Source organism: Eubalaena glacialis, chromosome 11 (assembly GCF_028564815.1).
Source record: "Eubalaena glacialis isolate mEubGla1 chromosome 11, mEubGla1.1.hap2.+ XY, whole genome shotgun sequence".
NCBI classification, from domain to species: Eukaryota; Metazoa; Chordata; class Mammalia; order Artiodactyla; family Balaenidae; genus Eubalaena; species Eubalaena glacialis.
The window spans coordinates 25578851-25639798 of record NC_083726.1 but is presented as its reverse complement, the minus strand read 5'-3'; the positions used below and the strand labels follow the sequence as shown (position 1 = coordinate 25639798).

At 41.1% G+C, this 60948-nt stretch overlaps 2 protein-coding genes and 1 non-coding gene across 4 annotated transcripts; 1 reads left to right on the top strand and 2 right to left on the bottom strand.

Moving 5' to 3' along the window:
• Window positions 1-485: 485 nt before the first annotated feature.
• HAL (histidine ammonia-lyase) lies at window positions 486-22335 on the bottom strand. The gene is made up of 20 exons (XM_061205183.1): window positions 22089-22335; window positions 21339-21399; window positions 21205-21232; window positions 20790-20864; window positions 20625-20697; window positions 20466-20532; window positions 20135-20172; window positions 19172-19297; window positions 16837-16976; window positions 14856-14903; window positions 14055-14202; window positions 13195-13290; window positions 13039-13097; window positions 12083-12163; window positions 9591-9656; window positions 9349-9514; window positions 6703-6837; window positions 3004-3112; window positions 2842-2911; window positions 486-626 (listed from the first exon to the last, which is right to left on the bottom strand). The coding sequence occupies exons 1-20, from the start codon at window positions 22333-22335 to the stop codon at window positions 486-488; spliced, it is 1974 nt and encodes a 657-aa protein (XP_061061166.1).
• A 4098-nt stretch (window positions 22336-26433) lies between these two features.
• On the bottom strand, window positions 26434-54558 carry LTA4H (leukotriene A4 hydrolase). 2 transcript variants are annotated; one of them, XM_061204757.1, is made up of 19 exons: window positions 54337-54558; window positions 49839-49969; window positions 47932-48052; window positions 45563-45631; window positions 43390-43494; window positions 41651-41703; window positions 39172-39244; window positions 38761-38901; window positions 37879-37902; window positions 37309-37379; window positions 36744-36855; window positions 36055-36199; window positions 34988-35091; window positions 34479-34549; window positions 32421-32475; window positions 30626-30721; window positions 28153-28235; window positions 27395-27499; window positions 26434-26712 (listed from the first exon to the last, which is right to left on the bottom strand). In XM_061204757.1, the coding sequence occupies exons 1-19, from the start codon at window positions 54493-54495 to the stop codon at window positions 26595-26597; spliced, it is 1836 nt and encodes a 611-aa protein (XP_061060740.1). In that variant the 5' UTR covers window positions 54496-54558; the 3' UTR covers window positions 26434-26594. The 2 variants fall into 2 exon arrangements, with proteins under 2 accessions (XP_061060740.1, XP_061060741.1); XM_061204758.1 differs by lacking the exons at window positions 26434-26712; window positions 28153-28235 and having other exon boundaries at window positions 27431-27499.
• A 452-nt stretch (window positions 54559-55010) lies between these two features.
• TRNAD-GUC (transfer RNA aspartic acid (anticodon GUC)) lies at window positions 55011-55082 on the top strand. Its single transcript has one exon. It is a non-coding gene; the product is annotated as a tRNA-Asp (tRNA).
• The last annotated feature ends 5866 nt before the right edge of the window (window positions 55083-60948 follow it).

The window sequence follows — 60948 nt, the reverse complement described above, 5'->3', positions numbered from 1 at the left end:
ACATTCATCATAGCATGGCACAGTACAATCAGCCAGAGTTAACTAGTGGAGAGTTTGACAAAGCAAAAAAAAAAAAAAAAAAAACCAAACAAACCCAAAACAAAAAAAAAAGATTCACAAAAGTCTAATGTTTTTGGAAAACAATGCCATCAATCTGTCTCAAGATTTGAGTTCATCTAATATTTAGTCAAAGGTCCATGCAGTTGTGGTTAGTCTTCTCACCCTTAAGAGTGAGTGGCCTATAGATTTCGTTAAGATTTCGTTAATTGTGCATTTCCTATAATCTGGAAACACCAGCTGCATCTGTAACCAGTGCTAGATTTAGTAAATGTAATACTGTCACCAGCCTAACCAGAGCAGGTATTAGAACTGAACTATATAATTGATTGATCCACCTGAGAAAGTTCTCAGGTCTCTCCTTCAGCATAATACTGTTTGCTGTTAAACTAAGTACCATCTGATCTGCTAATTCGTGACAAAAAGCATTAAAGATCTTCAGACTCTGGGATTTTGGTCGATTTCTTGTGCAGAAATTCCAATGAAAATGCTGTTGGAGAAACAGGTCTTGATTCCGGAATATGCTCCATTCTGTATTTTTCGATGTATGGTGCAGCTACTTCCCAAACCTGAAATGCAAGAACAAAACAAAGTCAAAGTGTTGACAACATTGTTTTCACATGCCATTAAACATCAACTTCATGTGAAGTCAAAACATTATCTCAACCTGACTAGATAACACAGCAGCTGTTTGCTTGCTTTTATTATAAGCCATTTGACACATGATCTGTCAATGAGTCTTTGGTTGCTTTAACAGCTTTTAAAATACAAAGTCCAAAACGTTTCTAAAGTTACCATGAAGGTTTTCAGCTGCTTACTCTTCTAAAGCAAAACCAGCCAGGAAACAAACGAAACCTAGAGAATTCAGTGTGGATGGAATTAAGGAAAGTTGCTCAAGGATGGGACTGTGTGTTTTCTACGGCAAGCCTTAAATGATAAGAGGCAGTGGATTTCCTCTTTGCTCTCTTTCCATGCCACATGCCCTCTGTTCTCTGGAGGCTTGCTACTCAGAACGTGGCCCCGGACCAGCAGCGTCAGCATCGCTTGGGACAAGTCAGAATGTCAGCCCCACTGCAGACCTACTGAATCCCAACCTGCATTTTAACAAGATCCCCTAGAAATTCACGTGCACTTTACAGTTGGAGAAGCACTGTTTCACGGCCTTGTTTAGTGTTTACCTCCACCCACCAACCTATTCCCTTTCAAGCATAACATCTTCTCAAACTAAAGTCCGGCTTTTGGTTTATATTATAGCTGCTTTTTATCTGGTTGCCGCTGACAGGGAAGGAGCATTTCCTATTCTTTTGTATTACCTTAGAAAATGTATTCTTTCAAAAGCTAACCTCCTTGAAAAGATATCTGCACCCCCAGGTTCACTGCACTATTTACAATAGCCAAGGCACGGAAGAAACCTGTGTCCATCAATGGATGAATGATACAGAAATTGTGAGATACACACACACACACACATACACACATATACTGGAATTTTATTCAGCCATAAAAAAAGATGGAACTCTTGCCATTTGCAACAACATGGATGGATCTTGAGGGCATCATGTTAAGTGAAATAAGTCAGACAGAGAAAGACAAATATCGTACGATCTCACTTATATGTGGAATCTAAAAAAAAAAAAAAAAAGAGCTCATAGATGCAGAGAACAGATCGGTGGTTGCCAGAGGCGGGGGTTGGGGGGAGTGGGTGGAGGGGGTCAGAAGGTAAAAAATTCCACTTATAAAGTAAACAAATCCTGGAGATGTCATGTACAGCTTGGTGACTATAGTTAATAATACTGCACTGTATATTTGAAAGTTGCTAAGAGAATAGATCTTAAAAGTTCTTACCACGAGAAGAAAATGGTAACTACGTGTGGTAGTGCATGGTAACTAGACGTACTGTGGTGACCATTTTGCAATATATACAAATGTCAAATCATTATATTGCAAACTAATATAATGATATATGTCAATCATATTTCAATTAAAAAAAAGTCTGAGCTCTCACACACCTCTCTTGTAGCACCAAAGTTGGCAGCAAGCAAGGGAATTCCCCTCAAAGGGTACAGGGAACACTTAGAAATGACAGGGGTGAAGGTCAAAGGAAACAAATTGTTCCCCAAGAGCAGCGCAATGGTTCCAGGGGAAAATCAAGCAATTCTAGGGAACACGATACCTACAAATTAAAGGCTTAAAGAACTTTAAAACTATGTTTTAAAAACGAGTCCGCATTCTAGGCATCTGTCCCTATCAGATGCGTCTGCAGTCAATGTAGCCAGAGGGAAGAAGCAATAAAGAGACCCAGTATCTCACCCAGTGTGATGGGGCAGGACACACCAGTGCACTAGACACATCCAGATCCCTTGGAATAAAAACTCGGGAAATTTATTTTCTCTTCAGGTCTATGCAGTCACTGAACCAGGTGGTGGTGGTGGTGATAGCATTACAGAAAGAGAATGTATTCTTAATGAGAGAACCTTCTTGATGGGGAGGAATCCATGAACCTTTCATCTCATTTTCTCCCCACAAATACTTGTCCCCAAATTCCATTTAAAATTCATTCCAGCTTCTAATCCTTAGATAGTCCATGTTTGGGTGCAACATGGGACACTTAAGAGTGTATCGAATAGTTTCTTAGTGACCTTGAAAGTTGCATGAGTACCTTTTGGTTCACTTCCAAGGAACAGCCAGGAAGCAAAAGAATATGAATGTTTCTCCACTCTCCACTCCCACTTTGCTTTCCCACAACGACCCCAAACTAAGAACTAAGCCAAGTAGCCAATTTACCTTCTGCTCTATGAGCAGTCTGTGCGCTGCCTCGATGTCCGGGGCCATGAAGCGATCTTTTATCCAGGGCCTGCAGAGACAGCACATCAAACCGTGAGCCAACGTTAACTGCTGCCAGGGTTCTAAAACAGTGTCACTTTCCAGGAATCTGTTTGACTTTACCTTACAACTGAGCGCACCAGGTCATAGACCTTCTCCAGTGGAGTGGTAGTTTTCAAAGGGCGTAGAAACTCTATCCCTTGGCAGGCTGCAAGAAGCTCGATGGCCAGCACTGAAACAAGGAAGGATGAGGGGATGGCTGATTAGAGTCTGACTTCATGCTTGAGGGATATAAATCCCATGCAAGCTGATGGCCATCGCCAGCCAACTAACAGATGGTTGGTTCTCCCAGTCTATGGGTAGAATGAAGATCCCTTGGTATTTGGTTACCATCTTAAATGTGCTTTTCTAACCCCTTGGCTGCATCTTTAATGGTGAGAAGGGGAGGACTATCCAGGTAAATCAGCTTTCCCCTTCTCCCCTCAGCTGATCAAGATGGATGACCTGTTTCCTATTTCCACCTTTGTGTAAATTTTAATTTGTTTTCAGTCTTGCTGTTCCCTATAGCCTGAAATACCTGGCAGATAGACTTTCATCAAAGGACTGAAGGCACCAGTGAATGAGCAGATGAGTCTTTGGTTGCCCTGGAACTAATTCTCCAATGTCTGTTTCAAACCTTCAAACTTAAAGGCTCCCAAATCCACTAAAACTGAAATTCTAGCCATTGGCATCTTGCCAACTTTAAGTTTCTTGATAAAACAATCTTTACACTGTCTTTTCCTAGCTATGAACGCTTGAGGAATGTACCATACCTTGAGATCCACTCCGAATATTGAAATCTAAATCTCTCTGCATTTGATACAGTCTAATGAAGAATTTTTTATAGAAATATAATTCAAAATTAAACCACTTTGGGTTCTGTTATTTGCCAAGAAGATAATTTAGAAGCTTAGAGGCCACTTAAGTGGTCTCTTGATCAGGTCACTTAAGTGGTTAACCAAAATGGAGTATTAAAAACATTTGACTTCTTGTCTTAAAATTTATAAAGCACATTCCGAACTCTGGTGAGTACAGACAGGTCACGATGGGAGAGGATGAAGTTACAGAATCCATTAGGACCTGGAAGAAACTTCACATCTTCTAGTCCAGTCCCCTCACTTTACACGTAAGGAACTGGAAACTTTGAGAAGTAAAGCATCTTATTAAATAAGTGCTTATGCTTATTTCATAGAGCTGGAGCTCAAGATCAGAACTGGCTAATCTTCCTGATTTGCCCTCACCCACATGACACAAACCTGGCCTCTTGGAGAAATGTGAGTAGGAAAATGGCAGATTATGCTAGTGCATGTAGCAGACAGCTTCTTAGGTGGGTTTGCAAGATAAATGTGAAACATGTCAGGAAAACCTTGAGTAACCATCTCTCAGCATTCTGTTAACTGCTCTTTGTTGCTATTCACAACCATAAGTTCTCCCTGATGCCATCAGATGGGATTTAAAAACCACACACTTCACTGATACAGATGCAAAGGGTTCAGTGTATCTTGATTTACCCGGATTTTTAAAAATACGATTCTCATTTATTTTGAAATAAGCTGATATTCAGTGGCCTAATAACCACCTTCGCCCTTCCCTTCCAAAAATTTAAATACACTTAAAATATCCTAAGAATCATGGGAACACCTTCTAGTTTCTCATGAATATTTTCTTCACCTTAACAGAGTATGAGTCACATGAACTAAAATGATCCTGAGCAAATAAGTAATAGTTCTACTTAGATATATTGCAAGGACGTTCTTAAAGTTTTCAGAACTGATGCTATTCATTTTATCGACATCTGAGGCTAATGTATACCTGTGTCCCTTTCACTAAGAAAAGACTGCTTCTCCTGACCTTACATCCCCTTCCTTCCCACCTCCCCACCATCCCCTGTCCTTGACTGATGTCCGTGCTTGAGCTTCAGACTCCCTCTCACTCCAGATCGTTTTTGGACTGAAGCGGGGCATGCGGATCTTAGCTCCCCAGCCAGGGGGATGAACCCACGCCGCCTGCAGTGGAAGCGCCCAGTCTTAACCCCTGGACCTCCAGGGAAGTCCCCACACTGGGTTTTTTAAGCTGCTCCCTTTGAAAAGTTTTCCCTCCTTCCTCCAGTGGGCTGGTAACATTTCAGGTCTTCTTTTCCCCTGAGTGCAACCGCCTCTCTGTTCCTGGTATTCTTCTCACCTGACCTCCTGCAGCCGTCAGCTGCCTCCACGTAGAGAACTGCCCTTCATCATCCATCCCAGTTCTTTCCTGAGTGTGGGCATCTGTACATCATTGCGACGCATCCCAGAACAATTTATTTTGTGCACACACATCCCCTTTCCTTATTAAATACTGCTCTCCTCTTCCCAATTCGCTGGCCCTATTCGTTTCAGGTCTTAATCTTAAATACTCCTTTGGAAATGCCTTTTCTCATCCCTTCAGACTAGGTCAGGTTCAGTTATAGCCTCCTATAACTCAATTCTTTAGTCAGAATTTTGTTAAGTGCTACAAAGAGTTGCCAAGTTGTTGTTCAATGTCTTCCTCTTTAGGTAGACTCTAATTTCCAAGAGGGCAGAGAATACCTCATTCACCATTTAATCCACTGTGCTCAGTGATACATGCCTTTCCACCCAAACCAGGCCGGATAGGGAGGAGAAGGGAGTGATAGTAAAGGGTACCAGGTTTCTTTCTGGGATGATAAACATGTTCTAGAGTTGATTGTGGTGTTGACTCACAACTCTGAGTATATTCACAACTCTACTAAAACCCACTGAATTGTACAATTTAGATGGGTGAATTGTATGGTATATGAATTATATGTCGACAGAGCTGTTACCAAAAAAAGAATACTCAACTCTCTCACATTTATCTTAAAATAGTGGTATTCTTTTGTCAGCCAATTGCTTCCAATACAGTTGCAAAAATTTAGGAATTTAGAGAACAATGCCTAAAGGAAGGCAGTTTCTCTTTAAGAAACCAAACAAGCGGTGATTAAGAAGGCTGGAAGAGGTTGACTCAACAGGGCTCCACCTATGAACTCTCTTTGCTGAAAAGGCTGGATCTAAATCTTGTCAAGTCTTTAGGACCAACGGCAACACACAAGAAATGATGAGACAGACAACAAAAGTACCACCACGAGGAAGCTCACAGGTAAATCCAGAATGTCAGTCTCTGTCAGAAAACTGACGTGGTTTTTTAACTAGTCAATGGCATGAATTAAAAAAAAAGGGAGAGGGGACTCTTGTAGTTGAGATAATTTGGGAAACTTTGAATATGTACGCGATGATACCAAGACTTATTGTTGATTTTTGTTGGATGTGATAATGGCATCACGGTGGATAAGAAAGTGTTTGTATTTGAGAGAGAAAGTATGCCGGAAGAAAACACGACAACAGGGATTTGCTTGAAAATAATTTGGGAAAAGTAAAAAAAAAAAAAAAAAAAAAATGAAGCAAATGTGTTAACTGTTGAATTAGAGTGAGGCATATGAAGGTTCCTGGTACTAATCTCTCCACTTCTGAATATGCTTTAAAATTTTCATATAAAAATAAAAAAAGCCAGCTGATGAACTGGCTTAGCCAGCAGGTGTGGTTCTTAATCTTCACCGCGCATCAGAACCACCTGGAGGGCTTGCTAAACCCGGCTGGCTCTGCTCTCTTTCCTAGGGTCTCCGATTCAGCAGGTCTGGGACAGGCCCTGCGCTCCCAGGTGATGCTGATACTGCCGGCGGGGACCCCACTCTGAGGACCACTGGCGTCTGGTTTCTCAGGGAGGCCTGCGTCCCGGCCCGGCTGGGGTTACCTTGCTCCACGTGCTCAATGACCCTGAGGGCTTTCCTTGCTGCCCATCCTCCCATGGAGACATGGTCCTCCGTGGCAGCACTGGTGGAGAGAGAGTCCACGGACGAGGGGTGGCATAGAGCCTTGTTCTCAGAAACTGCAAGAGGCCAGAGAAGTTAAGTTAGGGACATACGTACGTTCCTAATAGAAAAATTGCCGAAATGACACATGGCTTCCCAAAGTGCTCCTCAGTGTGGGATACCCTCTCCAGGAGCTCTTGGTCGTTATCAAAGCACCAGATGGTCCAAAGTTACTTTGGGAAAAGGAAGAAGGTTGGGTTTTTTCTTTTTTTCCCCAAAGTGAGAAGGACTCTAAACCTCTAGTGAGTTCTGAGATAAGACCGGGATGGGAACCCTCATATTACAAAGCCAAGTTGAAAACACTAGAAGCATTTAGCATGACAGGGAGACTTGGGGTAAAAAAGGTGATGGTCATTTCCAGGTATTGGAGGACAATCTGGTTATGTCACCAGAGGAGGCGGGATCAGAATTCAGGCGTGGCGTTTGGGGATTGAGGCTGGACCCACAGATCTTCAGCGAGAGAAGATTTACAGTTGAGACTGTTCAATGATGACGTAAGTGGATGTATTGGGTGTAAGCAAGGGCTTGATGACTGTGGGGATGTCTTGGGGAGGTGGGGGGAAGTCTAGAGTTGGCCTAGGTTGCTGTCTCTCAAACTTTATCGTGCAAATGAATCACTGGGTCTTGTTAAAAGTGCAAATGTTGAGTTTTAGATGGGGACTGATAGTCTGCTGTTCTAACAAATTGCCGGTGATGGCTGTATTTTTGGCCAGAGGACCACACCTTAAGTAGCAAGAACCTAGATTACAGAGTTCCTTCTCCCCAGCTTCAGAAGCTGGGAAAGGTCAAATGCAAAGAGTTTTTTCCCCTCTTTTTTTGAACTTTGAGAGCAGCTCTGAGTGAAGCTGCAGTTCTTTTCTACGCTGTAGGGGATCCTGAGATAATATACTATAAACTATGGTGATCCACTCATCCTGGTTTGCCCAGAACTTTCGGGTTTCAGCACTGCGAGTCCTGGGCCCCTGAACCTGCTATGTGGATCACCTGGTTTGGTGGGGCTTGTTCAGAAACATAACTTACAAGTGGCCAAAAAAAGAAAACCACCAGTTTTATTACAATGAAAGCAAGCTGAGCAACTTCAGATGACAGCTAGGGCAGCTAAACACATTCAAACGAGGCTTCCCAAATTCATAACGCTTCTCTGAAAATCAATTACCACCCCCCATGTTAATGTGAGAAGTTGCTGCCCCTTAGAGGGATATTTTAGTAAGGAGGTAAGTGAGTAAATAGAAAATACTGGACAGAAAATGAACTCAGTGGCTCTTTGTTGGCTGTGTTGAGTCTTAGTGTGAGACTTAACTGAGGAAGGGGTGAGTAGTAATAGTAACAACAACTAATATTAATTTAGTGCTCATGGCACTCCAGGCACAGTTCTAAGGCATTCCACGCATTCATTAATTTAATCCTCAAAACAGCCCCGTTGGGTAAATTTATCACCCCCATTTTACACAGGAGTAAACTGAGGGTCAACAGGATTAAGAAACTTGCTCCATATCATGCTGCTGGTAAATGGGCAGAGCTGGGATTCGGACCCAGAGTGCTCTTATGCTCTTATGAACCACTATGCTATCCTGCCTCTTGGGTACGTTTGCCAGAAAAAATACCGGATGCCCAGTTAAATTAGAATTTCAGATTAAAAAGACAAATAATTTTTTAGTACCAGATAATATGCTGAATAATTCAAAGTTAACTGGGCAGCCTGCATTTCTATTTGTTAAATTTGGCAACCATATTTTAGGATTAAGTATTGATTAAAAAGAGATCCTCATTAATTGAAGTGAGAGCACAGATTTGCAAGCCAAAATGCCTGGGTCTGAATTCTGCTTTACTTCTTACTAGCTGTGCAATATTGAGTAGGTCACTTAACTTCTTGGATCTTCAAGTATTCATCTTTGAAATGGAGGAAATAATAGTACCTGCCTCTTGGTATTGTTTGACGATTGAGTAAATATAAGTGAAGCCCTTTGCACTTCCTTTGTGCCAGGCTCTATTCCGATGTTACTTCTCTGTCCCTTACAGTCTCGAGTCAGAAATCTGCTATATTAAAGCTCAATTTTCATAGAGGGCATCTTGCTTCTTATAAGCATTTTTGCATGTTGTAATCACATCCTTATGTTTTTAGTGGTTGGTATGTCTTACGGAATGTATCCAAACTTTAATCATCTGGATCAGTTCAAGTTTCACCAGTAGCTATAAACATCTTTTGCCTTTTTCCTTCTGATAATCTTCAAATTGAGATTAGTGAAAAAACTACAAAGATGAAGTTCACATGTGATGTCACATTGCTTCCTACAGAGAAATCGTGGAAACCTCCTTATTTACAACCTCATTAGTGTGTTATTATGTTTCAGTATAATGTTGCCTAGGTTTTATATTTTTTTCTCTAACCCTGTTGCATTTGTATTGAGGATGCACATGGAGGTGGTGAAAACGTTAGCTCTCAAAGACAAAACGTGACACTTTTAGGTAAAATGGAAAGGCCTTTAGGTGGATAGGCTTGCATTCTGGGCAAAGTGCAATGTCCTTACCCAGGGCTGCAGCCGTGCAGTGGGCTATCATGAATCCAGAGTTCAGACCACCTTCAGCCACCAGGAAGGCAGGCAGCTCACTGAGGGAGGGGTTGCAGAGCCTTTCAATTCTTCTTTCACTAATTGCAGCAAGTTCATGGACGCCAATGGCCAAATAGTCCAGGGCCTGAAAGAGTGTCTCAATTCAGTTGGCCTATATTAGAATATGCTTTCAGGGTCAGGAGCAATTCTAAAAAGCTTACTTTGGCTGGATATTCACCATGGAAGTTTCCTCCAGAAACAGTCTCTCCCCTGCTGGCAAAGACCATCTTTCAAAATAGGTTAAGGCTTTCACATAACACTTGGTGATCACTTCAAGTATAACACTTTCCCCAACTGCTCATTTCTAACATTGAGGTGGTAGCCCTTGTACAAAGGTAGGGTGGAGAGAAGGAGAGTCTTTCCACAGGCAGGTGTTGACATGAAGGGGTACAAAGGTAAACAAAACAAAACAAAAACCTTAAAGATGATTGTGTCCACCCAATTGGGGGGTCAAAGAAACATGAAGCATGAAATGATGTTTTCTCTTGGGATGAGAGATCCTCAAGCACCATAACATTACTAATCTGGTGGTCAGTACTTGCCCTCAAGAAGTTTATAACCTGAAACTAAGAACAGAGATCAGGACACCAGTTTAAAAGCAAATTCTGTTTCTTCAATGGGCACTGCGAGCTTGTGCTCCATCGAAGAACCTGCTGAATGGAAGATTTTGCTGATGAGCAACCACCAAATTGTTGGAACAATCAATTCTGGGAAAACTTTCAAACCTTCTACTCACTGATCCTGTGCCAGTGTTCACAGCAAATGGCGACCGAGAGGTCATTGCAAACCCACTTAAGTCAGTGGCAACTTCGGACTCACCGAACATTAATACTCTCAGGGATCATTCCACTCCATCATGTATTTTACTTAAGTCAACAGGAACCCTGACAAAGGCAGCAAAAGACTTTCCAAAGAGCTAATTTTCACCTACTGGACTAAAGACTATTCACAACCTATTAACTAGGAACTCACTCTGTGTAGGAAAGGTTCTGACTTCCAAAGAGGTAGAGGTGCATGTGTTACTTAACAAGTTTGGAATTACCCTTTTCTGTGCATATAACTGTAAGCCTCTTAGGCCTAGCTCCTGCCCTTTTCCATGGACCCGCGCCCAACGACAGGCCTTAGTCTTCTCTCCATTCTCTGAATCCTTATAGCAAGTGATCTCTGCACCAATTTACAACTTAAACAACATCTATCCTTCTCTAGTTGTTCCAAATTTGTTTGTTGGCTACTAGGTTATAGCAATTAGAAGTTAACTCCTATAATATCCAGCAACTATGTAATAGATGGTCTATATATGCAACAGAAGATTGAGAAAAATATTCTTTCGGGTAACACCAGTATTGCTGGAAAACTCCCAAATATTAGCCAACTGGAAATTCATCAACAATTAAGAATCTTTCTCTGAGAAAGTAAAGGATTTTCGGCTGAAATTTTTGCTGAGGCAAGTGGTGGGGGAAGAATTTAGCAGGGAATGATCCTCCCTCCCTTGGCCAGTAATTTAATGGTATTTTTGTTTATTTGTTTTGCTTTTTATTACTCCATAAGATACCCTTTCAAGTCTAAATTATGTAAGTGTAGAATGGATACCTCTGCTCTACCATGCAAGAAATAAGAGATGAGACAAGAATGCATAGAGTTCATGAAAACTACTTCTCCATTTGGGGGTGGATGGTGTTGAGGAGGGTTAATGAGTTGAGGGGTATTTAGCTTGGGTCTGACTTAACTGTAAAACAACCTGAGAGGACATAAAACGCACATCCTGAAGTAAGCTTGTCAGAGGAGCCACATTGAAAAGGTCTAGTGAGAAACCTTATACAGCTGCTCTCTGCTAGCCCGGGCTGTGCAAGGCTTTTAGGGCTACTTTCTCCAATGTTAAGAACTGAGGCAGATGTGGGGTAGGAGAAATAGATTCCTAAGGGGTTGGATGGTCTTCAAAGGCAGTATTGTCTCTGTGAAGACTTTGCCTGTGTGCCTCCTGACCGATCACATCGGCTTCTGGGGGAACTAAGCCATCACAGAACCTTCCATAGCAAAAACAAGATGATGCTGAGATACCCACACTGTGAAGGAAAAGAAGGGCTCCATCCTTGAGAGACGGAAGCATTGTCACTCTTCTTTGTACAAATATGGGAACACTGATTTGAGTAAACTCCATGTCAGAAATAAACTCAGGATGAGGAAAGCCATAACTCTTTGATCAATACTTAGGTAAGTGTTAAAAGGTTGTCTCTGTTTAGTGCACCATGGTATCACTAGTCCTAGGAAGGCTCACATAAATGCCATCCTACCGAGGGTCTCTACAATCACACTTGTGATGTAGATCTTCATCCTTCTACCAACAACCTCAGCAGTGGGTTTTAGGGCAGAGGTCTTCGTGAAACACTGCAGCCAATGTTGGAAATACCCCCTTTAATCTTTCATCTGTCAGTTTGGGAAGCACAGCACGTTAGACTCCGAACCTGAGACTAGGTTCACAGACCTGCCTCTGCCACTTACCAGCTCGACTCTAGAGCAAGGAATTTAACCTCGGAGCCCAAGTACTTAGTCTATGAAACAGACCAATAGAGAGGCTACACAAAACGATCACTTAGATCTTAAAATGACCAGCTGGAATTCTATAATCACAGCTTAGTAAACCATCAAAAGATACAGGATTATCTGTTGCACTGTTAATTTCTGTGGTAATGATGTTCTTCGCAAATGCTATTGTGTCGTTCACCACACCGTGGATCTAAAAGACAAGATCAAATGAGCTAATACATGGAAGACACTGATAATGGTCCCTGTCACATAGTCTGATATTCTTATTAAAATAGCAAGAACATTTAAACTGCGATTTATTCTTATTGTAGAGCTAATTTGGCAATTCTTCCCCATAGACGTTTTCAGTCTAGCTAAGCTAGAACAGAACTTGCTGAGAACAAGGAAAAGAGGGTATTTATGCTAGGGAGGACTCTTTAGTACCCTACAGATTGGAACTTGGTACAACCTGAAATATTGTTTCACTCTTGAGATGCATGTTAGTCCGTCACTTAACTAATTGCCATTTGCAAATGAGTTGGAACATCTGCAATATAGGTTGCCTCATGCCAACCTAGTTCATCTGCATTTTATATTTAAAGTTACGACTCACAGATTCATTTATAATGGTTTATGTCTGCCTATTAAATGCAGATAAGATCTAACCATGGATATGCCCTTGAATTGTGGTTAGATTTTCCCGTGAACATTCCTGGCAGGCTGGTTCTAGTTCTATCTAACAGGTAGAGCCAGTAAAACTCCATTAACTGGTTAGGATGATGCTATTACTAAGAATTTTTTAAAGTTAGGGCACTAAACCAAAACAACAAGCTCTCCGTCGGACTTCTCTCCCCGGGGGTTGAGCAAAGTAATTCAAAGGGAAACAAGCAGCTTACCATATAGAACAGAAACTTTACGATAATTGGAAAGTGGAAGTATTACATATACATCATTTTTAATAGAGGCAGTAAAGAAATCTGGATTACCACTGACCATTACATGACTTTCTAACACCTTCCTCTCTTTCTGTTCCCCACCCCGACAAACTGGGGGAAAGAATAGAAACTTGTTGGCTTTTTTGTTTACCTGTGGACAGCAGCGCAAGGTGTAAGCATCCTGAACACGATCACAGAACCTGTGACTTTCTGTGGAAAAGATACAGGGATGGCAGGGGGCATGTTAGCAGTTCTTTCCAATTATTTCCAAAAGCAAATAAGCTCACTCACATAGGCACGCCCAGACCTGCTATTTCAGATGGGTGGTGATCTGAGTCCAAGAGGGACCGAAACCGAAAAGCGACTTCAACTTGCCCACGATGAGGGCGAACAGCGTGAATGTCTAGAATTGATGAAAGAGGAAAAGTCTGAGCAATTCTTATATTGAATGAACTACCATCGCTGGCACAGAACCATCCACTGTGCTGACACAGCCCTCAAAAGTACAGGGGTCCTTAACCATCACTCAGGATTAGAAACGTAACTCCAAAAGCAAGATTTTCCTTATGGACTTTATTCTTTCTACTTTAAATATCTGAGGGCAAACTATGTGTTGAGATCTCTGGGAATTCAACTCAAGACACTGGGCCTACCCTAAAAAGGTTTAGGCTCATAATGGAAGGGAGCTCAATAGTGGCCTAATTTAGCTAAGTCATTTTTAGACAGTTTTTTTGGTCCTACTACGTAAAAGAGTAGGGAGCCTTTCCAAGTCATTACTTTCTAGAAAAGCTACCACTTCTACAGTTTTTCTCTCCCAATTTTCAAATGGGGATCAGCACTAATCCTACTCTAGTTCTCAAATCCTGCCCATAGATTCTTAAGACAACATGTAGTTTGATGGGAGTCAGAGCTGGTGATCCGGGGCAGGTCACTTAACCCTCTGGGTCAGCATTTGTCTGTGAAACATGGTCGTTTCAAGGGTCAAGTGTGGTGTAACTTAGATGAAGCTGCAGCAGTCCTACGAAGGCACAGGCACTTGGATTTTCTTCTTCCCTACCATCTACCCCCACCACTCCCGCGTCTGAACACCTTGACCAGCCTCCCCCCACCCCCTGCACCCGAGCTCTGCCTGAATGAATAGCAAACCAACGGAAGAGCCATGCTGACCAGTATCGAAGGCTTTGGTGGTGCCCTTCAACACCTCAAGGGTCAAGGACGCCACTATGTCAGCCTGCCGAGCAATGGCACTGGCTCTCTCCACAGCTTCACAGCCCAGGGAGGTGATCATCTGCGTCCCGTTGATGAGCGCCAGACCCTTTGTGGAAGGGGAGAGAAGTTTCCTAACGCTGTTTGTTGTAACAAGTGTATGTGCAAGTTGATTTCATATCTTTTGCTTTCATAAGAGAAAAGTTAGCCTGTCAGCTGAATGATGTTGATCCATGGTTTCTAAAGTGCAGGGCAGTAATGCTTATTTAAGTATGCAAGGATGAAGTGCCATCATATGTGAAATCATTAGTATAAATCTAGCAAATGGAATAGCTGTTAAGTATCCCCGTCATTAAGGCAGCAGTGGTGCTCCAATGTAGATGGCATATCAAATCTTTAGCTCTTAATTATGCTGCATTTCTTCTTCAACTTCTCATCATTATAGACAAGCCACCTCGAAAAATTTCTGGTCCGAGACTCTTGGTTTAGAGCATCCCAAGGGATGTTGGCTTACAGCATCTCTTAGGGGTCCTTAGAGATCCCGATTTGAAGTTTAAGTTCTTCTGTAAGAGAACCCCTAGGCATCTGTGGCCTGAAGAGTCTTTTCAGTGCTTATGGCAGAGCCCTTTCTTCAGTGCCCAACTTAAGCAAACATGGAAGCTATGTTTATTTTAAGAAACCAGTGAGGCTGATATTAAGACTGAAAATAGCTATTAAGTAAAGACTTGTTAAAATGAACAAATTTTCCTTGAGTCTCCTTACCTCTTTTGGCTTCAAAACAATTGGTTTCAATCCATGAGCTGCCAGGACCTGTAGAATGATTTAAAGGGTGAAAATGGGTATCAAATGAAATACCAGCGTGTTTCTAATTTCATGTGGAATCCAATAAAAGATTTTTTAAGCCCAAAGGTCTGTCTTATAAAAGATTAGACCTACGTGAATTGGTTCTGTTTATCTTCGCTGGTCTATTCTCTAGTTCCGTTCTTTAGTCTGCAAGCAGACTTAGCTTTCGAGTAATTTTTGTACCTACATCAGGGGCTAGTGTCTACAAAATCAGCCCTGAATGTTGGTTTCCAGGTCCTTTGCATTCAGTTTCCACTTTAGTGATTCACTTTTTTTTTTTTTTACTGCTGCTTCCTGAGCAGATGCACATCCAGATGCAGGTGCGCGAAGGCTGAGCTCCAAACTCTGTCCACACTCCCTGGCCTCCAGAGCCAAAAAAGTCCTAAACCTAAGTCCTTGACCTAAAAAGTCCTCCACCCTCGTCCTACTTGTCTGAACACTAGCAGAACCTCCGAGCAGGGCTTCTCACTTGTATGGCAAATGTGTGAGCACCAGTGAAGAGGGCCTTATGGGCCCAAGAGATGGACACAGAATCCTGAGGGGAAATGGGCAGAATGATCTTCCCCTGAAATAAAAGAAGTGAAAGCAATCACTAGGCTAAGGTCCCTCTAGGGAAGAAGGAAGACACAGAGGCAGGACCACTGACTGTCAATTTCACAAGCTTATTAGAATATCTATCACATGATTAACTCTGTCCCAGGAGTGGGGCTGAGGGTAGGAAAAACGGAGACAGACAAGCTCAAGGGCAAACACAGTCATAGTATGTTAAGTGTAACAGGAGGTAGGAAGTGGGTAAGGTTCCGTGGAAAATAATCACATAAGATGCTGGGAGGGCACAAAGGAGGGGCAAAAGGGACTTGACGGGGTGGGCCTGTAGGGAAAAGAACCAGAAGAGCAGAGAGGGAAGTTTCTCAGAGGACTTAATCAGAAGCAGGAACAGAAGAATGGACATGGCTGGTCCCTCTGCCTAGGACACAGGGCACTCCAGCTGCAGGCCACCTCTCGCTTCTGTGAGGTACAATGTTGGTGGGGAAGGATTTGGCTGGGGGGTGTGGATATGACAAGCAAGACTCTTGTAAGCCACTTTAATTTTAGACATCATCCTGAGGACAGTGAGAAGCATTACACGTTTTGGCCAGGACATGCTTGGATTTGCTGTGTGAAGTTGGTTGTGGGAACACTGTACATAGAGAAATAATCAAGATCAGTCTGCATAGAAGGAAGGTGATCTGGAACCCTAACCCCCGAAGGACTATCTGTTCCCTTAACTTCTTCCTCCTTGGTCCTCTGCCCCTTCAGTTACTGTTAGGGGACCTCCCAGAAAGAGATCAGAGACGACACCTCAAACAATTCTTTGGGCTGCTCTGATGAATTTGGAGATGAATGAAGAAAATGTTAAAGCTTTATCAAAAACAAGCCTTTCTGATTGGCCACCAGATGAGAGCTTGGGGGGGAAGGGGGGAGTGGAGCCTCCTTTCCAGAGGTTATAAGTCAGTGCTATGATCCACAGCTCTGTACCTAATAGACCAGCAAGTAAATAAACCTGCAACAACATGTGACCTCCTGGATAGGCACTGGAAATGTTTTAGATGCAGAATAAATTCCCACAATTAACACTGGCTGCTGTACCTTTTTACCAAGGTGATCACCAAGTCCAGAAGGCTGACAGTTGCATATGGAAGCTAAGAGCCTTGCCTAGTTTGACATCTATACTGCGCTAAGGCTGAGCTCCTGACTCTGTCCACACTTCTAAGCTTCAGTTGTCACAGCCATAGAATAGGGATAACAGTGGCTCCCTTGTCGGGCTGCTGTAAGGATGGAGTGCTAGAAAGCATGCAAGTACACCTGGTGTCCAGCCTCGGGAAATTACTGCAGGTGGAAGCTGTTATTAAAATCTTACGTATTTAGCGTCAGCCCAGCCACTCTTCGGAGACCACATCTTCCCTTCCCCAATTAGCCCAAGAGCAAGATGAGAGAGTGGGGAAAGGTCTCCACTGGCACCAACAGTTCCTTTCTCTGGAACATAGGGCAGGCAGGAGGCTGGGAAAGAAGGAGGCACCGGTTACTTCAAGAATACTTCATTCTGGCCATCCTCGCTTTAGGGAAAGACAATTCCTCAAGCACAACTAATGCTTAAGGGACCTGGCTGAACTGCTATAGAAAGAAAAAGGAGAGGGGGAGAAAGAGAGAGAGAAAGGCAGGGAAGAGAGAAAGAAAGGAGGGAAGGAAGGAGGACCCTCCCGGGAGCAAAGCTTTCTCTGTAAGCCACTTTAAGTTTAGACTTTATCCTAAGGACAATGGGAAGCGTTACAGGTTTTAGCCAGGACATGCTCGGATATGCTGTGTGAAGGGGGTGGGAGAAAACTGTACGTAAAGAATTAAGGTCAGACTGCATGGAAGAAAGGTGATCTGGAACCCATACCCCCATAATGACTACCTCTTCCCTTAACTTCTTCCTTCTCCTTGGTCCTCTGCCCCTTTGTTTACTGTTACTGTGCATGTTCTAATCTGACCTAGAAATTTCTAGAAATTCTAGCAATGTATCTTAAAGATGTGGTCAGGAGCTAGCTGTTATTCTTTGCTGCCTTATTTCTAAGAACATAAAGTTTAAAATGATCCAAATAGGAAATTAAGAGACTTTCATAGGACTGATTGGTGTATGTAGCCATTAAAAACTATTGGAGAATGTTTGAAAACATGTAAATGTTTACATTAGAAAAGTAATACAGGGACTTCCCCGGCGGTCCAGTGGTTAAGACTTCACCTTCCAATTCAGGGGGTGCGGGTTCGATCCCTCGTCGGGGAACTAAGATCCCCCATGCCTCACCGCCAAAAAACCAAAACATAAAACAGAAGCAATATTGTAACAAATTCAATAAAGACTTAAAAAAAATAGATTAAAAAAAAGTAATACAAATTGTTCTAGAAAGATAAGGTGCACCACGGTTTTAACAGGGGTTCTCTGGGGAGGTAAAGTCATAGTCAGTTTGCTCTCTTCTCTTCTGCCCAATTCCTGGTCACCCAGTCTGCCACCTCACCAGCACTTATACATGGACGTGTACTGTTTTGGAGGAAATTCCCATTAAGTTACTCAAAAAGGAGGCTACATTTCCAAGGTAAACTCAGACTACGGATAGCAGTTTTTTTCCAACTGCTATGTAATGTCAGTAAGATAAAGCAGTGCCACCCACAGGTCAGCTTCCAGGTCATAGTTCACCCTGGGGAATTCTCAGAACTCTAGGACACAGAGGTACCCTGGGCTCACCCATAAAGCACAGGTTGATTCACGGCTGAAGTTGCACTATCTGGGATTTTAGGCTTATAGTCGGGCAGACTGGGTGGGAGTAGAAATAGGTGTTGAATCACTGCTGGTTGGTTCAGCACAGCCTTGTATACTATATATTGTTCATTCAATTGCTATTCACTGATTGGCATATCACACTTATAGGTCACTTGTGCCTATAGCACAGAAAATCTAGCATGTGTTTTGCTCTATGTGACTGCCCAGTCCTGCTTTTCCTCCCACTCCTTCACCCCAAAGAGTCCCCAAGTTTCCACTGACCTAGAATGTTTATCCTTATTTGTGGGAAGGGACAATGGCCTCCCACGCATGTCAAATCTCATCTCCACACTAGAATTATCCCAAGAAGCAAGCTCCAAAGAGTTGAGCTGCCTCCTATCTTGGCACTAGACAGCTTCCTGATCACAAGCAAGCCTTTCATCTCCACATTTCTCTTCTACCTTTGTAAGAGACTGAATTTCAGTTATTCAAGTCTGGCTATCCCACCCCCTGGGGAGCAGGAAGATTTCAGATTCCCAGGCACCAACCAGAACTACTGAATCGGTCTTTGGGGTGGACACCCAGGAATCGTTATGTTTCCCAGATGATTTGATGCAGCTTCTCTAACCACAGTCAAACACCACTGAATCCAAGGTTCTCTCCAGCCCTGAACTTAAGGCCAGACTTAAGGGGCTTGTTCTAGTCTTAAAGATGCCAAATGCTAAGTGAAGGCTGATAGAGAATGGGTGAAAGTCCACAGGAGTAAGAGTCTCTGCCTCACTCCTACCTTGCACCCCCATCTAGCTAACCTCCTTCTTGCCAAGCTCATTTTCCACTCATCTCCATTAGTTTATGTCTTCTTTTCTCACCAATTTCTCACCACCCCGTCAATCAAGTCTACCTGTGGTACACACACAGCCTCATCGGAGGGTCAGTTGGGTATCTGTTGCATTACCATTAAATACTTCGATAACTTGTTTGAGAGTCTCCAGGGAAATGCCACTGTATCCTTTGGCTAAGACATTGATCCTTAAAGCCAAGAGCATCCGACATCTCTCAGGGATTAGTGGTTTCCCAACACCTACAAAACAGAATTGATGTTTTCTCCAAGAAAAACAAAATCTTTTCCTTCTCCCAGCCGTCTCCATCTCAAATTTCTCTCCACGTCTTGGCTCAGATAGTTGCACTGCTTTCTCTCCTGATTGTCTTGCTTCTTCAAGTCTCATCTTCCAGACAGATATGAGAATCCAGTTTTGCCTTCTCACTTCCCCTTCTTGGAAGCGTCAGTGAACGCCCCGCCCTCCTCAATACCCTTAGAATAGCGTCCGGACTCCTCAGCACAAGCTCTCTTGCAGTCTGATGGGATTCTTGACAGACTTTCCCATCTCACCTCGTCCCGAACTACTACTCCCTGAGTTCCAGCCTTAATTTCGTGTCCCCTGACTGCATCACCCTCTTGGCACAACGGTATTCATGCTCCCATCCCAACCGCATCCTTTCACCTGGCCCATTCCTTTTTCTGAGATTCAGTTGAAAGGTGGTCTTGTCTGATGCTTTCTGCTTCCCCCCTCTCCGCCCTCCGGCAGCAGAATTGGCACCTACTCCTTGGGATCCGCTAGCTTCTGGACGCTGTTAAAGGATGCCTGACACTGTGCTACACAGTCATCCGGGTATTGGTTCCAGGGCCCCCAACCCAACCCCCCTGCAGACACCAAAATCCCCATATGTTCAAGTTCCTTATATAAAGTGATGTAGTACAGTCGGCCCTCAGCATCTGCGGGTTCCTAGTCTGTGGATTCAGCCAACATCCCAGGCTGGTTGAATCTGGGAATGCAGAACCCAGAGATACCGAGGACCGACTGCACTTCATTCAAATCAAACAAGATCTAGCAAGCACTGAATGTTTGGAGTGAGTTACCTGAAGAATGTGAACGTACTAGGTTGACCTGGAGCTCCCTGGAAGAGAAAGAGAAAAAAACCCTCTTAGATACCTCACCGTGAAAATGTTCCCTCAGCTGGGAACATAGTTAAATCTTTGGAGGGACAGAATAGGCATGATGGGGCAATGGAAGAAACCAGCAAGTCTGTGTTTTCTATATCAACTCATGTGTGAGTTAATCCGAGCCTCACCCTCCTTATCTGTAAATTGGGGCAAATGTTAATTATTTCTGTTGTTGAAAGAAATCTCCAAAATGAGAATAGGTGGCATGTGACTGTGTGTGTGTTTGGTGGGGAGGAATCAAACTTACTCTAGTTTACTGACAGGAATTACAGTTCTGGCAAATTTCCCAAAACCTGTAGTAATGCCGTAAACAACTAGAATAAAAACCAGATGTTATACAATTAGACACAGGCGGCATTTTTTAAGCCTATAAAAAGAACTGCATAATACAAAGAGAAAAGGATACCAGTTTTTTCTTTCACGATGCTTTCTATGACTTCCCTGGAGTTCTGCACCTTCTTTTCAGCAGTGGGGGTGAGCTAGGAAAACATTGGTCAGGGCTGAACATGTCAAAGATGTACACGTGCCGCGAAAAAGGTCAGAGGATGTCCTTCCCCTCCCTCCAGCATACCTTGATTTTGTAGTGTCCCTTGCCCAAGCTGACCAGATCCTCTGTGGTCAGGCTGTCCCCATCTAAGGCAATGTACTGCACAAGAGAAGGGAATCTCCGTGAGTGCAAACAGCTTAGTCGCTCAAACAAAAGAGCAGGGAAGCCTGAAGCAGAATTAAGCTCTGACACGTCAGAGATTTTATCACTACTATCAAACACTAAAGTGCTAGTTACAAAGACAGCTTGCTGAAGAGGAGGTTGAAGAAGGAAAATTAGAAGTGGAAAAGCATAATGCCTTTCCCTGTTACACAGAGCTGGATAAAGCCCTGTCCTCACTGATGATGCTTGGTCATAAATTTTGCTAGCCCTCCCCCTCCTTAAATGAGGGGTGGGGGGACTTAATTTTCTTAAAAAAAGGAAGTGGTTTGAAACTTACCTTTTCGGGTTCCCGGTATTTGCTGTATCTGTAGCCAGGTAAAGGAAAATACTGGGTAGTGTGGAAAAGCCCCAGCCCCATCACTGGCAGCAGTAGCCCCCAGAGCAGACCAACAAGCTTGCAGGAAAGGATACAGGTAAACGCCTTCTGGTTGCGATGGAATGAAGTCGGAAGACATGGCATCCCCTTCTATAACTGAAACAAGAGTGCAAGAGAGACCCCTTAGGGATCACAGTGGAGAGCCACTTTTGGCTTTACTGGTAAACCAAGAAAAGGGCTCTTCAATTGCCTTCGAAATTCTACAGAAATGGCTGCTTTAAAACGACTTCTCATGCTTTTAAATTTACAAAGGAGGAGAGCAAAAGGCAGAGATGTAGGTGCCAGGCATGCATGAAAGGGTTTAAATGAAAGTTCAAGATCCAACCCCACCTCCATCCCCATCACCGGCTTTATTTTGTTTTAAATCTGTTGTTTTAATATTTAATATTTTAAACATATTTAATATTTAAATCTATGTGTTTTAATATTTGATAGTTTCGTTAAACAAAATAGATTTAATTTTGTTTTAAATCTATGCTACTGGCCTCCAGTCTGGTGAGGTTCTTTTGAAGGGCAAAGGGATTTTCAAAATGATTCAGTAACTGCAAAAGGCTTCAGCCCTGCGGTCTTGAGTTCAAATCTAGTGTTTGCTACTAGTAAGAAGTCTCCTCCTTTCCCAGTCGGCTGCCTCGTTGTAAAAGGTGGATAAGACTCCTGCCTTCCTCGCAGGGGTGTGCGAGAATCCCGCTCCCGTCCACCCCCCCCCCAATTGGGGAGGACAAGGGACCGTCCCTCCCGAGAATGCCCGGCCGAGTGATTCGCACCCCTCCCCTCCGGCCACTCACCCACTTCCACGAACTCGTTGTCCTCCAGGGCCACCTCCAGCGGGTCCTCGTGGTCCAGCAGGCCCAGGCCCTTGCAGCGGCGCACGAGGAAGCTCACATTGTCCACCGAGGCGAAGCCACCATTGTCTGGCTTGTTCTTGATGTACCTCCGTACGGCCTCCCGGCCCAGCCAGCCCACCGTGAGCTGCGCATCCTGGCAAGGCACCGCCAGCCACTCTCCGCGCACGTGCACCGTATACCTGGGCATGGTCGTCCGCTGGCGACAGTCACCGGGAGGGGAGAGTTTTATCCGGGAATGACTACCGAGGTGTGGTTGATAGGGAGAAGTGGGATGGGCTTTCAAAACACGCCCCCTTCCTTGCCTTTACTCATTCAGGCATTGGACAAATATTTATTGAGCGCCCCATGGTGTCCCTTTGATATTTTTGCAGCTGAGCGAGGGGCAGGAGAGCGGGATGCAGGCCGCCTTTCCACCTGCCGTCCAGGTCTGCTGCCAGCAAGGCCTGGGTTCTCCCGCCCTCGGGTCCTACAGCCTGCCGACCCTGCTGCTGGCCCTGTCTCCGCAGGGGCCCTGATTCCTCCCTCCCCTGGTTTCTGTCTGCGTTCTCCTCCATTAAGGGCAGCTTATAAACACCAGGTTCCTGTCTTTATCTGGAATTACTCAACTGTAAAATGCTCTTCACTGGCCAACTGTGACACCAGGGAGTGTGGCAATCTTCATGCATTTGTTTATTCCCAAATACGTGTTGAGCAACTCCGCCCTTACCACTATGAAGGTTTTCTGAAGCTGTCCCTCCACAAAGGGAGAGGGCAAGGCCAGAGGTCATTTTCACAACTAAAGGTCACCATTTGGGTGACAGCCACCTCGGCTTGGACTCCAGCTCCACCGCTTATTAGCCTGGAGCAGTAAGTTATTGATTAGCCTCTGTTTCCTCATCAAAAGGCAAAGGGGCTAATTTCCTCACTGCAGTGTTTGCAGTATCTACCTGGGATCAAATCCTGGTCCTGCCGTTTCCCAGCTGTGTGACATTTGGGCAAGTTACTTGACTTCTCTGGGCCTCTGTTTCTTCACCTACAAAATGGGGATGATAATAGCACCTATTTCAAAGGGCTTTTGGGAGGATTAAGTGAGTTCGTACATGTAAAGCCCTTAGAGCAGCACCTGGTACAATGGAAATGCTATGGAAGTGTTTGTGATGACTATTGTTTGGACTTTAATATATACCTATATTGCTTTATAAATGTTCTTTCATCGTGGTATCCTGAATGGATATCCCTAATCCAAGGAAGCTTCTTCAACACAGATTACTGCTCCCTGCACCCGATTCATTAACTAGTTAGTATTAAGGAACTCTGAAGAGCGTGAAAAGGGAATCAAGGAAATGTTGGCACTGTTTTAACTAGGCAGCATTTTAGTAGTAAGCCAGTGTCTAGAAATTGGATTATTCCAGTGGAAAAATCCTGAAAAGTCTGTTTCCACTAAAACAGACTTCTGTTGGGAATAGAGACACAGTTGTGGTATCATAGAAAACACCCACACCCAGAACGTCCTTCTCTGAAACCTTCCTGGGGAAGTGTACAAAGAAAGAGCTGCCCCTCCTTGCGCTTCATTAAAACTTGCACTTCAGCCACCCACATCCTGACCGCACTCTGGAATTCATCATCACCTGAATTTCATCCACATCAGAAATCTTAAATTCCAGTATCCCACCTTCTGACCACAGCCTCCTCGCCTTCCCGTTCTCCCCTTACGTCAGTCATCTCTGACCTTGAACCTGGCTTCCGGTCAGTTCCTTCTTCTTTGCACTTCCCACTGGTTTTCTCCCTTACTTTCCTTGGAAGCTGGTCCCCTAGTTACTCACCTGGACCATTTTCTTCAGCACTTTGAAATTCCTTTATAACCCTAACCCTATTCCTACACTCTGAATAAACCGCCACCCGTCCCCCACCCCCGGGGTTATCACAACGAACTTCCATCTGTGTTCACCCGGAGAGGCAGGCTCTGCTACAGAAAGTCTTGTGATGGGTAGATGGTGGCCCTGCCTCCTAATGCCCCTCCCCCTTAGAGAGTTCCCCAAACAGTCACCCCTCTCCTCAAGGACCTTCTCAATAGCCACCTCCTCTAATTCTCAGAGGAAGCCCTTACCAACTACATCTCAGAAAACTGAGGCCCTTAGATGTGAAGCACCTTAACTTTCTGTCCGCCTCCATTACCTCATCCAACACATAATTCTTGAATGCCTGTTACGTCCCAAGCACTATGCTAGGTGCCGGGAATGAAATAAGATACATCCTCCACCTTCATGGTGCTTACTCTCTGGTGATGAATGCAGATGTATAAAGAAGATTAATAAGAAGTCCAACTATCCCCTGTGCTATGAGAAAACCCAAACTACTTGGGCACTCCAGTTGCTGGCCCCAGCTGAGCCCAGTTTCTGAGTAATCCCAGGCCAGACATCAGACATGTGAGGGAAGAAGCCACCTGATCATACCAGCTCCCAGCAATTTGAGTCATGCCCAGCTGTTTGAGGAGTCCCAGCTCCGGCCCTAGACACCGTGGAGCAGAGACAAGCTATTTCCACTGGCTCTGTCCAAATTCATGACACAAAAAACCCATAAGTCAATACCTTTACTTATGTTATTCTTTCTTCACCCAGATGGAAAACACTTCCAACTTTCTTTGCTTGGCTAGATATTTCTTATTCCTTAAGACTCAGTTTAGGCCTTCTCTTCTCCAGGAAGCATTCCCTAAACGCTTCAACTGGGGTAAGTGGCCCTTCTCTGGGTTGCTTTACTTCTTTAGCATTATGTAGAAATTACTTATGTTTGTTCACCCAGAAATTATGTGTATATCCAGCCTGGCACAAAGACATTCAACATATGCTCATTAGCTGAAGTAAGTGTAGACTCTACTGAGTGGACCCTAGGTGAATCCCTACAAACATTTATATTTAGCGCCTTCTTCCTCCTTCATAGCGTCCTTCAAGACCACCCTCAAGCATCCCTTGCCCCAATTCACTTTCAGTATCACTAATCAGTGTAACTGAAAAATGACATTAGCTTAGAGTATGGGGTACACTTATAGGGTGGGGGAAGCCTCCAAAAGCATCATCTGGGTCCATGGATTTGCTAAAGTCTAATCACTTCGACTGTGATTATATACCAGGGATTTGAGCTGAACTCTCTCCTCTGATATTCCTGGTGTGGAGACAAGTGAGAGCAGAGCCTGAGAAATAGAAGCACACTGCAGTGTAGAAACATGTCCAAAAGGAGAGAACCATTTGGGAGAGTGAGAACAGGGGAGAAGTCAGGATTACAGGAAGGGCCAGAGTGTTTGCTATTTAAGACTTTTTTTTTAAAATACTACATTAGCACTTCTGGAGGGTATTTAACGATGATATGCCCCCACCCACATTTATGCTCTAAGACACCATTTCTCTTTGCTAGAGTTTATTTGGCCAGGGGTGGACCAAAGCTAGACAGTCTCTCCATGTGGTAAGAACTATTGGCAACAGTAAAGCTGGGGTAGCCAGACTATACAATGTAGACCAGAGAGACAGAAATGGGAGATAAGAGTATTGATGTCTCTGCTGTCCTGGTGTCAGTTCCCTTCTGTCTGTCCTCAGATTCTGGTAACCTCCCCCTACCCTGTATCCTTAATATAATCCTCCTTTTCCCTTTCTGACTTCTAGTCATTGGGATTGCTGTCACTTACAATCAAAGAATCCTAACTAATACAACAGTGGTTCCCAAACTGTGTGCTGAGGCACCCTGGGGCACTGCATTACACTCATAGGGGTTCTTTGTTACTCTCTCACTTGGATAAAGTTGTTATTTTTAACTCTTTCTTTCTCTGTGCTGTATGCTGTTTATGGATGGAGAATGTTTGCTGACCACTAAGGAGATGAGGCTGGTTGAATAGACTGTCAGGTATAACTGAGGGGAGAAGCAGTGGTATTCAGGTTGGTCATCTGACCCTAAAGTCAGGAAAACAGGACAGCAGGTGGATCCGTGTATGAGAAGCAGAGCGCTCCCACTAGTTTATACATTTTGGTAAGGGAATTCATCCTATGTCCACCAGCTGGGTGATGAGCAAATCTAACCAAGTATTCATCTTTAAGGTTATTTAAAAAGCAAAATCCTAATTATGTTGAATTTTTGGTGTGCAGCTGATGCAAATTAAAGAGCTTAAAATAAGAGGTAAATAACATGTTGACATATCTTGTGACCATAGTGGGAGAAAATGAATATGAAATTAATGAAAAAATCAACATTTATAAATCAAAAGGTTAAGCTTTGCTAAAATTCACTTTACAAAGAACATGCCACCAGGGGTGGGAGGGGAGATAGATCAGCTTTATTTATGAAAAAAAAAATCACTGACCAAACAATAAAAAGCCAAAACTAAAAAGACATTTTTAGTTACAATGTGAGCTGAAATTTTGTATTTCTTTATGAATTCAATTTTAAAAAGAGAAATGTCTGAAATCAGCAATGGACAGGTCCTTAATCCACTTTTAAATCTTTCCCCACAAGCATGGCAGTCACGGGGTGCATACACGCCTTGTGCTCTTGGTAGGTACGGATGGCTTGATCGTGGGATTTGTCAAAGGCAGCAAGGTCCCTGCATTTAAAAAAAAAAAAAAAAAAGAAAGATGGATAATGACTTATTTCAGCAAATTTTATTATACTTGCAAAGCAAACAGATTAATAATAGATATTTATGTCTTGGTTATATTTTTTTCAGAATTCCTGCCAAATTCACAGTCAAAACAACTTCACCGAGATATTCTTAAATTGTATCTTGTGGCCAAGATACAACTTTTTTCACTTTTACCAAACATTCCTTTATTATATGTCAAGCAACCTATTCTACCTTATTGCAACATTTGAATCAAAAAGGTTTGGCTTTACCTGTTTGATCCTTCTTGCATTTAACTTCAGACACTTTTTTCTTGTCCTTCCCTACTCATCAATTATCTTCTACTTGCTTTTAAAGATCTTTTTGTGTATATAAGATTATCTTTGATTTATTTCCTTTTCACCAGGGTCTAACCCTATTTGGCCCATAATAGGTAATCCATATATAATCCTTCTAAAAAACTAATGAAATCATCTCAAATTTTAAATATTTAGAAGTGTTAATTCTTATTCCAAAATTATATCTATAATCCTTAACAGATTTAAAAATATTATTTTTAGATTGCATTTTACAAGGTATTTTAGCAACATTAAAAACATCTGTTTAAGATTTTTCTTCCCCATTCCTTATATAAAGTCAAAGCATAGTGAGACTTGGTTCTTACTTGAATAAGGGTCGTGTAAACTTCATTCTTCCTTGTTCAGTCACCATTTTTAGAGCCAAAGGAATTGCTTCCTCCCATTTCGATTGAATGCAGAGTCGTAACCATCTAAAAGGAGGATTTTTAGGGGGTATAGGGTAGGAAATGAGGAGGAAGAAGCAGGATATGACAGGTATATCTGAAAATTACTTTTGTAATGATGAATAATCCCATTATAGTTACACTGTACACCACTTTATATTATGTCTTTATTCTGAGAATCTCAAATCCTTATACATACCATTCAATAATTGGAGAAGAGAAAGAAGAAGAGTTTGTTCTTGAAAAAGATCATATGTTTTAAAAGGTTTGGATTATGTAGGTGCTCATAGACCTTACATATGCAATTTCGGAAGGAATTAAACTTTGATTTAAGCTCACGCTACAAATTTGAATTAAGAAAGATGAACAGAATCAAAGATTTCTAACTATTCCCATTTCAGAGTCCAATAGGAAGAATGCCTATTTACCAATGAATCCTTAATTCTAATTTTTTTAAAGTCAAGAGAAGCTTAGAATAAATTCTAACAAAACAATTAGTACTATCATCTTACAGATATTGCAACTATTCCTTAAAGACCATTATAATTATGTATATAGATGCAGTAAATTTGAGAAGGATTTTTCAAGACTCATGTACGTCTCATATGCTGCTTTCCCTTTCTCCGCTTTTTAAACTAGTTTTCCACTTTCTTCCACAGAGACAAGTTAAAATGATGTACCTGAATCGTATTTCAGAATTGTTAATGGCATTGAAGTTGTACACCTCTTGCATTCGCTTTATGTGCCCCAATGGAAGAGGTGCCTAGAGCAAAATAAAGAAGTATAATGTATCATTTCAACAGGATTCCTTGGAAGAAAGGAGCTGGAGACAAATTCTTAGCCAGATTAAAATCCTCAATATTTTATAAAATAGAAATAAGTTAGATAAAAATGAAAGAAACAAATGCACACTAAAATAAAGTTTGTGCAAATTTATTCTGAATAAGGATATTCTACTAGGAGCCAAGGGATAATTTAATTTGCTAGGTACATGGAGAGGTAAATGAGAAGTACTCTCTTCAGACTTTCTGGTATATGTAAATACTAACTTTCCGAACCTCTCCAGAGTCTTTCAAGTTCTTCCTTATACCTTAAATATCTTAAATTTATTCTGTTCTCCAGATTCAATCACAGTTAATTTTTTTCCTCACTGATTCCCCCAGGTTTATCTTTGTATGTTTCCTCCGAAATCCCTTTTGAATGATCTATACCCCTACAAAATAGCAGTTTTTAAACTTTTATATTACAGACCCTTTTCAGAATCTGATGACTAATACGGACCCTTTCCTGAGGGGGGTGGGTGGGATACATTTACCGTATAAACACAAAGTTGTATGTACAGTTTCAGGGGGCTCATAAACTCCCGTGCCCAGGTTAACCTGCGCTAAAGGGAGAACAAGCTTGGGTGAAGGAGAGAAAGCAGCGCTCAGTTTGGGCAGGCGGAGCGCCGGCGGTGCCCGCGGGATGCAGGCGCAGGAATCAGGAGGTAGATGGAAACCTCCCGCTCCAGCCGCTACCGCGTCTTACAAAACGCTCAGCCACACTCGGCTCTCACTGACTGCTGGACCCTTCCCAGATTGCTTCGTTTCCACCAATCTCCAAATCCAGCCGGGTAGGCCAGCTGGTTAAGGTCACCTCCTAGGTCACCTCGTTACTTTCCCAATGTGTGCTGTGCCTGCTCGCCAGTCAGCCCATCATGCTTTCTCTCTTCGTGGTTCCAGGCCACACGGCAGGCGGGGCTACAGAAATGTGTGAAACCGCGTGATGGCTTCATGCACTAATGGGTTCTCTAAGACTCCCGTTGCTTTAAATTCCTCTTCCTCATTTTTTTTTTTTTTAAAGGAACTCCTTTATTTACTTATTTATTTATTTATTTATGGCTGTGTTGGGTCTTCGTTTCCGTGAGAGGGCTTTCTCTAGTTGCGGCAAGTGGGGGCCACTCTTCATCGCGGTGCGCGGGCCTCTCACTATCGCGGCCTCTCTTGTTGCGGAGCACAGGCTCCAGACGCGCAGGCTCAGTAGTTGTGGCTCACGGGCCTAGTTGCTCCGCGGCATGTGGGATCTTCCCAGACCAGGGCTCGAACCCGTGTCCCCTGCATCGGCAGGCAGACTCTCAACCACTGCGCCACCAGCGAAGCCCCCCCTGTTCCTCATTTTGCATCAGTTCCATAGGAAATTCTGTTCAAAGTCTTCTTCCATCCCTCTCAAGGTCTTTAGACCTAAGAGCTCCCTGTCATGTAATAGTAAAGACCCCATCGCTATCTCCCTCTCCCATCTCCTCGCAGCTTCGCATATTCTTTTAGTTACCCGGCTTTGAAACCTTCAAATCTGCTTGGACTCCTTCCCGTTAACCCCCAATCCAGTCAGTCCCCAAACCCCACGCTCCGTGCTATGTGTTCTCCCTCTCACTGTCCTGTTCTTTCCCTTCCCGCCAGCTCCCTCCTGCCGGTCCTGTACTCCTGTGAGTCTCCCAACTAACTCCACCCCCAGCGTTCCTCATGTCAATCCAGCCTCCCCAACACCAGCGGAATAGTCGTCATAATCCATCATTTCATCAGATGACTCTCTTGTTAAAAATGTTAAATCCTCTGCGACTGCCTGGAATCAAATCTAACATTCTTAGCTTGGCATTCAAGACACAGCACATCAGATCTCAGCAGTCTTTCTAGCGTTCTCTTCATTAACCTCTTTCCCAGGGCCACGACGTCCTCCTCCTGCCACGCTCTGTCACTTGCTGCTCCTTCCAACTTGAATTTCTATCTCCCTGCTGACTCTGCTCTTCTCAAATCAAGCCCCACTCCTCCAAAATCCTTCCTGATTACCCCAGTTGGAAGGGAGTCCTTCTTCGCTTTTTTGTCAAATGACACCTAAAATCCCTCCTTTTATTGCTAAATTTTGCACTTGTGACCTTTCCTACTAGATGATTATAAACTTTTTGAGGACCCGGCATATTTCTTTCTTACGTATTTTTATATTCAGCACAATACTAAACATAGCAGGCATTCAACAAATGTTTTTAAGTAAATGAATGGATTTTACCAAACCATTTTTTCTGTTAGTTTCCACATGGATATTTTTTCCAAGTGGGGTTCAACCACAAATGCTGTGCCTTTATGCCCATTTTAATTTCTAATATTTTGAGCTAGTACTTACTTTCTGGAGCATCTGTGCTAAAAATTCATTCACCTGATGAGAAGAGAAGTCTTTTAGGTCTGCTGAGCTGAATGAATTTAAATCATCTTCTTTGCCCTGCAATAGATGTTGCCTGATTACTGCCATTCGTGTACGATTCAATAATATGTATTGGTTTATCTGACATAAAAGTAAAAGTTAAGAAAGAAATACAAGGATGCATAAGACTATAAAAAATTGAACGTTAGCTATTTTAATCATTCTGAGATGGCGTCACTATAACTTAAAGAGCTGATATGACTCCTAAATCTATATTACTTAAGAAAAATTAGACTATTAATAGTAACAGTGGAGGAAACTTTTGACAACGTCTGTACAATTCACTATATATAGATTTCCAAAGCAAAGAAATGCTACAAAAAGCATGTCAACTATTTATAGGCCAATTCGAAAATTTGGGTAAATAATCAAATTGCATATTCTTTTAAATATCACACTAATGAACTCGTAAGGCCACAAACAGATCTTTCCCTTCATCTTCACACATTCTATTTTCCCCACTTAATCTTGGAAATCATCTAAGGAAAAAAAAAAGTGGGTCTGTACTTTTCAATTTAGGATTCATTGCGAATTATCTTTGAGGAAATGATTGAGGAACATTAAAAAAAGCTTATCAAAATAAGTATTTTAAAAATCTTTTAAAATAGTTTTAAACTAGGGTTTCTTTTAACTTTAAAAGAAATATATGCAAAGGTTAAAAAAAAATCAAATAGGACCAAATGAAAAATTCCTTTGCTTTTGCTCCCTGTCTCCAAGTCCCACTCCTCAGGAACCTATATTAATATGTATATCCTTCCAGAAAATTTAATGTATGCATATACATCCTTGTAAAGAATCATTATTTTACATCTTCCTCCCCCTTCAAAACACCCTTAATATCAGAACTTCCTCCCTCTTTAGAACCTCACCTAAATGTTAGAACTTACAGATCTCATTCTCTGCTCAAAAACATGCAAATTTAAACTACCTATTGAGGATATATTTATTAGTGGTAAAAACAAAGAGCAGGGGAATGATAAACCAAAATTCATGGTCATGGTTACATGGCAGGGCAAGATGGGTGGAGAGAAGGATGAGATGGGCAAAGCATTGACAGAGGAGGTACATATGTGTACAACCAGCCTACTGCTCTGATAAGAAGTTGTTAGATTTTATATTTGCTTACAAAAAAATCTTGAACTTAGATATAAAAAGTCAGTAATGCTCTAACTTTGTTATGATGTTATGAGAATCTCCAAAAAGATGTTTATATTTTATTTAAAATTAGGGTATCTTTTGCCATGGTTTCTTGTTCCATTTTGCCGATTTGCCTTACTCCTGATTTGGTTTCTCTTCCTTCCTCTGACCCTTAATGGGTCTCCCAATACCTGGAGCTTTCTACTCCTCTCTCTTATTCTCCACACCCAGACAAACTTTGGTGCAAACTATCATACCTCCCTATCTATTCTTCTAAGAGCCCATTCATCTTTCCTAAAAATCACTTACTCTCCTCTAAGAGGCCTATATTCCCCCACCCCTTTCCCCTTTAAGAGCAAGAAAAATCAGAACTAATACCATCAACATCCATTTGTTTTCCCCCTCAAACTTAACTTTACACATTGAGGGCTGGTATAATATCATTTTGGATAAACTTGACTTAGGAATAGTAACTCCAAATACATGAGTTCATAAGTAAAGCACCACTCCCCCACTTCATTGAGTAGAGACACATTTGTACAATTCAAAAAGGAGTCAAAAATCATACATTACTACTCACAGTAATCCATCTTTGACTTAAGGCAATACAAGCATTTGTCAGAGTCATATCATAACTGCAAAGATTCAGAATATTAGAGATTACATTTTATAAAAAGGCACATGCTTTTGCATCAATGCCATTTTGAAGTTACAGAACATACTTAAATTTCAAAGTTCTTTGAAAATAAAGATAAACAACTCAAGAGTGATGGAAATAGGAAATCTTCTACCTGACTTAAAGATTACTGGTGTCCTCTAAGAACACAGAAATCCAACTGGATACCAAATTAATGAAACCCTGGATTATTCTTTGGAGAGAATGCCAAACATCTCAGCAGAGACCGTCACATGCTTCTGCAGTGTATGCTGGAGGGGCTGGGGCTGAGCTGAGCGTGTTGTTTCCCGGATGGCAGGAACAGTTCCAGGCACTCAGGACAACATGGTAAACACCACAAAGTCCTTGCTCTCGTGGCTTTTCCTTTCTGTCGTTCCAACCATCTAAACATCCAACAGATCTGCGAGCAACTGCTATGTGACAGGCACTGTTCTAGACAATGGGGAAATAACGGTGACACCCTTGGGAGACTACAAAATCATGTGATTTTGATTCTCTCTTTTCAGAAGAAAGCAGAATTCACGAACTCTGACCGTTAAGCAAAGCAAGTTATGCTAAGGTTTATGTGTTCTCAACTTGGAAAACAAATCATACATTTTGCAGCAATGGAAGAGACCATGTAATGTGTGCAAAATTCTTGTAAAACATCCCTCTTTGTCCATAAGTCATGCTTACTTGCTGTGAAATGTTTCTGTTAGAGAACAGAGGGGTACCTGCCCCGCAGGGCCTAAATGAGGTAAGTTTTGATTAGAAGTGACCACTGAACTTGCTTTCAGAGAGTTTGTGCCCTGGGGGAGATAATAAAGGGGTCAAAGCAGTGACCTTCTTTGAATCAGCTTCCAGTTTATCTTCATGAAGTAGGCTGTGGACAGTAGGCAAGCCCTTTTGTTTGCCCTCAAGACCAAGTGGGACCAGAGGTCCTTGACTGTGCAGGCAGTTCATCACCTTCAATTAGAACATGACTTAGCACTGATTTCATAAGGAACACCAGGAGAGTGAAAAAAAGACCTTTGGCTGGTCTGTTTCTTGGTGCCTGAAACTTCCTTCTCATCGTAATGAAAAAAATTAAATAAGGATTAGCCCAGGGAGGGGAAGCAACCCTTACTTAGGGCAAGGTCCTAAGAAAAGTAATGAGTGAATCAGGTATGAGCCCTGTTCTCATGGTGCTTCAACGTAGTGAAGGAGAAAGACTTAATACTCACTCACACAAATCTAAGATTATGACTGTGGAGCTGTGAAGAGGCGACACACAGCACCGAGAAACCCGAAACGGGAGACCTGACCTAGTTAGAGAGGTCAAGGAATGCTTTCGTGAGGAAGTGGTTCTTGAGTTGCGATTGGAATTAAGTGGGTAAAGAGTACTCAGGGTGGAGGGAACAGCAAGTTCCTGGCTGCAACATGGGGTAGTTAGCATCTCCTAATACGATTCTTGGAAGACCAGGGTTCAGGTCCCTGATTTGAGGAAGGTGTTTAGTTTAAAAGACAGTGTAATGGAGCGTTTACGACGACGAGGATTTGAATCTCAACTCTCATGACTTGCTGTGCAGCATTCAGCAAGACACGTTACCCTAGCTAAGCCTCATGTGCCTCCTCTGGAAGTGAGGGTGGTAACTTACGACACTGCTGTAATGAGGATGCTTATGTTATGCTTCTATGTTATTTTTCTTACTGCAAACGTTTTCAAGGAAAGGGCAATATCTTTTTCTTTTCTGTATCTCTCACCATCCTTGTGCAGAAAGGAGGCACTCAATAATTACCTGCAATGAACTGAACTAATTTGTATTTATAATATCATGGAAATGACTCTTTTGACCTCAGGGTTAAGGTTCTAACTCCTAAGAACTCAACTCTCATCACAAACTAGTAATAGCTTAAGGAAGGCATAAAACCCTTTCAGATATTTTGAGGAGCTCTAGGATTTAGGAAAAGGAGAAGGAAAAGCATTAGTAGGTAAGTACTGACTTGGGCTTCACAGGGGGCAGTCCAGGAGAGTACAGCCAGGCGTTCCAATCAACTTGATTTAGAGTATCAACCTGAGAACAGAAGGAACACCCAGTTCGCTACAGAACAATCTTTTCTCTTGAAAAAAAAAAAAAAAAATCTAAAACTGACTTTTAGGACCTCAAATCTATAATTTTGTCTATACTGACATGTCAAGATAATTTCTAAGTCTCTTTTCTGAAATAAATTTATGTTAATCAGTAATGTTCTTTTAAATAATTAAAATAGGAAAATTAAGTACACACACAAATTTCTGAAACATACCACTGTAGATTGCTCTGAAATAGGAAAATTCTACACATTAGTTCATACTGTTGAGATCACATTTTAAACAGGAAAACACTGAATGAAAGATTGAATCTTAAATTCTAAACTAACACTACTATTAAGGAATTCAAATCAACCTAACAAATAGCCATTAAATGAAGATATCTTGAGCATGCACAATAAGAAAGGTTTTAAAATCCAACCTTATCTTTAAAGTAGGAATACAGGAAATCTTTCCAGTCATCAGTGGTTATGCTCTTGTAGGAAAATTTCTCAACATAAGCCTTTAAGAATCCTAGGAAAACCTCTAAGAGTTTTTAAAAAAGAAGAAAAGAAAAAAGAAGTCAATTAATAGAAAGGTAATTAGTTAACACATTTTTGGGTGCCTTGCATTGTACCAAACCACGGAGAACAGAGAACGTTCAGAAAATAGGGAAACCAATGAGGACTTTAAGAGTAAAAGAATGTTTAAAAACAGAGGTAGGACTTAAGCTGTACCTTGAAGAACATATGTAATTTGGTGGAAGGCAGAAGAGAAATCCTAATTAGAGGTAAGGGGATGACACAAGACACAAAAAAGGAATACACAACACAAGTTCCAAAACCAACGATCTTTGTATAACTTGAAAAGAGGAAAATAAGATTGGACAGACAGAATGGATCCAGATGAGGGAGGGCATTCAAAGTCCATTGACTAAGGAGAGTACTTTTAAATGCCCACCAATGGGGAAGGTTACGTAAACTCAGCACACATATATAATGAAATACTATGATGGCATTAAAAAGCACAAGATAGATTTGTAAGTTCTGACATGGAAGGATGTATGTAAAATATTGTTGACTTAAAAAATAAATGTAGAAGAAATATATAGTATGATCCATTTTCTGTAATTAAAGTAACTATATGTATATATATCTATATATGTCTGTTCACTTACACTTTGAAAAAGATCTGGAGCCATACACACCAAACTGAAGGACCCTCACTTATGACTCTTACAAATTTCTGTACCACACAAAATTTTTTTCAATGAGCACATACTAGTTTCCTAATTTTTAAAATACTGACGAGCTTTTTTTAAGTCAAGCAGCATAATTTAGAACGCAGAGGTTAGTCAAGGTTTTAAGTAGAGAGGTAACATTAGAAAACGATACAGATTTCTTTAGCAGCTACATAAAAAATGGAAGGATAAAATGGAGCAAAAGCAACAGTTAAAAATTCTTTCTATTACCCTCAAAGCAAAAAAATCAGAAAATGCCAACTGCTTGCCTGGTCCTCCAAGAAGCTGTTCAAGGTAGAAGAGTAAAGCAAAGCCCTTCTCATAGGGAACTGAAGAATAAGCCACGTCAGGGTCTACGTTCGTCAGATCAACCACAAGTTTGGTGAAAGGATGTGTCTCTCCAAAAGTTTTTATCTGTGAGATGCAAAATTAGAGGAATGTTCAAATATGAAGTCTGGTTACCACCATGTACACAAGCTAGTAAGAAGTGTTACTACACTCAATGGCATTACTTTAGGGGAATTTAGAACTTAAGCTAGAGACTGGATATGTTAGTACACATTTCTGGAAGTCTATTAATGGAATGCCTACTAGCGTAAGGTTCCGTGATATTTCTTGCTCAATAAAAGACTAGAAAAATGCTTTAATGCCTGGTTAGCAAATTCAGCTCTCAGGAGAGAGCATTTAAAAATGACATAAATACACCAAATAAAATTCAAACAGAGTAGCCAACTATATTATTGCAAAGCCCCAGTGAGGTCCTACTGGTCATGAACATGACCTTACACAGGATAATGACTAACAGGTAACAACAGAACATCATACCAGTATCTGCTTGATTTCCCACACTGGTAAAAATGACTTTCTTACTGCTACTTAGTAAAGCTGCTTTACAAACTGAATTTTTGAACACCTACACAACTTGGGATGAATGCTTTTAAAAGTATGACTCATTTACCGAATTCTGGAGTTCTCCCCATCCTCCCAGAGCATGAAAATGTCTGAACTTTTCACCAAACAACCGTCCACAAATGTGGCGTTCCAAGTATACAGTATGTCCTTCATTTAACCTGAAAATAATTGAAAAATAAAAACACTGACACAGCTGAGAGAAAAAGGCACTGCAATCAACAAGATATTTTCTTTTTGGTGTTTCTACAGAGCAAAGCAATTGTAAAGTATGAATACTCAAGTCTAAGCAGACTGCTCTGCGTGGCTTCCTTGCATTCAGTTCAGAACAATGGGAAGCCCAGCCCAGAAGATGGAAGCAGGGGTAATGAAGCCAGGGCTCTGGTTTTGTGTGTCCATGTATTAAAATGTAACTAAACAGGAACTAAACAGCATCAACTGAAAACCTCTATTCTACCTGACATTGTGATAAGTATTACAGAATTTAAAAAAAATCCCTGTCTACCAAAGAGATGATAACAAAGGTATACACACAAAACAATTCAAGGTAGTGGAAGGCAGGGAAAGAAATCAATAACAAGAACCAATAAAGAAATAATAATAATAAATCTTACCAGAAGTGATCCCAAGTTTTGTTGGTCACTAGATTTCCTGTCCAGCTATGAGATATTTCATGTGCAATAACCTAAAGGAAATAGTGGAAGTGACTAATGGTGAAATTGATTATCTTAACCTAAAATAACTCATTATGTAAGCATTCTAGTTCTTCCAATTCCACGTTGTTCAATTTATTTTTTTCCATATTGTTCAAGTTTTTTTAACATTAGCTGAGATATTCAAGGAATTATTCAGTTCAGCAAAAAAAAAAAAAAAATCACAATTTAGCCAAAGATAAAAAAAAGTATAGTATAGTTTACAAAATTAGAAACAAAATATTATTTAGAAAATAATAAATGGATACATCACTCTATTAAAAAATATTTCATAAACATATGAAGAGATCAAACCATAAAATGTTCTTAAATCTGTTAAATCCTACTGATTATGTAGTAATGTCTTGCAACTAGAATCCCCAAGTTATCTTTTATAATCATGTCTTCGATATAATGACACAATGGATATTTTAAAATCACTTGACTTAATACTTCTTGAGGATAAGACCATGATAATAAATTTTCACTTACGTTGGAGAGTGACTTGTCACCTGCCTAAAAAAGAAGAAAATTACCTTAGTATTTCAGAAATCAAATTACAGACTATATCTAAAAGACTGCCTATGTCAAGACACAGTATTCCAGCATTTATGGTCCACTGTATTTCTGCTGTGGCACTCCAAAGAGTTCAAAAGCAACATGTACTGAAGAAATTTTTTAAAATGCAGGATTAAAACATAGCATTATTCTTTCTCTCCCTAATCTTGGGAATTTTTCCAATACCACAGGAGGCAGTATACCTGTCTCTAATTAACTTGCAGGAAACATTTCTCCTCTTCTATTTTTTTATATCCACTCTTATTCACTCTTAGGTACCTTCATTCTCTCCTTATTACCTGCAGTATATTTAAGAAAAGTCTGTAGTGTCCTATAGTGTGTTTTACTTATTTAGTTGCTAATCCATTACTCACTTGGTTCTAGGAAGGATTTAAAGTAGCGAACAAAGGCATATAAAATATAGCTATATACTGTGGGCTAATTCTTTCCTAGTTATGGTAAACTGAGTTTTGTTTTGTTTTTTAGCCAGTACCGATATGCCAAGTGTAAATGGTATAGTTTCTTTGGACACACAATTCATCAATAGACTGTTGTTACACAGCCCTCCTCCCCCAGCATCCCAAAGCACCTTGAACACTGTATTCTTTTCTCCCAAATGGCCAAATTATTTTCTTTAGAAAGTAGAGGTGATGATAATAATCACAGTAAGCAGTCAAATAAGAAACAAGGGTTACATAAATAAAAGCCTTTTATTATTTAAAAAAGTCTTTTTATTATTAGGAGTCTAAGGTTCTTCTTATCTAGGTTTATGTTTGAGGAAAAGTCAACTTAAAATGAAGAAAAATTTACACTTACCAGCAGAGTAGGAGTTACAAAAGTGAGGCAAGGATGTTCCATGCCACCATACGGGAAGGATGGCGGCAGGACCAATAGGTCATACTGCCCCCAAATATATGGGCCTCCCAGATCTTCTGCAATTTTAAGCATAGATTCAGTCTGGAAAATTAATGTATATATATTTGTATGTCTTAATCATTGCCATAATAAATTTCTTAAAAGTGTACATTGCTTTCTGTGAAGGCTATGAGTTAATGGTGCTTATTTTAAATGAAAATGATACCCAAAAATGCATCAACTGCAAACACCTAAAATAAGATATACTATTTGATTCTTTTACCACATTACTTAAAAGCACCGCATTTCATACTCAAAATCTTAAATCTACCATCTACCACAGTTATTAAAAAGGGTAACTTTATGACGAACCTCAGAAAATTCGTAAGCAGACTTTTCCACCTGCTCTTTCTCAGACCATACCAATGTCCTTGGGCCAATCTGCCTGCAAAATGGAAAAGCTTAATAAAAATGAAATTCAAAGCAAATTACTCACCTGGTTCTAGGAATGATTTAAACTGCTGTACACAAATCCTTACAGAAGCAGTGTGATGTACCACGTGCTTATGGGGAGGAGGTGAGGCTAAACGGCTTCTCTGAGGTACAAACCTCCTGTTGTGAATGCGGCAATAAGTCTGCATGTCTATAAGGGGGTGCAGTCTGGGCCACGTGAAAACTTGACGTGAAGCGCCCCCAAAGGTTAGCTTACTGGCTCTGGTAAGACCTTTAGGGATCTAGTTTCTTCCCTCAATCTTACAACTATAGAAACCCAGTCTCGGCTCAGTAAGAGATTATTCCAGAAGGGGGTGGATGTAAACTCTGTTATACACTTAAAGGTTGAACACTTTTAAATAAGAAGAAACAAACAGAGAGAGATGGAAATCCTGTCACATGCTGTAACATGGAAGAAATTTAAGGACATTATGCTAAGTGAAATAAGGCAGTTACAGAAGAACAAGTACTCTACGATTCCACTTACGAGGTATATAAAGTAGTCAAACTCAGAGAAACAGAAAATAGAACAATGGTTACCAGGTACTGGAGGGAGGTGGAAATGGGAGTTGTTGTTTAAAGGGTACAGAGTTTCAGTTTTCCAAGTGAAAAAGTTCTCGAGATCTGTTTCATAACAACATGAATATACTTAACACTAGTGACTACTGAACTATACATTTAAAACTGGTTGAGACAGTAAATTTTGTGTTTTTTTTTTTTAACCACAATAAAAAAAGAAGAAACAAATAGAACTATATATCACTTATATAGGACTAGAACTCAAAAATATTTTTTTCATGTAAATTTCATCTTAAAACTGTTATGCAATGCCAAACCCCAAACAATAAGTCTTTGCCTTGATATCCTGGCCCAGAGAGGCAGTGGATTCTAGGGCAGGGCCTCTCAAACTTCAGTGTGCATACAAACTATCTGGGGAGGTTGTTCAAATACAAATTTTGATTCAGTAGGTCTGGGGTAGGACCCAAGGACTTTCATTTCTAACCAGCTCCCAGGTGATGCCAAAGCTATTGGTTTGTAGACCACAGTGAGAAGCAATGGTAACCAGTGCTAGCCAATATAAATGAATGAGAGCCACAAATGTGAGCCACGTGTGTAATTTTAAATTGTCCAGTAGCCACATTTTTTAAAAAAGGCAAAGTGAAGCAGATGAAATTAATTTTAATAATATTTTTTGTAAACCAATATATCCAAAATAGTATCATTTTGACATGTAATCAGCATAAGAGATTATTAATGAAATATTTTGCATTCTTTTTTTTCATATGAAGTCTTTAGAAATCCAGTGTGTATTTTACACTTCCAGCACATCTCAAGCCTCATGTGGTTAGTGGCTGCCACTCCAGACAGCAGAGTTCTATGCCGCATGGGCTCTCAAGTCAGATGGTCTAGGATGGGTCCCGGCTCTGACATTTCCTAGCTCTGTGACTCTGAGCCAGTTATTTAAACTCACCAAACATCAGTTTCTTTATTGGTAAAATGAGAAAGAGTAATTGTATCCATTCCACAGAGTTGCGAGGATTCAAGGGCATAATGCCTTGGAGTTGGTACCTAATGAGACCTGATAACTGTCAGCTGCTGTAACAATTATTACAATTATCATTTAGTGAGTGCCTCCTATAGGCCAGGACCTTTACATATGTTAGGTCTGTTAATCCTCACAAAAATCCCTGGAAGTAAACATGATTATTTCTAGTTTTTAGGCGAAGAAGGTTAAACTCAGAGAGGTGAGTTGCCCAAGGATGTAGATAGTTAACTGCTACAGCTGGAACTGGAATCTATATTTGCCTGATTTGTCCACTGTGTCCACATCCCTGGCAATTTAAAGAATGTGATTACTATAGCCATTCTTAATTTTCAGTTGTTTAGAAATAAGAACAAACAAGAAAGTAAGAAAGAAGGGCACTCTAGCTGCTGGTAAAATTTTAACAAAATATCATATTTCTGTAATATTTATAGGCTTCCTAGTGCTTTAAAATAATTTATCTCATTTGTTGCACATAACCACCCAATGAAGTAGGAAAGGGGATATTATAATTTTGAGGATAAGGAAATGGAGGTTATGAGAAGTGACTTGTTCAAACTTAGATTCCAGATCTATAAAGGTAAGACCATGCTCATTCTATAATACTTGGAAAGTCTAAGGGGTGAGTGGTAAAGATTTTTTTAATTTAAAATTAATTTGTTACTTACATTTCATGATTAGATTTGAATGTTTCTAGAGCTGTTGGCTTGATTTCTTGAGAAATACAAAAATGATCTACCAATTAATCCTGACAGAGGTTCAAGACACCTAAGGTTTAATCTTTTCATAAACTTCAAAATGTGTTCAAAGGCTCACCTGCTTTCTAAAGCTCCAACAACCAAAGCAATCAAGTAGCAGGGGATCGGAACCTAAAGGGGGCAAAAAACCACACACCAAATGCTCGAATTAGTGTTTAAAAATGTTACAGAATAAGACAATTCATATTCAGAAGTAAGTACATTTCCTTTCAAATCTCCAAACATTAGTGTGGATTACTTTCCTTTTGTACTTCTCAAATGGTTCTCATTTTTGAGGGGGTCAAATAGTTCAAAACTGCGATATAAAAACATTTCAATACATCTATTTCCCTTTTATCCCATTAGCAAGGGAAGATTCTGAAATGTGAAAAACATGATTGCACATAGTATTACGAGGTACATTTTAAGCATTTCACAAAAATTAACGTATGAAAAGGCAACTATGCTTTTAAGTTTTTTGTCATTTTCTCTTGAATTAAAAAACTTTGTTTTAAATTCCTTTTTAAAACCACTCCTTGTATATTTGAGAGACATACAAAATAATCCAGCAACGAGAGGATGCTGAAGGTTTTGGAATCCTAGAAGCTGGGGTAGGGGCAAAATTGTCCACTGTGGCTTAGGTACCTGTTCTGCTAAGGAGGATGAAAGAAAACCATAATTCAAGAAGAGTCATGCACCCCAATGTTCACTGCAGCTCTATTTACAATAGCCAGGACATGGAAGTAACCTAGATGTCCATCGACAGATGAATGGATAAAAAAGATGTGGCACATATATACAATGGAATATTACTCAGCCATAAAAAGGAACGAAATTAAGTTATTTGTAGTGAGGTGGATGGACCTAGAGTCTGTCATACAGAGTGAAGTAAGTCAGAAAGAGAAAAACAAATACCGTATGCTAACAAATATAAATGGAATCTAAAAAAAAAAAAGAAAAAAAAAAAAGTGGTCCTGAAGAACCTAGGGGCAAGATGGGAATAAAGACACAGACCTACTAGAGAATGGACTCAAGGACACGGGGAGGGGGAAGGGTAAGCTGGGACAAAGTGAGAGAGTGGCATGGACATATATACACTACCAAATGTAAAACAGATAGCTAGTGGGAAGCAGCTGCATAGCACAGGGAGATCAGCTCGATGCTTTGTGACGACCTAGAGGGGTGGAATAGGGAGGGTGTGAGGGACGCTCAAGAGGGAGGCGATATGGGGATATATGTATACATATAGCTGATTCACTTTGTTGTACAGTAGAAACTAACACAACATTGTAAAGCAATTACACTCCAATAAAAATATAAAAAAAAAAGCATCAGTACACACACACACACACACACACACACACACACACACACAAATTCATTAAAGGTCAAAGATACAAGTCAAACTACCAGCTACTTAGGAATTTTAACTTAAAAGGACTGTAACAGAGTGCTTTTTGGTCTAAGACAGCTCTTGCATCTGTAAACACTACATGACCACACGCTCGAGCTCTGGTACCAGGGCAGGTCAAAGTGTAACTTAGAAACAGGAAACCTGCTACTGACTGGGATGTAGGGAAATGGAATCAGGCACGCCCCCTGCCATGCCTATCCAGCACCCTCCTGCTTCAGTACAACGCTGCGAGCAGAACCAAATATTTTAAAAGCGCAAAAGAAAAAGAAATGAAGAAAACAAAAAGCAGGAGCTGCCTTCTAAATTCTGAAATATTTCAAAAGCCATTTTGCTCTCTGGATGGGTAAAAGCTATTTGTAGTTCACCACCAACTAAAACACAAAATCTAGACCCTAAGATCTTACTTTTTGGCTGAATCTGTATATCTTCCTGCTCGTGTCTTCTGGGTCAGGTGCTTCTCCATCACGAATGGCACTCATAAGTGCAACCAGTTCTTTAGGGACAGACACCTAATTGAGAAGGAAAAGATACAAATAAAGATATAAATGAAAAGTTCTATGTAAAATAACCTTTCCCCCCGCTTTTTGACTATTGATACAATAGACTACGAACCCAATACATTCCTCTGTATCACTTTTATAAATAGAATTAGCAATATGTAAAACTGGCTTCTTTAAAAATGATGGTGACATATCTACCTATCCATTCATCCATCCATATTAAGAGCATTTGGTAGAAACTAGGTTAAAATTCCAGCTCCGCCACTTACTAACTTCATGCACTTGGGCAAATAACTTCCCTGAGCCTCAGTTTCCCCCATCAAATGAGGGTAATACTTCATAGGATTGTTGCAAGGAATAAATAATATAAATGAAGAGTTCAGCACCATGCCTGGCAATGGCAGCCACCAGCCCTGCTCCCCTCCACACCCTTGGAAGAGATTCAAAAGGATGTTATACTCACTTTAGATCAGAGAATACAATTCTGAAAAATTTAATATTTAACACATAAACTTGGAGTTACAAATTCTACTTTTTAAGGGTCATGAGTGTGAGAAACTTTTAAACTTATTGCTGAGAAATGTGAAATAATTTTCTCTGGAAGTTTGTATGGAAAAGATCCTTACGGGGCAAACTGTATGGTCACTTAAGTGTGTACCCTATCTCCATGATTCTGCAAGTCTTACCTCTAATGAATGCCAGAATAAAGGACCATCACCTGAGTATTAATGATCTAGCAAACATCCATTCCAACAATGTTAGGCTTTCATGTTCTTCCTGCATGGCCCAGTCCTCAAAGCTATTACTGAGGCAGGCACAGAATCAGGACCTCCAGAATCAGTGCTGCAACAACCACAGATCCTAGAGCTAAAAACTATTCAGGAAATACCTTGGTTCTGCTTCCTCCCTTCATTTAGGCAGTGATAGGTTATACAGATGAGACAACTGAGGTTGTGAGGTCATAAGACTTGCCCAAGGTCATTGCAGTTATTAAGTGGTGGAGAAGAGTCCAGGGATTCTTTTCTTTTAAATTTTTTTTTAACATCTTTATTGGCGTATAATTGCTTTACAATGGTGTGTTAGTTTCTGCTTTAGAACAAAGTGAATCAGCTATACGTATACATATATCCCCATATCCCCTCCCTCTTGCGTCTCCCTCTCACCCTCCCTATCCCACCCCTCTAGGTGGTCACAAAGCACCGGAGTCCAGGGATTCTTGGCCTCCAAGTAAAGTTTTCTGCAGCACTATGCTAGGGGTGGTTTGGTTGTAGAACGATGTGGGAATCAAGAAGGCCCCATAAATACAGGTTGATCCTCAATTCTATTTGCCTGGTCTAAGTAAGTCTAGCCTCTGGGATAGTATTTATTTATTAATTATAGTCTACCTTTTCCTAAAAGGATTAGCAGTACCTACAACAAGAATAAGTTGGAAATGTATACAGATAAGTCTGCAATATATGCCCATTAGGATACCTAGATAGATCTTTTTACATGGCTGTAAAGTGTATTTATAGAAACTTTAATCCTACAAATGTCAATTTTTTTAAGTTAAAAAGAGTTGCTCCCAAATTCTTGTTTTTAGGTCCAGAATTCTGAATTCCTTTTAAAATCAGAATGATTTATTTTATTTCATTTCATTTTTTGGCTGCGCCATGCAGCATGTGGGATCTCAGTTCCCCGACCAGGGATCAAACCTGCACCCCCGGCTGTGGAGTTCTAACCACTGGACCACCAGGGAAGTCTCTGATACCCCTTTTTTTTATACTTATGTTTGAAACTGCCTTTAAAACAGAGATTCAAAATGGGATCCATAGCCTTTTTCTAACATATTTCGGGTAGAATTTAATTAAGTAAAGTATTTCTAGCTATAAAAATTCAATTCTTATCTCTGCTTATCATTTATACCACATTTACTTATACAGATCATTTTGGAAAGATATCCCGTGTTCATGGATTGGAAGAATTAATATTGTTAAAATGTCCGTACTACCCAAAGAAATCCACAGATTTAATGTAATCCCTATTAAAATAATTGTATGGATCATTTAATTCAGTGAATAATTTCAGTGATGTTTACCTCTGCACTGTAGGTTAATTTCACAGAAGGAGTGTCCTGGCAAGGAAGAATTGCTCTACAATGGATTGCCTGGGAGAGGGAGGAAAAAAAAGAAACAGCTATTTCCCTGTCTCATAAATCAAGTCATTAAGAAATCATTACAATTGCAGCATTGTTCTTAGACACATTCTTTTTAAAGATAAAAATGTCTCACATTTCTTCAGCTCTTTTAAAGTAGCAAAAGTAGATCTGTGGATTAAAAAAATCTGGTTTTCCCTTTTAATGTAATTGTCAACCTTCACATTTCAGCTGATGCATGAAGCAATGTTAAGCAGTGATTCCTGAGTAATAGTAGTGCCCAGTGAGAAGCTGTTAGGAACCCTGACAAAAAAGGGCTCTTTGGTGAAGTAAATTTGAGAACCATGGCATATTGCATGCCTGGGAGAGTCACTCGGAACATTAGCCTCCTGAAGGCTCTGAAAAGACCGATAGTAAAGAAAGCTGTTTGAATTCTCATACTTATTTCAACACGAAACCCATTTTCCTCTGGTTAATTATTAACGTCTAATGGGGCGCCAGTGTTCTAACAAACACTGCTTGGGAAACGTTGTTAGAGTCTTGACATTTTGATCTTGCAGCAAACTTTGAAAGTAAACAGTAGGAAGACAAGGAAGGAGAAAGAAAAGTCTCTTTCAATACCATCTAGACATATTCATTCACATGATATGTAGAGTGTTTCTTTGCTTCTGTATCAATCTGTCATAAAGATCAGTTCCATTAAGAAGAATGACCAGAGTACCTATGATTTTATACCCTGGCCTGTTTACGGATAAGTCTGCATCTATTGCTGGTGAGCAAAGGAATCCCAGCCTCACTGAGATGGTCTACTGAGCTTAAAGGAACACTGATACTAACATCTCTCTCTGAAGTTGTTATAAATCCCAGACCTACTTCACGCCTCTGCAAACTTCCTTCTATCCTCCAAACTCCAGCCCTTTTCACTTCAAATCTAATAGATGCTCCATAGATAGGAAATCCCAAATGACCTCTAGATGGATTAAGTAGAACTAGAAGAACCACCTGGTTCTCTCTCCCAAAATAAGGTTCCAAGACCATGCCTTTAGGGTTCCTTAAAGGTCCCTGGTTATGTGGCAATGCCAGGGGTGGGGTTTATATGTATGTCACTGGATAAGACCAAACCCAGAAAAATATGCATAGAGAATGGCCGTAAGCAAACTCATCAAACAAAATCATGTGTACCTGCTTCCTATCAACTATAATAATTTCTTTCCTCTATTTCAAAAACTGTGTCCGACAAGAAATGGAATAGTATGTTCAAAATTCACATTCTCCTGACTCACAAATCTTGCATTTCTTGCCAATGGACATTCCATACTGATGAAAATCAGATTTAATTACTGATGAAGATCAGATAAGAGACAGAGAGTACATAATTGGTACATTCTTGCCTAGGACATGATATCTCTTCCAGATTAGTGAACTATGGGTTCCTTAGGAAAAAAAAAAATTTCAATTGGCAATAGAAAGTAAACACGTCTATACAGGTGTCAACATTGCTTCCTTTTTGATAGACTTGTTTTCAAATGTGAGCCTACCATAGTATCTATCACAGAGGAATATTAAAAGGATTAAATACGTGAAGTACCTTACACAGTGCTTGGAAATATAGTCAATGTTTAAAGAAGCGAGTTCCTTTAATTGTAAACTATTTGATTACTAAAAGAATTAGTCTTTTTTTTTCAGAAGAAAGTTTGATACTTATTATCCTTGTGACAGATTGTCTCTAATTATGTGGTTCTTTATTCTTAGTTGTTACACAGAAAACAGATGTAGTCTAAATCATATCATTTTAAAGGTACATTCAATATATTTACCTAATATGTACACTTGTAAATGTATAAGAAAAATCTGGAAAGGCTACACGCCAACTCAATGGTTACCTCTGGGCAATGGTGTCTGGAGAGGAATGGGAAATCTGATTTTCCCTTTCCCCTTCTTTATTGTTAGCAATTTTCATAACCGGTACCTACTTTGTTTAACAGTGTTTTCCTTTCATTTTATGACCATTTATTGAGTTCCCACTCTATGCCAAGTTCTATGCTAGGTGCTGAGGATGTGAATATAAATATGACCTAGATAGTCCAATCTAGGTAGACATGTTTTCAAATTTGAAGGAAGTTTCTTTTTAAAAGTAATATATGAATGTGTCAATAATGACAGGTATAAATGAAAATATATGTAGTTTTAATAATATAAGATAAAATAAAGTACTATCTTAGGTAAGACCCAGGTATCCATAAGACCACTGTCCACTTTGCTTCATTCAACTGCATGAGCTGGGGATAATAAATCATTCCAAGTCCTTTTACCTGGCACTGACTAAAGAGATAGGGGTGTTCCTTCCCAGAAGTTTGTTCAGGAGTGAGCCACTGAAGAGCAGAAGATTTTGGAGATGTCTCAAAAGAAATTTCTATAACAATTTCTTGATTTCTGTATGAAAGAAACAAATACATTAGTAGAGTACAATTCAATCTAACTAAAATTTGAATTCATAATACATAAATAACACAAATAATATAAATAATATTTTACAAAGTCTTATCACTGATTTTTTTTTTAAAGATATATTTTCCCTTAACTTTAAAAAAAAAAATTAATTAATTAATTAATTTATTTATTTTTGCCTGTGTTGGGTCTTAGTTTCTGTGCGAGGGCTGTCTCTAGTTGTGGCGAGTGGGGACCACTCTTCAGTGCGGTGTGGGGCCTCTCACTATCGCGGCCTCTCTTGTTGCGGAGCACAGGCTCCAGACGCACAGGCTCAGTAGTTGTGGCTCACGGGCCCAGTTGCTCCGCGGCATGTGGGATCCTCCCAGACCAGGGCTCGAACCCGTGTCCCCTGCATTGGCAGGCAGACTCTCAACCACTGCGCCACCAGGGAAGCCCCTCATCACTGATTGAGAGTAAGTTTTAGGAATATTTGCCTCACATGTTCCTACCTGAATGCCAGCCTGTGGGTTCTTTTCTCTACATGGTAACTGCTTATGAAGATGTAACAGGAACTAATATTAGCTGAATACCCCAACTTTTTTTCTGTGATATCATGTAATCTTTTATAGTGGTGGGAAGGTAGAAGAAATAATTTTGGAACTTCAACTACCACCGTGGTGGGTGCCAGAGCATAACATAGGGCAGTGCTAGTCTGCAAACTGTTACTGGACAAGTTAAGTCAAGAACTTGAGAATAAATTCTTACGTTTGTTGAACCTATAATAAAATATATGTGTTTGTATTTAATCTCTTCTTCCTAGGAATTCATTTTTATTGCATTTCACAAAAGTATCAGCCTGTGGCGGAGTGGAACTAACAAAAACTGGTCCTTCACCCCAGATAGATTGAGCAGCACTGTTAATGAGGAAACAGCAAGAGCCCTGGAGACCAGCGGCTGTGCCTGTGCTTGAATCTACCACTAACTGGTGCTGTGAGTTTGGACAAATTATTCGACCTCCCTATGCGGTAGGTGCTTCATCTGTACAATATGGTTAATGATAGATCTCACAAATTATGTGTGAGAGTTTCCTTTCTTTTTCTTAAATGGGAAGAGAAGGCATGAAAACACTGACCACTGAAAGGTGGGGTAGATTGACCTTGTCCTAGGCCAACGGTTTTCCACCCTTTTTTCCCTCCCCAGTATATCTAGGAGTGGGATATACTCCCAATATGACAGTTCTGGCTACCACTTTCTTAAATAAGTTACCTTCTCTCTCTGAGGTTCCCTTTCCTCGTCTATAAAATGCAGATCATACCACAAAGGGTTACTATAAGGATTAGATGAAAGAATACACCTCCAGCACTTTTTAAGTACATAGAAATGCTTCTATGTTTGCCACTGTTGTTAGTCCATTAATAAAAGTGGCTGGCCTCTGGGGAGGAGGTGAAAAATGTGCAGCTTGTAAAGCTTCCCAGGTGATCCTGAAACGCCTCCTTAAGGTGACATGCTCCCACCATCACTCTAGGTATTACTAAAATGATGAGTAAAGAAGTTAACAGTTATCAAAAGTCCTATTCTGGAGTATCTCATACAATGAATTTCTTTAATATCTTAAGAACATGTAATTTTCACTATAAGCTTCAATCGGAACAGCAGATTGGTAGGAGTAGTGTATCAGTTACTACATACACACAAACTAAAAATAGGAAATGAAAAAAATATCTAAATTAAATAAAAATATATATCCCCCTTATTTAGCTATAAAAGAGAAAGATGAGAACATTCGTACTTGCACAGAGCAATAGGAAGAGAGATTTCCATTGGTGATCCTTTGTAACTTTGTCTTTCTCCAAGAGCGTATTTGACTTCTTGTCCATTGATGACCACTTTTTCTATTGTAAGGTCCTTTGTATCCAGAATCTAGAATTAAATTAATATTTTTATATGATAAGAATATAGTTTTAGGCACCAAAGAAAACTAATATAGCATATAGGCTAACTACAATGACTACAGAGTAGAACTAGTTGCTTAGGGAGAGTAAGATAGTGAAAGACAGGAATTAAAGGAGTTGAAAGTTAGCATAGGTCCCAATTCATGGGACTTTAAACTTCCTGAAATTTTTGGGGGGCTCTAAGATTTGCATATATATTGTTAGGTAATTCTGGGACAGTCACACAAATTTCCAGCTTTAAGTAAAAGTCAGATCTAAATTAAAATGCCTTTGCTTCTGTCTCCTAAAACTTAACTTCTCTACTAGGAAAAAATCCATCTATAACTTGTTTCTTTCATCATGACTCCTCAATATATCTTACCATATATTTCTACCTAGAATTCATACAGTCCTACTACTCTGTACTACTTTCATATATCCCCAAATTAAAACAAACCTTGGCACCTGTTAGGCAAATAAGTAGACTGTACCTCACTGCTGTTGTGTATCTAGAAAAAGCCCAACCTGGTATGGCAACTCTAACCAAATGACCCTATGGAGGAGTGGGAGAGCATATCTACTTGCTATGGCCGATTAAAGATAACTGCTCTGGGCAGGAAGGGAGGGTCAGCAAGTGTCTGAGGATTTTCCATCCCAATAATCCTCTATCTGAGCCCTAGAAACCATACCCTTTCATTATCTCTCAACTACTTCTCTAGAATCTTCAGTCTTCCTACGCCACAAGACTGTTTCCAATCAACCTAAACTAGCCTCCCATATTATTTTTAAAACTTCACTCAATCCTTCTGTCCACTCTGATAATTATTCTATTTTTCTCCTTCCTTTCTTAATCTTCAAGGGCAATCTATGGCTGCTATTTCCAATTCGTCATCAATCTCTCCTCCCTTCCCCCTCTTCAATCTGGCTTCTAGCTCCTCTGTCACAGAAAGGGCAGTCCTCCTGAACAACAGGTCTTTTCAGTAACCTTGACCTCTGCCGCTCATAGCCCTAATGGACTGCAGCATCTGTTTGAAGCCGTCTCCTTGGCTGCTTTGACTTTACACATCAATGGTTCCTCCTCCTTGTCTAATGCTTTTTTCCTCCCCCTCCTTTCTAACTCCTAAATATGGATATGTCCCTATGTGCTAGCTTTGGCCTTTTGGTTTTCTTACCGTATTCTTCATTCCCTAGTTCTCGCTCATGCCCACATCTTCACCTAGAACCTCTGTGCAGATGACTACCCGTCTACTTCATAGCTTCATCCCCTGCCCAGGACTTCAGCAGATATCTCTAACTGCCTGCTTGACATTTCCATGGGAAATGTCATCTCATATTCAATAGGCTTCTAGAAATTCTAAAAACAAAGCCACCACTGTGTCCCCTAAGTTTGCTCTCTCTGCTGATTTCTCTATTTCGTTGATGGAACTCCTCAACTTACCTAAGGTTTGAAACATTCAACTAATCCACAACTGACCCCACTTCCCAATCTCGCATAGCCAGTTAACAAGTTTTTCTTTTACACTGTCCTCATACTTTTTCTTTTCTTCTACCACCACCCTAGGTCAGGCCCTGAACTAGAACTGCTCACTAACCTTCCTACCTCTGGCATCTGTCCCTTGAAATCTGGCCTGGAATAGCATGAGGAGTTAGACTGCCAAGAAACAGCCACTTTCCCGTCACCTTTCTTTTGTATCAGTTAACTGCGGTGATAAGCTCAGGAAATTTTAACAATTTTATTCTTCTCTCTCTAGAGTCAACAATTTTTGGTTGGGAAGAAATTTCCATCCTGGTTGTATTATTCTTTCCCTTTCTTTTTCTTTTTTTAAGAGCAGCCAAATTTGTTATGAGTATCACCTGTTTCCCTCCCAATGGGCAATTATTTCTTTTGGGGTACTCTCTTTTTTTGGGGTCCCTCAACTGTTGCCCTTACTCTGAATTAGACTGATATATCTTCCTGCATTTGCATATTCAGAAATATTAGATTTTATAGCTTAAGAATAAGTTACTCCTTTGTTATATTCTGGCACCTATTTCTGAATATCTGATTTATTATAAAAACTTGATTGGAGTATCTTATGTATATAAACTACTTACGTGTATACTACTCATAACCATAAGGGTGAATTATGTGTGTCATTTCCCAGTGGAACACATTCTATTTTCTGTATTTCCTAAACTTTTCAAATCTGTTCTGAATCAGAAGACTACTATACCTATTTTTTGTGAAACCATTTTCATATCCTCTGTGTTTGTTATAGCAGTTGGCCCGACCCTCTCCAGTAGCACTTACTGTACCACATTATAGTGATTTATTTCTCCATTAGACTAAGGGTTCTTAAAAAGAAAAAGTTACTTAGGCTTGCATTCCCAGGGTTTAACACAGTGCCGGAGAAACAGCAGGTGCCAAGTAATGCATGAAACAAGTCCTGGACCAAGAGAAAATAGAAAATGCAATGTTTAAGCTGTGTATCTCAAGTCCTGACCTCAGCTATCACTCCCAAATTACTTAAGAAATTTCCCTTCAAATTTCACTGATAAATGTTATTAAGCAATTGATCAAAAATAGTAATAAGAAAGAAAAACAAAGGAAACTGGATAGTTGACAATTTAGAATTAGTAATTTAAAAATCTTCTCTTGAGATTTGGGAAATGCAAAAACAGGCAGGTTTTTAGACTGGGACATTGAAGGGACATTCTTTTCAAAATTTAAGCACCCTGACTCTTGCTTACTCATGGAACAGAGGTAAAGGTTTTATTTTCATAAATAAGTGAGAGTGCAAGGTCATATTAAGCAGTGATAAACTATCAAAATTCACTTTCTTTTAATAAAAAGAGAGATTGCATTGAAACAGGACTTAAGTTCAGCCGATCCTGCCTGGGCAAAGCTGTCTGCAATAAACGATAGCCTGGCACTTCAAGCAGACCAAAGTACAACCTATAGGGAAATAGTTATCATCTTGCTTATAATGCTTTAATTATTTATTTTCCTTATAGTACTTGTGGTGACTGCAAATCAATACATAGAGGAGTCGACCTATTTTTCAAATCATAATTAGTCTAGCAAATTGCTAAATCACAAAGTAAGAAAGTTACATGCTATATTAGTTCATATTAATGAACTCAAAATACAGGCCTATTACTCAAGCAGGAAAAAATCATGAAAACCACCAACTCTTATCTAAACTTATTATGCCCAATTAACTGACCCTATTCACTTCCCTCCATCAAGTCTACAACATACCTTATCTGATTGCTTATTGCTGGGCTTTGGTAGCTATCGCCACACTACTCTATGCAAATACATTGTGGCTGGCCTTTTCTTGTTCCTCTTATTTCTAAAATGCTTATCTATGAAATTCTTCAGGTGAAAGGTACAATCCAAATACTATCAGACAATTTGAGTAAGAACACTGAAAACAGGTTATGTTGTACAGATAAAATAATTTAATAACATTCCACAAATCTAAACAAGTTTTTCGTCATTCAAGTGGCTAGAGAGCTTGTAGAAGTCATTTTCTAAAAAGCGCAATATTATTTGCTTCTGGGAACCAACTATTAACAAATTGTATTGAGACATCCTTAGAAAGCTTGAAGAGCTTAAATTATTAGAAGAGAAGAGTGATAAGAATCAAAGGTAGGAAGGACCATGAACCCGGAGAGAGCTGCATCTGGAGTTAGAAAGTAGAGACTGCAAGTATCAAAGCAGGGCTGGGAATTCTCTAGGGGGGGTTGAGAACTGGCAGGGAGGCGGTGATCGGTCGTATCCGGCAGACCTGCGGGTTGAAATAAAGGGGCCTGGGAGGGAAAGGTGGGACTGAGAATCGGCAGGATACAGGGCCTGAGACTTAGCTGAGACTGTGGACTGAGGAGGGTGCACTGGGGACTGGAAGAATTCTGGGGCCTGAGGAGGGAGTTCTGGGCTGCAGGCCGAGGATAGGGGGAGACCGCAGGGGGCATTAGCGCTGGGAACTAGGATTAGCGGGGGAAGAGGGATTCCTGCTAAAATGAAACTTGAGCGCTGGGTGAGAAGCGGGGCGTGGAATGGGCCCTGGGATGTGTCCAGGGACTGGGAAGGAGGCTTTGGGGGAAGGGGTGGAGGAGAAGGCAGGTATACGTAGTGGGTGAGGAAGGACTGCAGAGACTCAAGTTGGGTTGGGAGGGATCGATATGGGGTGCGTGGGGGCTGAAGGGGACGCTGAGAAATGAGTGTGGGCTGAAGAGGAGGTGCAGAACACGGGTTGCGGGCTGCGGAGGAGCACCGAGGGATGCGCAAAGCAGGCGGGGGTGTGGGACCGGGAAGGGGCCGAAGCGGGGTGAAAGACGAGAGGCGGGCACTGGGAGCCTGTCCCACCGTACCAGGCTGCGCAGATTGTCCTCCTGGGACTGGACGGTGAGTGCGGCGGTCCCGGTCAGTACCCGGCGAGTAAAGTCGACGCTGCAGCGCAGGTGCAGGTGCTTGGTCCGGCAGACGGACACCGGGGAGGCCAAGGAGCACGCATCCACTACCTCGGGCATGGCTGTGCGGGGTCCCGCTGCACGCGATCAGCACCCCAACACTCAGCTGCCAGACTGACTACTCGACTGAGAGCGAGAGAAGGCGGGAGGGAGGTAAAGCAGAGGAGGAGGAGTTCGCGGCGCCCGCCGGGAAAGGAAGTTCCTTAAAGTCGGAGGAGAGTGTGGTACGGCATGGATGGAACTACAAGTCCCGTGGTGCAGCGCGACAAGGCGTGCGCTTTGCTCTCTGGGAGTGTGTGTGTTGAGGGGTGCAGAGGTGGGTTGATATTGCTCTCGAAGGGGGAGGAAGAGGAGGAGGAAAAGGAAGGGAGTAGAAGTTAGAGGAAGGGTAAGCCGATGGAAATAAGTGCGGCGGGGAGATCAAACTGAACGCTTCCATTTTAGTTCCATTCAACTTCGATGGAAGTTGCAATAGCAGTAGAAGAATGTCAGGCCTACTAGTGGTTGCAAATGGTAAGGGAGGGGCGGGGTAAAAAGGGATAAGAGGCCTCCCAGAAAGCAAGTCTCCGTGCAATTCCTCGTTAGTATAGTGGTGAGTATCCCCGCCTGTCACGCGGGAGACCGGGGTTCGATTCCCCGACGGGGAGGCACGTGTGTGTTTTTCGTTTTGTTTTTTCTTCGCTAATAAAACGAAAATGTTCATACAAACATTTCAAAAGCAATTGTGAAAGAAAGAGTCAACGTCAAGATTTATATTTTAAAGCTGTTTTGTTACTGCTTTCCATGTTGGCAACCCAGTACAAGTGAGCTCAGTTCTGTCAGTTCAACAAGTATTTATTTAGTGCTCATTATGTACATTTCCAGGCCCTGGAGATCTAAAATGGAAACAAGCCACATTTCCCGCCTTAGAAACTTAGAAGGATTACCTCAGTATGCCGTAATGAGAGAATTCTATGATATGAGTGTGCAGTGGCCGCAAGGGGAGTGCAGAGCTGGGACATCCTCGAAGTGAGGAAGGGTTGAAGGACGACTTGCCTAAAAAATGGGACCTCAGAGTTGAAACTGGCAAAATTGGAAAAGGACGCGTGTCAAAGGACCTTAAACCGCTGGACCTTTAATCTTGAATGCATGAATTGGGGACTCATTGAAGAATTTTAAGCAGGGGAGTGACATGGTCAGATTCATGTTATCAAACGAACACTGGTAGTGTTCAGAGAATGGGTATGAGGTATCAAAACCAGAGTCAGGAGAGTTGGGAAACCACTGTTAAAATAGTCCAGGAAGAAGATGCTGGGGGCCTGACATAGGTCATATGTAATATGTAATAAGTACGGATAGAGAGGAAGGAATACGTAAGAGATAAGTGGTTTCACATTAAGAAGGAGTCTAAGATGATTTCTCAGATTCTTGGCTTCAGTGGCTGGATAATCATTAAACAAAGGAAGAGACTACGTGAAGAGGACAGATTTAGGTGGGAAAGCTCTAAGTTTAATTTGGGACAAATGGAGTTTGAGAATGTATGGGAGTCAGAGTGGAGATGTCCTTGAGACACTTGGGTATTTAAGTCAGTAGCTCTGGGGAAGTTTCAGGTAGATATGAGAGTATCCCATAATGTGGTGGGTGAAACTATGACAGTGGGTAAACTCAGCCCAAGGACAGTGTGTAAAAAGAGCAGTGAAAACAGGTGGGAAGCTGGGAGAACACCAGAATTTAAGAAAAAAAGGCTAGAGGATGGGAAAAATCCTTTCACAATGTATACGTATACCAAGTCACCACGACGCGCACTTTAAATATCTTAACATTTTATTTGTCAGTTATACCGCAATAAAGCTGAAATTTTATTTAAATGGGGGGTGGGTGGTGCTAGAGTAAGAGGAACTCATGAAATAAACTAGAAAGAGCCAAGCAGCAATGTCAAATACAGCCTAGAGGGCCATTACAATAAGAAGTAAAAAGTCTTCCTTGGATTTGGCAGTGGGATGGAGGTGGGAAGATGGTGGTTTTGTTGACTTTTGTGGTTTAGTTGAAGGTGGGCGCCACAGAACAGTGATTGAGCAATAAAAGAGCAGAGAGGAAATAGGGCAGAGGCTGTTCTCTCAAGACGTGTGGCCAGTGTGAGAAGGGAAGAAAAAAAGAGGAATAGGGAGGAGTATGGTGCTGAGAAAGCATTTTTTATGTTTTTAGGGAGAGGGAAACTTTAACATGTTTAGAGGTGAAAGGATTTCTAGAGAAGATGAATTGAGCAGTTGGAAAGTGCTGCATCACTCCATTCTGTATCAAAGTGCTCTAACAATTAAATTTGATCCCAGCAACAGAAAAAGAGGCTATACATTTGGGTATCCTTGTGTTGGCCCCTGCAAGCCATAGGAAAACAAAATAAAAACATCCTAAACTATGACATGGAATACCTTACACATGCATAAATCCTAATTCCATAGGGCCTATGAATCCATGGCATGATTGATGTTAGCAAACACTTTTTGAGGCCTAAAAGTGTTCCTGGTGTCACCAGATCTAGGGTGACAAATATGATGCAGTAGAATTGATTTAGTAGAAGAATACACAATCAAATTATCTTCCTACTGGAGAAAGTATAGTTTGTTTTAATAAAAGAATGTCAATATCATCATCTTCCATTATTGATTACCAGTAACCCACAGAGTTTACACCTCTGTGTTCAGGAAGAGATATCCACAGACAACCACAAATGAATTCCTCAAATTGATTAATAGATGAATCAAAAGATAGATATGCAATAGGAATTGTTTTCTAAGATACCACTGACTCCCAAATATAGAGTGTACAAAATTAACAATTCACAAACAATAAGAGTGTTATTCATATCCAATGGTGGATTGAGTTTTTAAAATGAAGCTTTCCATGCTTCTATAAAATAAGGATAATATCAGGGTGTATATATTAAAGGAGATTTTAATTTTGCAGAAGTATAGTTGATTTACAATGTTGTGTTCATTTCTTCTGTACAGCAAAGTGACTTAGTTTTATATATATATTCTTTTTCATATTCTTTTCCATTACAGTTTGTCACAGGATATTGAATATAGTTCCCTGTGCTATACAGTAGGACTTTGTTGTTTATCCATCCTGTATATATATCCATCCTGTTTATCCATCCTAATCCCAAACTCCCATCAAAAGGAGATTTTATTAAGGATGAAAAAGATGAGTTACATAAAGTTTTATGAAAAGAAATGCACATGTATTTACAGAACCATATGAGCAGGAGGTATTTCAGCTCTATTGCCCTGCGACTCTACCTTGCAAAGTTACTTAATCCCTCTAGGCCTCAATCCCCTCAGGGTAATTGAGATACCTCTGCCTTATGGGGTTGTTGAAAGGATGAAATGAGACCATGTCTGTGAAATGCTCAGCACTGTGCTTGGCCTAGAATGATCCTTTGTTATGTGTTAGCTAGTATCATTATTTCGGCTGGCTTTTATTTTGTCTATTTTGATAATTTTAATACTTATTTTTCACTTGTTTTGTTAGCATGAGTTTTTAGGAAGACCTGGGAAATGAGAAGCAAATCACACTGAATTAGGCCTCTAAAAACAGTCTGCAACATTAACAATGATCATATGGTTTGAAATGCATTTACATTCAGGAAATTCAGGGAATTGCAATTGGTGCATTAACACTTTCCTTAAAAGGGTATAAAGACTTCTCATTTCTTTTCCCCCTTACTTCACATAGACCTTTCCCTTCTTTAAATAGTCAGTACAGTTTGCAGATATTAAGTGTGTTCTACTACACTGTGCTACCTAGTATAGAGTGAGGGGAGTTTCTGTCCTACCTGCTGGATAATTTACACTCTGTTATAAGCTATGCCAATGACCTAAGATAGCATGATGTTGAGATGAAGGCCAAGGCCCAAGGAGAACTATAAATGAAGTTCTAGAGGGACAGGTTCTTTCTCCTTAGGGAAGGTCAAGAATAACAACATGGATGGTGTAGCATTTGAGATGAGGCTTGAAGGACAAGCAGGATTTTAATAGGAAAAGTGGTAAGGGCTGTAGGATTGAGCATGGGGAATGGGAGGTGGGCAGCTTTCCAGGTAGAAATAGTAGCAAGAATCAAGGCATGGCCCTCGCGCCTCAACTACTGAAGCCCACGCGCCTACAGCTCATGCTCCACAACAAGAGGAGACACGGCAATGAGAAGCCTGCGCACCGCAACGAAGAGTAGCCCCCGCTCGCCGCAACTAGAGGAAGCCCGCATGCAGCAACGAAGACCCAATGCAGCCAAAAATTAATTAATTAATTAATTGATTTAAAAAAAAAAAGAATCAAGGCATGGGGCAAAAAACAGAGATGTGTTTGGGAAAGAACAATTCTGGGGGTAGAGAATCTAAAAGTTAATCCAATGCCTCACACACTCCTTAACAATTTGCCTTTCTCCTTTCCTCTCCAGGTAATACATCTGACATGGTAGAAACCATTAGCTGTTCCCCAATTGATATATTTCTTTTCATTTTTAGTAGTAAAGCCTTCAATGTTTAGCTGGATATGTGGCCTCCCAGAAGACTACGTTTGCCAGCCTTCTTTGAAGTTATGGCCATGTAACTAAGTTCTGGCCAGTGGAAGGTAAGCAGAATTGTCAATTATGACTTTTAGGAAGTGTCCTCAACAGGGATTTCTTTAATAAACGCTTTGCCTATTCTGCTATCTGGAATGCAGACTCGATGGCTAAAGCTCTAACTATCACATTGTTTCATGAGGTTGGAACCATCGCGAGGATGGGAGAGCAGCGGCGTAGAAGGAGCTATGGGCTGGAAGTGGCCACGTCTCTGGTGGTCGTGGAAGGCCCCTGTGGACTGGATTTCTTTTCCTTAAGAGAGAAATAACTTCCACTCGGTTTAAGACAGTTATTTTGGGTTTTCTATCATCTCCTGGGAACTCAGTCTTTACCAAGACACCTGGTCTCTGTTGGATGGGTTTATCAGTTTTGCCCCAGATACTTACTTTTGTCCATCCATTTGTCACCACTTTATTGTGGACTATTGCATAAGTTTGAAAAAAGTTATCAGATCGGCTTTCTTCCCTCTGTCTTGTGTTTTCTGCTAGAGCATTCTTTCTAATCACCTCACTACCCTGCTTAAAAGCCTTCAAGGTCCCATCAATATCTGCACTAGATATTCTCTACCTTTTGGGTAGACGTGGCTGCCTAGGGGTGGTTTAGTGAAGTGTGGCAAGGTGCAGACACCAGAGGTGTGAGAGACCATGAAGAGGTAGAGGCGGCGGATTAGAGTTCCTGGCGGGCCAAAGGACGGTTGGAATCAGGGTCCATAACTGGAAAGATAAGGGCTTGTGTGTGGTCGGGGAGTCTGACAGAATAAGATTATGGATGACTGCCTATTTTTATATAAAAGGGAGAAGGAGAATATATATAAAGTTTGCTCATACCTATGTAAAATATTCCGGAAGGAATCTCAAAAAACTCATGGTATGGTTTGCCTGTGGGGAGGGGAAGTGAGGTGGCTAAGAAACAGAGGTGAGAGGTAGATATTTCAACCAAGTAACCTGTTAAGCCTTTTGAATTTTGATGTATGTGAACATATTACCTATTCAAAAAAAGTTATTTGTGGATATTTAAAAAAATAATGTCACCAGACCCAAAACCTGCAAGCAGAACCAAAAACAGCCTTCTGTGACTTCTTATTTACGTGAAGCTCCCTGGCTCTGGAGCCCTGCAGTCACCTCCACCTGCCGTGCTTCAGCCGCGCTGAACACAACTTGCCCAAGTTCTCTGCTCTCTCTTGCTCTCCCTTGAGCTGGAAGCCTCCTCACCCTCCCGTCACCCCACTGCTCCACGGGAGGGCCCTCCCCTGCCTCCTCAGGACTCTTCCTCCCTTCCCTCCAGCCTGGGTCTGGGTGGGAGTCTAGTAGGATCTCTTTCCCTATTGGAACGAGGTATATGTGATGCCCTTCACATCCTCCTTCCAATGGGTGAGAAAACAGAAGATTTCAGCCACCTCTTTTTATATTTAGCTCCCAAAAGGGTTGAGGCAGCCCTGACTCGTTTCTGCATTTTTCTGTCAAATCTGGTTTTGCTTGTGCAGCCTTGTGCAAGAATTTTAGATTTACATTCACATCTCCAGTCTGTTCTTCCTGTCAAGAAAAGGTTTGGGCAGCTGGGGAGGCAGAAATGAAAGGAACACGAGACAAAGTTCTTCCAGTTTCGTAAAACACCCGCCCCTCCACCTGCCCCCTCTCCTTGCACCGCCTCTCTCTCTCCCTCCCTCCCTCACACGGTTGACAGCAGGCAGGGTCAGGAGAGCCTCATCAGTTACCTGGTCTCCCACCAAGGCCTGTCTTGTTTCTCTGCCTGTGCCCTCGGGAGAGACCAGCCTGAACAAGAGAGATTGTCAAGCTGTCCTGGGTTCGAGCCCAAGAATCACTCTGGTCACGTGACCGTCTCTGGTAACCCACACAGAGTGGTTCCAGCACCAGCAGTTGTCAGCCCCGCCCCCATCCCGGACCTAGGGGATCAGAA

What these genes read in the sequence shown, in the direction of transcription:
- HAL (XM_061205183.1), bottom strand. Translation starts at nt 22,335, where the DNA reads ATGCCCAGGTATACGGTGCACGTGCGCGGAGAGTGGCTGGCGGTGCCT. An exon ending in ATTCCTGTCAGTAAACTAGA is followed by an intron (nt 20,173 to 20,465) that starts GTAAGTTTGATT and finishes TTTCTCTTCCAG; the next exon opens with GGAGCTCCAGGTCAACCTAG. An exon ending in CCACCCATCTGAAATAGCAG is followed by an intron (nt 13,098 to 13,194) that starts GTCTGGGCGTGC and finishes TCTTTTCCACAG; the next exon opens with AAAGTCACAGGTTCTGTGAT.
- LTA4H (XM_061204757.1), bottom strand. Translation starts at nt 54,495, where the DNA reads ATGCCCGAGGTAGTGGATGCGTGCTCCTTGGCCTCCCCGGTGTCCGTC. An exon ending in TTGTAACTCCTACTCTGCTG is followed by an intron (nt 37,903 to 38,760) that starts GTAAGTGTAAAT and finishes CTTCTTTTTTAG; the next exon opens with GCAGGTGACAAGTCACTCTC. An exon ending in TTTACACGACCCTTATTCAA is followed by an intron (nt 26,713 to 27,394) that starts GTAAGAACCAAG and finishes TTTTAAATGCAG; the next exon opens with GGACCTTGCTGCCTTTGACA.